This window comes from Heterodontus francisci, chromosome 7 (genome assembly GCF_036365525.1).
Source record: "Heterodontus francisci isolate sHetFra1 chromosome 7, sHetFra1.hap1, whole genome shotgun sequence".
Lineage (NCBI taxonomy): Eukaryota > Metazoa > Chordata > Chondrichthyes > Heterodontiformes > Heterodontidae > Heterodontus > Heterodontus francisci.
The window spans coordinates 103,630,699-103,702,330 of record NC_090377.1 but is presented as its reverse complement, the minus strand read 5'-3'; the positions used below and the strand labels follow the sequence as shown (position 1 = coordinate 103,702,330).

Below are 71,632 nucleotides of genomic sequence, written 5' to 3'. Positions count from 1 at the left end.
TTGCCTCAAACCTTTCCACTTTATTTTTTCTTCTGCTCTTTTCTGCCCCTATCTGCTTGCGTGTATCACATATGCATACTAGCATAAGCGTGCCGTGTATCCGTAGGCATCAACCGAATTAGAGTTTAAGTTTTAATAAAATTTCACCTTTCTCCTTTAAACCTAAGAAAGCCTGTTTGTGCTAATTTCTTTACCTTATAATTGGAAAGCGATTAACAAGGATCGGCACAGTGGCGCAGTGGTTAGCACCGCAGCCTCACAGCTCCAGCGACCCTGGTTCAATTCTGGGTACTGCCTGTGTGGAGTTTGCAAGTTCTCCCTGTGTCTGCGTGGGTTTCCTCCGGGTGCTCTGGTTTCCTCCCACATGCCAAAGACTTGCAGGTTGATAGGTTAATTGGCCATTATAAATTGCCCCTAGTATAGGTAGGTGGTAGGGAAATATAGGGACAGGTGGGGATGTGGTAGGGATATGGGATTAGTGTTGGATTAGTATAAATGGGTGGTTGATGGTTGGCACAGACATGGTGGGCCGAAGGGCCTGTTTCAGTGCTGTATCTCTAAACTAAACTAAATATACCATTTTCCAGAGCATCATCAGGGAAGTTCTCATCAGATCAATGATTTCTAAAGACTGCCATCTGCAGGGACTTCAACAGTGCACCCTGTGGAGGAGCAAGGAATCACTAACAGCAGTCTCTGGATTTCTGCATTTAACCACGCATATGTGGATAGCAGAAGTTGCTGTCAGGTTCACTGTTGTAATGATAGCGAGCGCTGACAGTTTAGTTGTCATTACAACCACAGAACCCAGGCCAGAGTATTGTAGTGTAGATGGCAAATTCAGAGAACATGCAAAGCCTGTTTTGAATTATAGGGACTGTTCTCATAGAATATTACTGATCTTTTCCTCTGATTGCATTTTTCTCTGTTCACAAATTTAGTAAAATGCAGACATGAGTATTGTAATGAGTTCTTTATATTGCCTTATGCAACATAAAATGAGATGCGTGGAGTCCAGTTTGCTGAAGATCTCTAAACAGGTTTATTAACTGCTGAATTATTCTATATAGTACAGAACGAACTATTTACAGAACCTTCGTCTGGGTGTTACAGTTGCAGAGTGACTCTGGCTTGTAGTCACATGACTACATGCTGGTACTTAGCTCATTAGCATATCATGATCTGAAAGGGACATCACTCTTAAGGTGATCATACAACAAGTACAAAAGCATGCCTATTTTTCCACTATAATTAGTGAACACAAGATATCTTTTAGGGCAGAATATTATTCATTTAGCTTAATACAAACCTTTCTTAAAGGCTAAATTTGTCTTAATAAACAAATTAGTTGGTCATTTATCTTGTTGCTGTTTGTGAGACTCACTGTGTGCACCTACATAACAATAGTGATTGCACTGCACAAGTCATTCATCATATATGAAGTGTTTTGGGATGATTTTAAGAGACATGATAAGGCGTTACATAAATTCTTCCTCCTTATCACAAATCTGTGCCTCCAAAGTGTACATAAAAAGGACATTAAACATATACAACCATTTTAGGTCACTATCCAGGAAAACAGGACATGTTTAACACTTTGCTGACAACAGATCCCTTTTTTGTAAACAATACAACAAATTTCAGTTGTTTGGATCAAAGCTGGTGTAAAATCTATACATTTAGGGGAAAATGCCTGAACAGAATTTTGTAACATTGCAACTCAGAAACACAACTTCTTAACTAGAAAACTAAAAAAGTGTCAAAAATACTTCATTCAAATGATTAAAAGTTCGATGGAGTCAGGAAGACAGCTTATTATGAATACTATTAAGTATGTATTCTTCCAGATTATACTTTGCATTGCAATGCCTGATCATTTATCATTGAGCTTTTCAGATAAGTTAATTCAGAGGCACATATTGCTTGAAAATAAAATGATAATTTTTCGAGGAATGCTTGGACATAGAAAAGCAAAAAAGTGAATTAAGATGATCTGTATGACAATAAAAGTGAGTAATAACGTTTGGAGACAATAAAACTGCTTCTGACAAAATAAAAAAGAAACATTTAACTTTGAATTTTATGTGTGTTGCATAATATATTAGAACTGACTTTATCTATATATATATATACAAATTCTGAGTGTGATAAAAACATAAACGGCACACCACCTATGCATCTAGTACTTGAGATTTGTAATAATCTCTCTTCTGTCTAGCTTTAAAATTTGGGGAGAAATTTGATTTGTGCCTAAAACTGGTGCAAGGTTAGAACAGCAAAGTATTCACACATGGGCCTGTATTGGCCTGAGCCCAAGCCAAATTTGTCTTCATACGAACATATGAACATACAAATTAGGAGCAGGAGTAGGCCACTTGGCCCCTCTAGCCTTCTCCGCCATTCAATAAGATCATGGCTGATCTGATTGCAACCTCAACTCTGCATTCCTGCCTACCCCCAAAAACCTTTCACCCCCATGCTTATCATACTTCTGCCTTAAAAATATTCAAAGACTTACGAGGATGTTGCCAGGACTTGAAAAATACAGCTATGAGGAAAGATTGGATAGGATGGCGTTGTTCTCCTTGGAACAGGGAAAGCTGAGGGGAGATCTGATTGAAATGTACAAAATTTTGAGGGCCCTGGATAGAGTGGAGGTGAAGGGTCTATTCACCTTAGCAGACAGGTCAGTGATGAGGGGGCATAGATTTAAAGTGATTGGTGGAAAAATTAGAGGGGAGATGAGGAAAAATTATTTCACCCAGAGGGTGGTGACGGTCTGGAACTTACTGCCTGAAAGGGTGGTTGAGGCAGAGATCCTCAACTCATTCAAAAGGAGTCTGGATATGGACCTCAAGTGCCGTAAGCTGCACGGCTATGGACCAAATGCTGGAAGGTGGGATTAGAATAGGTGGATCGATTTTCGGCTGGCACAGACACGATGGGCCAAATGGCCTCTTTCTGTGCCTTAAACATTCTATGATTCTATGACTCTGCTTCCACTGCCTTTTGAGGAAGACAGTTCCAAAGACTCACGACGCTCTAAGAGAAAACATTTCTCCACATCTTTGTCTTAAATGGGTGACCCCTTATTTTTAAACAGTGACCCCTAGTTCTAGATTCTTCCACAAGAGGAAACATCCTTTCCACATCCACCCTGTCAAGACCGCTTAGAATCTGATATGCTTCAATCAAGTTGTCTCTTCCTCTTCTAAATTCCAGCAGATACAAGCCTAGCCTGTCCAATCTTTCCTCATAAGACAACCCACCCATTCCAGGTATTAGTCTAGTAAACCTTCTCTGAACTGCTTCCAACACATTTACATCCTTCCTTAAATAAGGAGACCAATACTGTACACAGTACTCCAGATGTGGTCTCACCAATGCCCTGGATAGCTGAAGCATAACCTCCCACTTTTTTATTCAATTCCCCTCGCATTGAATTATAACATTCTATTAGCTTTCCTAATAACTTGCTGTACCTTCATACTAACCTTTTGTGATTCATGCATTAGGACACCCAGATCCATTTGCATCTCAGAGCTCTGCAATCTCTTACCATTTAGACAATATGTTTCTTTTTTATTCTTGCTGCCAAAGTGGACAATTTCACATTTTCCCACATTATACCTTTGTCCACTCACTTAACCTAAATATATCCCTTTGTAGCCTCCTTATGTCCACTTCACAACATACTTTCCTACCTAGCTTTGTGTCATCAGCAAATTTAGCAACCATACCTTCAGTCCCTTCATCTAAGTCATTTATATAAACTGTAAAAATTTGAGGACCCAGCACTGATCCCTGTGGCACACCACTTGTTACATCTTGCCAACCAGAAAATGACCCATTTATGTCTACTCTCTGTTTCTTGTTAGATAGCCAATCTTCTATTCATGCCAAAATGTTACCTCTACACCATTAGATTTTATTTTCCACAGTAACCTTTGATGTGGCACCTTATCAAATGCCTTCTGGAAATCTAAGTACAGTACATCCACTGTTTCCCCTTTATCCACAGCACATGTTACTTCTTCAAAAAACTCCAATAAATTGGTTAAACATGATTTCCCTTTCACAAAACCATGTTGACTCTGCCTGAGTACCTTGAATTTTCCTAAGTACCCTGCTATAACGTCTTTAATAATAGCTTCTAACATTTTCCCTATGACATATGTCAAACTAGCTGGTCTGTAGTTTCCTGCTTTATGTCTTCATCCCTTTTTGAATAAAGGAATTATATTGGCTATTTTCCATTTGAATGGAAGCTTCCCCGTATCTAAGGAATTTTGGAAAATTAAAACAAGCGCATCAACTATCTCACAGCTAGCATAAGAGTCATTAGATTCCTTACATCCTCGACCAGTGAGCTGTAGTGAAGCTCCAGTCTATTGCCCAAAGCTAGATGGCAGCAGTTAATTGAAAATTGAACAAATTGTTGGAGCTGTGGGCTGACAAGTCTCCGGGTCCCAATGGACTTCATCCTAGAGTCTTAAAAGAAGTAGCTTTTTTTTAATTCATTCATGGGATGTGGGCATCGCTGGCTAGGGCAATAAATGCTGGCTTAGCCAGTGGCACCCACATCCCATGACTGAATAAAAAAAAATTTTAAAAAAGCTACTCCAACAATTTGTTCAAGTCTCAATTAATTGCTACCAGCTAGCTACGGGCAACAGACTGAAGCTTCACTACAGCTCATTGGTCGAGGATGTAAGGAATCTAATGACTATTATGCTAGCATGTTGGGTCTGGTGGGAAGAGGAGATCCCAGGAAAGGCTTCTGACAGGCTGGCAGTGAGCTGGAGCACTCCTAATTTTCCTGGGGCCACTAAAAAAGAAACTGACAATTTGCTGAGACTTTTTTGAATAGCCTCCAGTGCTCGGTCCCTTTCATAACTGCTGGTCAAACTACTCAACATCTGGAACAACTAGGCAAAGCCTGTGAGGTGCAAGCTCCACACATTTGTACCTGATCCTACAATTGGTGTAGAATGACAATTTCCATATTTAAGGAGCCTAATGCTGCTTTAGATGGGTGCTTGGTGACTAAAGGTCACTTGAGGCAATATGGTAACTAGTACACTTCCAGGACATTTTGGGCATGGCAGATCAGGATGCAAAATCCACCGGGCTAACATAAATTTTAGGCCAGAAAAATAGATGGTCATGAATTGATTTTCTCCTCCGTCCACCATGTGTTCATTTAGCTACTCCCAAATCGCAACATAGACATGGATGAGAGATGCCAATTGGTGCATCCTAGCTCATCCACCCAGAAAAATTTTACAGTCCCCAACACAACATCCTTACTGTGCCATTTTATGTAACCACCCACCTGAGGTTTATAACCATGTTGTCTTCCACTACACCATAACTGCCAACCAGTTTTATCAGTACTCTTCCAGTTCTGGTAGGATTTCTTCAACGTCAGTAACCACAGCAGCAGCTTCTCCTCTGCCTGAAGCTAGGTTTAACTGTTACTGGTAATTTTCCCAAGGCTGCTTAAAATCTCTTACAATAAATTCCTGCCACATTTTGGTGCATATGTGGATGACAAGAACAGAGAAAGTTCCTGATGATTAAAAGGACCAGGTCACATGTATGAACTGCATGCAAGCTTTTTTTTTTACAAAAATCGTGAATAATGCAGGAAATTGTCATTCAGAACTGGAATCAACAAAAATACCTAACTCAGCAGAGCTGTAATTGAGCATTTTGTGTACAATTGTCACCACAACAGTTTGTAGAAACATCACAGGATCTCATTCTTAGACTTCTTTGTTACAGAACAATGAAAATGACACAAAGGCAAAATGAAATAATTAGTGACGAGGTTGTGAATATGAATACAGGTATTTTTCTACAATGGATATGCTATGGAGATTTTTTTCCTGCTGATTTTCAGTCCTGAATCATTAGAATAACAAAAGTACAGTCAGAGAGGCCTTTTTGCCGAGCATTTAAATACCAAGCTGGTGAGGCAGTGCTATATGCAACCAGTTGCTTAGCTAACTGTGAGATCAAAATGGGAAAGGCAAGACTAACTGTTTCAATTTATACATTATAATGTAACTATTTATTAAACAACCCTGAATTTTCTAAATTATAGATTGAAATTGTCTCTTTATTTTACTTGTGCCTCTTTTTTAGATCATCTTTTACGAGGACAGTAACTTCCAGGGTCAGCATTATGAGTGCAGTAGTGACTGTGCTGACCTGTCCCCTTACTTCAGCCGTTGTAACTCCATCCGTGTTGACAGTGACTGGTGGGTGCTGTATGAGAAACCCAATTACATGGGATACCAGTATGTTCTGAGCAGGGGAGAATATCCTGACTACCAGCACTGGATGGGATTCAATGACTGCGTCAGGTCATGTCGCAGCTACCCATATGTAAGTTATGAATCCATGTCTGTTAGTAGCTGTAAATTGTAAATTATTTTCTCATATGTTTTATATTATTTATTATACATCACTTATTAATAGTCAGTACATTAATATAATGTCCATTCGTCTGTTTAATACTTTGTTACCATTCTCCGTTTAAATATTGGATGAATTTAATTCCTTTTTTCTTGGTTTAATGGCAGATCCAAATTTTATCAATACGCTATTTTCTAACCTGTACCTTGCATATGATGAGGCATTGTATTATTTATATGTAACCTCAGTTTTCTCCCCAAGAAATGTACTTGTGCTGTGGTACAATTCTGTAGGGGCAGCAGCCTTATGGTATCATGTCAAGTAGCTGATCTACATTTATGACTCTTGAGTATGAAGGAGAAGCTTAACTTTAGGCATTGTATCACAGCTCAAAACTGTGCTCAGCGATAGCTACACATGTTCAGTTTCCAGCAAGAACCCTGGATAATAATCAGGTGTGGGAATCCTGGTCATCTCTGTCTCAGTCCCCTGCGTGAGTGGGCTGATCAGGAATTTTTAAAAAATAACTTTTGGGTTCTTTGAGCATTCAGGACACTTCTCTGGCTTGGACCTCACCGGTGCAGCCCAAATTCATCCATGTAGAGGTTGGCACCCCTCTTCCCACTGGCAATACCAATCTTGATAGATTATGCCAGGTTTCAATTGAACCACTGGAGCTGCAGCTCCTGGTACAGGAAGTCTGCCTTTCATTGCCAGCATTGCTCCATTGCTATTGTTTGTCCTCTAAGGACTGGGTAAAGGCTCTGCCCCCTACAAGGTAAATTGAAAACTCAATAGCTCAGGCTTACCTTTCATTCCTGCCATTGAATTCCCACTACAGGAATGGAGAATGAATTGACACAGCAGTTGTCCCACTAACCTGCTCCTTACTAAACTATCAAGCTCCTTTTTAAAAATTCATTCATGGGAAGTGGGCGTCACTGGCTATGCCAGCATTTATTGCCCATCCCTAATTGCCCTTGAGAAGGTGCTGGTGAGCTGGCTTCTTGAACTGCTGCAGTCCATGTGAGGTAGGTACACCCACAGCGCTGTTAGGAAGGGAGTTCCAGGATTTTGATCCAGCGACAGTGAAAGAACGGCGATATAGTTCCAAGTCAGGATGGTGTGTGACTTGGAGAGGAACTTGCAGGTGGTGATGTTCCCATGCATCTGCCGCTCTTGTCCTTCGAGGTGTTAAAGGTCGCGGGTTTGGAAGGTGTTGTCGAAGGAGCCTTGGTGCGTTGCTGCAGTGCATCTTGTGGATAGTACACACTGCTGCCACTGTGCGTCGGTGGTGGAGGGAGTGAATCTTTGTGCATGGTGTGCCAATCAAGCGGGCTGCTTTGTTCTGGATGGTGTCGAGCTTCTTGAGTGTTGTTTGAGCTGCACCCATCCAGGCAAGTGGAGAGTATTCCATCACACTCCTGACTTGTGCCTTGTAGATGGTGGACAGACTTTGGGGAGTCAGGAGGTGAGTTACTCACCTCAGGATTCCTAGCCTTTGCTCCGTGACCTTTTGGTCAGCTATGTGGCCTGGTCCAATCTAGACCTCCTTTGTTATCTCTTGCCCCACCCCCACCTCACTTGCTTATAACCTGTGACTTTTCTGTCAGTTCCGATGAAGGGTCACTGACCCGAAACGTTAACTCTGCTTCTCTTTCCACAGATGCTGCCAGACCTGCTGAGTGGTTCCAGCATTTCTTGTTTTTATTTCAGATTTCCAGCATCCGCAGTATTTTGCTTTTATATTATTGCTAAGCAAGTGCTGCTTGATGGCACTGTTGATGACACCTTCCATCACTTTACTAATGATTGAGAGTAGACAGGTGGGGCGGTAATTGGCCGGGATGAACTTGTCTGCCTTTTGTGTACAGTACCTGAACCAGAGGGGTACCAATATCCTGGGGGGGAGATTTGTTAGTGCTCTTCGGGGGGGTTTAAACTAAATCAGCAGGGGAATGGGAACCTAAATTGTAGTTCCAGTGTACAGGCTGTTGAGAGTAGTGAGGTAGGGGATAAGGTTACAGGGACGCAAGAGGGCACTGGCAAGCAAGAACTTGGTTTAAAGTGTGTCTACTTCAACGCCAGGAGCATCCGGAATAAGGTGGGTGAGCTTGCAGCATGGGTTGGTACCTGGGATCCTGATGTTGTGGCCATTTCAGAGACATGGGTAGAGCAGGGGCAGGAATGGATGTTGCAGGTTCCGGGATTTAGATGTTTCAGTAAGAACAGAGAAGAGGGTAAAAGAGGGGGGGGGGGGGTGTGGCATTGTTAATCAAGGAAAGTATTACAGCGGCAGAAAGGACGCTTGAGGACTCGTCTACTGAGGTAGTATGGGCCGAGGTTAGAAACAGGAGAGGAGAGGTCACCCTGTTGGGAGTTTTCTATAGACCTCCGAATAGTTCCAGAGATGTAGAGGAAAGGATAGCGAAGATGATTCTCGACAGGAGCGAGAGTAACAGGGTAGTGGTTATGGGGGACTTTAACTTTCCAAATATTGACTGGAAATACTATAGTTCGAGTACTTTAGATGGGTCTATTTTTGTCCAGTGTGTGCAGGAGGGTTTTCTGACACAGTATGTGGACAGGCCAACCAGGGGCGATGTTACATTGGATTTGGTACTGGGTAATGAACCCGGCCAGGTGTTCGATTTAGATGTAGGTGAACACTTTGGCGATAGTGATCACAATTCGGTTAGGTTTACCTTAGCGATGGGCAGGGACAGGTATATACCGCAGGGCAAGAATTATAGCTGGGGGAAAGGAAATTATGACGCAATTAGGCAAGATTTAGGATGTGTAGGATGGGGAAGGAAACTGCAGGGGATGGGCACAAACGAAATGTGGAGCTTATTCAAGGAGCAGCTAATGCGTGTCCTTGATAAGTATGTACCTGTCAGGCAGGGAGGAAGTTGTCGAGCGAGGGAGCCGTGGTTTACTCAAGAAGTTGAAGCGCTTGTCAAGAGGAAGAGGGCGGCTTATGTTAGGATGAGACGTGAAGGCTCAGTTAGGGCGCTTGAGAGTTACAAGCTAGCCAGGAAGGATCTAAAGGGAGGGCTAAGAAGAGCAAGGAGAGGACACGAGAAGTCATTGGCGGATAGGATCAAAGAAAACCCTAAGGCTTTCTATAGGTATATCAGGAATAAAAGAATGATAAGAGTTAGAACAGGGCCAATCAAGGATAGTAGTGGGAAGTTGTGTGCGGAATCAGAGGAGATAGGGGAAGCGTTAAATGAATATTTTTCGTCAGTATTTACAGTAAAGAAAATGTTGCCGAGGAGATTACTGAGATACAGCCTACTAGGCTAGATGGGATTGAGATTCACAAGGAGGAGGTGTTAGCAATTTTGGAAAGAGTGAAAATAGATAAGTCCCCTGGGCCAGATGGGATTTATCCTAGGATTCTCTGGGAAGCCAGGGAGGAGATTGCAGAGCCGTTGTTGTTGATCTTTATGTCGTCATTGTCGACAGGAGTAGTGCCGGAGGACTGGAGGATAGCAAATGTTGTCCCCTTGTTCAAGAAGGGGAGTAGAGACAGCCCTGGTAATTATAGACCTGTGAGCCTTACTTCGGTTGTGGGTAAAATGTTGGAAAGGGTTATAAGAGATAGGATTTATAATCATCTTGAAAAGAATAAGTTCATTTGCGATAGTCAGCACGGTTTTGTGAAAGGTAGGTCGTGCCTCACAAACCTTATTGAGTTTTTCGAGAAGGTGACCAAACAGGTGGATGAGGGTAAAGCCGTGGATGTGGTGTATATGGATTTCAGTAAGGCGTTTGATAAGGTTCCCCACGGTAGGCTATTGCAGAAAATACGGAAGTATGGGGTTGAAGGTGATTTAGAGCTTTGGATCAGAAATTGGCTAGCTGAAAGAAGACAGAGGGTGGTGGTTGATGGCAAATGTTTATCCTGGAGTTTAGTTACTAGTGGTGTACCGCAAGGTTCTGTTTTGGGGCCACTGCTGTTTGTCATTTTTATAAATGACCTGGATGAGGGTGTAGAAGGGTGGGTTAGTAAATTTGCGGATGACACGAAGGTCGGTGGAGTTGTGGATAGTGTCGAAGGGTGTTGTAGGGTACAGAGGGACATAGATAGGCTGCAGAGCTGGGCTGAGAGATGGCAAATGGAGTTTAATGCGGAGAAGTGTGAGGTGATTCACTTTGGAAGGAGTAACAGCAATGCAGAGTACTGGGCTAATGGGAAGATTCTTGGTAGTGTAGATGAGCAGAGAGATCTTGGTGTCCAGGTACATAAATCCCTGAAAGTTGCTACCCAGGTTAATAGGGCTGTTAAGAAGGCATATGGTGTGTTAGCTTTTATTAGTAGGGGGATCGAGTTTCGGAGCCACGAGGTCATGATGCAGCTGTACAAAACTCTGGTGAGGCCGCACCTTGAGTATTGCGTGCAGTTCTGGTCACCGCATTATAGGAAGGATGTGGAAGCTTTGGAAAGGGTGCAGAGGAGATTTACTAGGATGTTGCCTGGTATGGAAGGAAGGTCTTACGAGGAAAGGCTGAGGGACTTGGGGTTGTTTTCGTTAGAGAGAAGGAGGAGGAGAGGTGACTTAATAGAGACATACAAGATAATCAGAGGGTTAGATAGGGTGGATAGTGAGAGACTTTTTCCTCGGATGATGATGGCAAACACGAGGGGACATAGCTTTAAGTTGAGGGGTGAAAGATATAGGACAGATGTCAGAGGTAGTTTCTTTACGCAGAGAGTAGTAGGGGCGTGGAACGTCCTGCCTGCAACAGTAGTAGACTCGCCAACTTTAAGGGCATTTAAGTGGTCATTGGATAGACATATGGATGAAAATGGAATAGTGTAGGTCAGGTGATCGGCGCAACATCGAGGGCCGAAGGGCCTGTACTGCACTGTAATGTTCTAATTCTAAAAAATTCTAAGTACATACCTGGGCAATTTTCCAAATTGCCGGGTAGATGCCAGTGTTTTAGCTATACTGGAACAGCTTGGCTAGGGATGCGGCAAGTTCTGGAGCACAGGTCTTCAGTACTATTGCCGGAATATTGTCAGGACCCATTGCCTTTGCAGTATCCAGTGCCTTTCCCTGTGTATCAATGATTTTGCCATAACACCAGAGCGAGCAACAACTTTATTTTCACTGCTTCATTTTCATAATGATTGGAGTAAGACGATGCTGAGTTACAGCCAGCGTGGGCATCCTGCCCAGTGAACATTCAGCTCAACCACTACCTATTGAAAGATTGAAGTCATTTGCAAATGTTGTTGATATAGATATATTAGGCATATATCATTAAACACAAGTTGAGATACAAATTCAATATTTGTGCTTTAATTGGCCTTTATAGCCACTCCAGGCGCTGCTTCACAAACCACTGACCACCTCCAGGTGTGTATCCATTGTCTCTCGAGATAAGGAGGCCCAAAAGAAAGAAAGATTTCCTGATCAATAAATTGATCTAATCAAAATGCCTTTGCTGCAGCCTTGTATCTCCTTTTAAGTGATCTATATTACTGTACGAACATTTTCATGCTTATAAATTGAAGAATAATTAAAATGCTTTATTACAGTACCGAGGAGGCAACTACAGAATGAGGATTTATGAGAGGCCTGACTTTGGAGGACAGATGATGGAATTCATGGATGACTGTCCATCTGTCTATGATCGTTTCCGTTACCGTGACATTCACTCCTGTCATGTGATGGACGGTTACTGGATCTTCTATGAACATCCCAACTACAGAGGCCGACAGTACTTCATGAGACCCGGTGAATACAAGAGATACAGTGACTGGGGCGGCAGCAACTCAACTGTTGGATCTTTCAGAAGAATGAGAGATTTTTAAAATGGTGTTGAAAATCTGACTTTATCTTGCTGAAATACCTCTCAGTATAACTGAAATATTTTGAAGTATAAATAAAATACAATTTACTTCACTAATACTTTACATAATTCATTAAAAAAGACTAAGATAATCAATAGCACTTGGATGAAGAAGTCTATGAAATTATCCTGCCAATTATATATATATATATCATATACACACACATACAGATCCATATATAAATCCTTGCACATGCTGCTTATCTGTAGGATGTTGCAAGTCAAACATGGTCATCACCCTTGATGCTGTCAAGCCATTGGTCAAAATTCATAATTGATTCAAATCAACACAATGTGTTAGCACTCAAATTTCTGCTAAATTAAATATGAACAAATCAAAAACAGCTGCCAAATGTCACCAATATGGGACAATGAACCATCATAACTTGAGGAATCAAATTTCCCAATGCCTAATTTGAAGCTACCATTCCCAAAGCAGCAACTTCCACTGAAATGACTGATCAACTAGTTCCAATAAAATTTTCCAAGTAGTTTCAGTGACGATGTTTTTTCTGACCCACTGCAGAGTATAAAGTTAACAGCCAAACCTATAAAACACAATAAATACATAAAATAATTACTTAATAATGTCTTCAAAAAACAAACATCAATTTGGTTACAACAACATTCTAGTCTTCTTTCGCCAACACCACACTGAACTGTGTCTGGTCTCTCAGTTTCTTGAGTCCCACTACAAAGATCCTCCCAGTTCCAATCTAACTGTCTATATGAAGGAGTCCTTCTTCTATGTAACAGACTGCTATTTCCAGGAACCACCACACGCCCAAAATTTTCCACTTACTGCAACTTGATGAGAATTTTACCTACAGCAGCAACTACTTACTGATTCCTGCTCTAGTTTTGCATGCAGTTCCTATTCTTTTTCTTGTTGTTACTCATGTTCTTCCTCTAGCTCATAGTCTGGGTTGCACTACACTTAAAGTGTATGATTTAACAATCATGCCCTCGGAGGTCAGCACTGGATCCCGCCACCTCCAGAATGCAAAGCCGTTTTTAAAGGGATGTGGGAGGGAGGGAAAGGCTTCAATTAATTGACTAAAGCACTCATTGCGGAGCTCATTAACATGTTCGTCAGCAGCAATTTTCAATTCTTAAAGGAAGGGAACATGGAAAATGCCTGTCTGGAACATGGCAGGGCGTACAAGTCGTGAACACTGTGGGGGACCATGAGGGCTATGGCAAGAGCTGACTAAAATAACACAGATGCACAAAATGTAGCTCAGCTGCTTCAAAAGTGCCACAGAGTAGCCACTGCTGGAGCTGTAAGACTTTTCTCAGTGGAGAGTGGCAGGAATCTGGAGAGGGACGTGAGGCCACTGGCATACCTTAGGCAGCTGGGGTTGGCAGGGGAAGACCTGGTGAATGCACAAAACCCAGCAGAGGGAGTTCAGATGGGAACAGACTACTCTGACATTGGACAGAACAGCCAGGATGAACTGCAGCAGTTGCAACCTCGTGCACAGCAGAAGGACAGAGGAGCACAGCAAGGGGCTGCAAGGGGAAGACGGCACTACCATAGATATCAGATCTACTACCCAAGAGTCAGCTACCTGCAAATGACAGAGTGCCAGTGCTGTAGGAGGTTTTACCTATCTAGGCAGATTGTCTCAGACCAGTGTGCTCTGATGCACAATGACCTGAGGTCTTACCAGCCCCCATGGCAGTCCCTTACCTGCAGCCGTCAAGGTCACCATTGTCCTGAATCTCTATGTAACCAGGTCATTCCAGCAATCAGCTATAGATCTAGGTGGCATTTCGCAATTGGCAGCTCATCACGGCATCAGGCAGGTCACAGATGCCATTTTCAGGAGGGCAGGGGACTGCACCCACTTTGACACAGATGGGTCAGTGCAGGCACAGAGGGCATTGGGCTTTGCCGCCATTGATGGATTCCTTCAGGTCCAGGGTGTCATCGATTGCACCCACGTAGCCATGAAGGCACCCAGTGACTGGCCATTGAGATTCATCCACTCCCTCAACATCTAACTGGTCTGCAACCACAACAAGAGCTTCCTCCATGTGTGAGCTGGCTTTCCTGGCAGCTGCCATGACTCCTTCATCCTCCACCAGTCCAGGCTGCTTTGGATTTTTACTCCAACCCCAAGATGGATCCAAGAGTTCAAGGGAAATAACTTGAAGGGATGTCTACTGTCTCCTCTATGGAAGCCCCAGACAGAGGCACAGAGGCGATACACCCAATGCCATCTGCTCAGCAGGCCATCGGGCTTCTGAAGATATGATTCTGGTGCCTGGACCAGTTGGGTGGGGCCCTTCAATTCAATGCAATGGTCTCTATCATTGTGGTGGTTTTCTGCACTCTCCCTGATATGGTACTCCAGAGAGGTGTGGACCTTGAAGACAGTGAGGCCCTGGAAGGAGACAGCTCATCAGGGGAGGAGCAGGAGGTAAGAGAGTCGTTCCTGCTTCACAACTAGGTGACCTCCTCCTGCCACCCTCTGGGAAGAGGAACTCCCTCCTCTCCCTCATGGCCACGAGCATTAAATCCACTTTGTCATCGATGAAGCGAATGTCTGCCCTGCCCCTAGTGCCAGGCCTCCAGCACTCCTGTGACATCTTGCTTCCCTCTAGTGCAGTGGAGGGCAAATCTGTCTCTCAGGATAACCAGCGGCCTCAGTGATGGCTGCCATAGGATTCTACCTCAGCTCCACACTTGATCTGACTGAACTCCATTCCCGGCCCCACTGGCTCTGAGTGGATAGGAAACCTGGCTCCATACTAATAAAGGGTTTACCCATTGAAAATCTGAACCTGAATCAGTTTCCCATGGGAGGCGGGTTTCAGACCCAAAACATGACCTGCTTCCTATTTCCCACTTCTGTCATGAAAATCCAGCTCATGTTATCATTATTACATTAGCCGGAATTTTACCGCCCCCCGCTCCCCCCCCCACCCCCCACAATGAGCAGGCTGGTGGCGGGGGCCGAAAAATTGAGTGGGAGGCTGAGGGTGGGTGGGGGGCCATTCCCAATGCCTTCCCGCTTCCGCTGCAATTTTATGTGGGGTGGTGGTGGTGAGAAATGGCCCTGCCCTCCCCAGGCCAATCAAGGCCCTGAAGTGGCCAATTAACTGCCGCTTAAGGACCTCCTCCTGCCGCCACTTGGTAAAATGAGGCGTCCTTCTTGCAGGCTGGGAGGGGGGGGGGCCTCCTCATTGAGCACCCTGTACCCAACTACCCTGACGCACAACATTCCCCCCCACCCCCACACCTAACCGACCCCCTTGCCTCGCCGGGGCCCTGCCACTTGTCCCTGGCGAGGCCCCAAAGTTTACCGTCTTTCTGGGACTGTCTTTCCTCTTCCTGCTTAAGCAGCTCCCGATGGCACTGTTGGGACTAAGAGCTGCCGCCCCGCTGATTGGCCGGCAGCTCCATTAGGTGGGACTTCCTGCCTCAACGCGGTGGAAGTCCCGCCCAAGACCAATTAAGAGCCTAGGGAGTGAAAAATCCTGGCCTAGCTTCCCAGTCCTGGTGGAGGCCGGCTCACCACCAGTTTTTAGCCTCCACATTTGGAAATCACTGGGTACTCTACAATTTCTAGCTTTCAAAGGTAAATCTCTAGAGCAGGCCTTGTCCTCAGTAGAACTGTGATGCTTAAGAGTTCCAACCCTTTGAGGGCATGTGACTGGTTTTGGGATTAGCTGAATTGTACTGCATTGAGCACTGGACTTTGTCCCCAAATCTAAGATCATCAAATAATAGAACAGGTTAGAATCAGTACTACATCTATGTACAAATTAAACAGCAATTGATCAACAAATTTAAGTCATTACAATTGATACAATAGTTTGTAGCAGTGCTTGAAATAATGTGATGGGGCATTTCCCCTTTCAAGTTCATTGTGATGAGTAGTTTGGTGAACTGATTTTTTTTGTGATATTAAATGTTTCTTCTAAGCATCCTCTTGACCTGATTTTCTGGTCATGGGCAGAAGTCTTCTTTTCACTACCCAATGATGGTCCAATGATCTCAAAGCAGCATAAACTCATTCATAGAGCCATTTTTTAAATGTCAGAACTGTTGGTCTAAGGATAACACTAGTTAACAAACTCTCCTCATACTGCTCTAAACACAAAACCAATGTTACACATTTCCTGACAGATGTGAGTAATATGGCAAAAGTTATCCGGAGAGAATTAAATTCTGGAAGTTCAGCAAGGACTTCAGACTGCTTGTTCACCTGTGACAGCCTGCAGTCACACCTGCTTACTGACTGCTTCTCATGCTATGTATAAATAGACAAATTATCACATCTTAATTAAGGTGAAAGTGAATCTTCAATTTTTAGTGATCAGTTAGGATTATGCATTGAGGAGCTGGCTGCCCATCTTATATGTTATAATTGTGCAACTAATTATCATACTTTGGGATTTTATAACAATGTTTCCACCAAAAGGATTTGTGATAAGAGTTACATGAAATGGTGCATTTTTAACATTTTAATATATTCAGATAAGGTTAAAATCTGGGATGATAATTAATTAAGATGCTAATGAGCCAACATTGATGTTGGTCCTCTATGAATGTAAATAATAATAATGGTCCATCTCAAAGTCTCATCACACCTGTTGTACTAGAACGTCTTTGATCCATTTTCATGTGTAAACAGAAGAATATAAAACAAAATCTAGGACCTAGGCTGACAGAGAAGCTTCTCAAAAGAAGAAGGCCATAACTGCAGTCAGATTTGTTGAGGAGAAAGCAATGATAGCTTTGCCAAGGTGAATGCGTTATAAAAGTTGGGGCCTTTGACACAATTGTCCACACCATTCTCCTCCAACGCTTTTCCACCGTGTGAGTCTGCTGTCACCTGATTCCATTCTTAACTATCTAATCGTACCCACCGTATCATTTGCAATGGCTTCTCTTCCTGCTCCAGCATGTTTACTTCTTGTGTTCCCCAAGAATCTATTCTTGGCCCCCTCCAATTTCTTATCTACATGCTGCCTCTCGGTGATATCATCCTGAAGCACAGCAATATCACATGACAGCCAGCTCTACCTCACCACCACCTCTCTTGACACATTCACTGTGCTAAATTATCAGACTGCTTTTCTGACATCCAGTACTGGATGAGCAGAAATATCCTTCAATTAAATATTGGAAGACTGAAGCCATTGACTTCTGTCCCAACTCCAAACTCTGTTCCCTAGCTACCAACTCCATCCATCTCCTTGGCAACAGTCTGAGGCTAAACCAGTATGCTTGCAAACTTGGTTTCATATTTGTCTCTAAGATGAGCTTCCGATCTCATATTCATGTCATCACTAGCGCCGCCTATTTCCACCGTTGTAACATCACATGACTTTGCCCCAGTCTCAACTCATCTGCTGCTGAAACGTTCCTTCGTGCCTTTGTTACCTCTAGATTTGACTTTTCCAATACACTCCTAACTGGTCTCCCACATTCTACCCTTCAAAGCCCTGAGCCATGGTGGTACATATGGGCTGAATGGACTCCTCCATTCTCAGCCCATGACCGCACACTGCCTCAGGGAACTCTGATATATGGCAGCACATCTGTTGCCGCTGATCTAGTGAGAGCCTCCTTTCCTGTGCCCAGCTGAGCATGGCTGTGTCTGTCCCTTCTCTTCCGAGGGGAACTGCCCACAGGTGTCTCTGCCTCTCTCACCTCCTCCTGCACACTCATGACATGCTCATCACCCAATGTCATCCTATCTTTGCATGTGCCAGGACCCACCAAGGTGATTGTATCTGTGCTGGTGGAGGGTGAGCTTGTAAGGTGTGATGGTGCATGTTCTGAGGTCTGCTCTGGCAGTGCTTGGTCCAGTGATGGTACCAGGAATCTGCCTTTGCGCCTCAACATCAAAATCTGCAGGAAACACAAGAAGAGATCATGGGAACCAGCATTTGAGAGCAGACGCCTCTGCAGTGCTGAGGCTTCCCAATGTAGCTGAGTGTTCAGCATACTGTCAGACTGACTGGAGTGCAATGCACTCCCTTAATGTACACATTCCAGGTTCTATTCACTTTCTCCACCAGGGATGCCCATCTCGACTTCCCCAACTTGCTAGTGGCCAGCGACCCTGGTGATCTCCGTGGCTCCCTCTTCCATGGTGGTGATGATGTGTAGGTTGGGCACTCTTCATCTGGTCAGCACCCTTTCACGGGCATTATGTGTCCATTTCTCCTTTAAGGACAAAAGAGAGAGATAAGGTACTGCTGGACTCGATGGCCAATGCCATCGGTTCATTGCCATTAGAAGCTGCATGTATCAGTGTTGGCAGGTCCTCAGCAGCACTATGGCTCTGATGCTTGCTGAGGGTTCAGTAAGTGCCATGGGCTCACACTCCTCCCATGTTCAGGAGCAGTGTGCGCCTTCAGGTTCTGTAGTTGATCTGTTTACGGGAGTTTGAATACCCAGAGGCCTGTCCTCATCGTCTGGTGTTGCACACATCTTGCCAGAGTGAAGAAGGTCATTGAACCTCTTCTTGTACTGGACTCAGTTCCTGCAGATCACACTGAATCTGCTCACAGTCTCTGCCCTCTCGATCCAGGCCTTTTTGATCTGGGAGGGTGGTCTTCTCTTTCCACCCTCCAGAAAGAGGACCTCCCTCAGTGCCTCCAGGGCAGTCCTTCTTTGTGTTGCAGCCCTCTGCCTTTCTTGTTCCATGTTTATTCCAACAAGTAAATCTCAAACATGGCAGCCTCAGTAATGGCTGATGTGGTGGTTTAAATCAGGCCTGCTCTTTCTGCCTTGCCATTGTACCTGCCCCTGCAGCTGCCAATTGACCACTCAACTTGTCCTCCAGCCAATTTGCAGTCCACCCCATGAAAATAGGGGACTGTGACTGCTTCCCCACGGGTGGGATTGGGTTTCAGGAACAGCCCTGATGTCCTCTTTTTTATCCTTCCATGGGATATAAGCATTGCTGGCAAGGCCAGCATTTGTTGCCCATTCCTAATTGATTGCCTTCTTGAATCACTGCAGTCCATGTGGGGTAGGTACATCCACAGTGCTGTTCGAGAAGGAGTTCCAGGACTTTGACCCAGTGACAGTGATGAACGGAGATATAGTTCTAAGTCAGCATGCTCTGTGACTTGGAGGGGAACTTGCAGGTGGTGGTGTTCCCAGGCATCTGTTGCCCTTGTTCTTCTAGGTGGTAGAGATCACGAGTTTGGAAGGTGCTGTCGAAGGAGCCTTGCTGAGTTTCTGCAATGCATCTTGTATGTGGTACACATACTGCTGCCACTGTGCGTTGGTGGTGGAGGGAGTGAATGTTCAGCGTTGGGCTCCAAAATGGGAGCACTGGCATCATGTCAATGTTACATGCTGATTGATGTTATGACCTGCCTGTCTGCTCTGCATACCTAGAGCCATCACCAAGATGCCATCCGACGCCATCATGGCAGAAGTATGTGCAGACGCAGCGGATGCCATTTTGGTGCCCGAAAGGCACCCATAGCACCCAGCCAACAGACATTACCGAGCCCAATTTCATGCTTTCTGTTTCTCTCTCTCTCTCATACACAGACAGCAGCCATTACAATTAAAAAAAACCAAGGTATACATTTTACCGTCATATAACTTCTGAATTTGTCTACCAGCTTCTCTTCAAATAATTTTGAAAGCCAACCATTTGGTCGGCTTAAATGGTACTGATGCATTCCGGGAAATTATACACTCTCCTTATATTCAAAATGTAGCATCTGTCTTTTGCAAACAGAGTTGCTGCTTTCAGCACAAACAGCTGGATCAAACCCAGACGTTTAGGAGGGTTGAGGCCTTTAAGCAAAGGTATTAAAAGTCACTTACAAATTCAATTGATAAATATCATAATAGTTTCATGTTTTAACATTTTTTTAAAACTTAGTTTAAAATCTTATTTATGATATGGCAGGAGGTGGGGGTGGTGATGAAATTGATTTTGGCTTGCAGAGCAAAACGAGCTCATAGTGAATCAGCAGCCAATTTTTCCTTCTTTCCCTCTGCCGATCTTTCCGCTGAAATTTACAGAATGAGAGTTCAAATTCTTTTTGTACACTCATTTCCCATTGTTGCTTTTACTTGTTTTGGAATTAAAAACTTGAGGTCACACATTTATTGCCCATCCCTAATTGCCTTTGAGAAGGTGGTGGTGAGCTGCCTTCTTGAACTGCTACAGTCCATCTGGTGTACGTACACCCACAGTGCGGTTAGGAAGGGAGTCCCAGCATTTTGATCCAGTGACAGTGAAGAAATGGTGATGTAGTTCCAAGTCAGGATGGTGTGTGGCTGGGAGGGGATCTTGCAGGTGGTGGTGTTCCCATATGTCTGCTACTCTTGTCCTCTGAGGTGATCGAGGTTGCCGATTTGGAAGGTGCGATTGAAGAAGCTTTGGTGAGTTGCTGCAGTGCATCTTGTAGATGGTACACACTGCGGCCACTGTGCATCAATGGCAGAAGGACTGAATGTTGAAGGTGGTGGATGAGGTGCCAATCAAGCAGGCTGTTTTGTCCTGGACGGTTGTCGAGCTTCTTGAGTGTTGTTGGAGCCACACTCATCCAGGCAAGTGGAGAGTATTCCATCACACTGCTGACTTGTGCCTTGTAGATGGTGAAGAGGCTTTGGGGAGTCAGGAGATAAGTTACTCGATGTAGAATTCCCAGTCTCTGACCTGCTCTTGTAGCCACAGTAATTATGTGATTGGCCCAGTTATGTTTCTGGTCAATGGTGACCCCAGGATGTTGATGGTGGGGGATTCAATGATGGAAATGTCATTGAGTATCAAGGGAAGATGGTTTGATTCATTGCTGTTGAGTGGCACAGTGGTTAGCACTGCAGCCTCTCAGCTCCAGTGATCCAGGTTCAGTTCTGGGCACTGCCTGTGTGGAGTTTGCAAGTTCTCCCTGTGACTGCGTGGGTTTCTGCTGGGTGCTTTGGTTTCCTCCCACAGCCAAAGACTTGCAGGTTGATAGGTAAATTGCCCCTAGTGTAGGTAGGCGGTAGGAGAATTGTGGGGATGTGGTAGGGAATATGGGATTAATGTAGGATTAGTATAAATGGGTTGCTGTTGGTCAGCACAGACTTGGTGGGCCGAAGGGCCTGTTTCAGTGCTGTATCTCTAAATTAAAAAAAATAATAAATAAAGATGGTCATTGCCTGCACTTGTGTGGCATGAATTTTACTTTCCACTTGCCATTTGTGAGCCCCAGCCTGAATGTTGTCTAGGGCTTGATTTATGAGGTGTTGTGAATGGTACTGAACACAGTGCAATCATCAGCAAAAATGCCCATTTCTGGAGGAAAGGACATCGATGAAGCGGCTGAAGATAGCTGGGCCGAGGACACCACTCTGAGGGAATTCTGTAGTAATGTCCTGGGGCTGAGATGATTGACCTCCAACAACCACACCCATCATCCTTTGTGCCAGGTATGACTCCAGCCAGTGGAGTTTTTTCCCGCCAATGCCCATTGACTTCAATTTTACTGTGGGTCTGGCCTATATGTGACTCCAGACCCACAGCAATGTGGTTGACACGTAACTGATCTCTGAAATTGCCTAGCAAGCAACTCAGTTATATCAATCCACTACAAAAAGGCTAATAAGAATAAAACAGGAACTATTTGATATGGACCAAGGTATTGGATACGACAAAGGTACACCCTGCCCTGTCAACCCTGTATAGAAATCATCTACTTTATGAATATATAATGGCTGCGTAGTGGAAAGGTTGTGCATCGATTTCTTGCCTTGCTCACTCGAATTCGAGACTGTCTTGCGGATAAAGGAAAGTTGGCAACTTACATTGTGATTGAGATGAAGTGTGGCAGTGTGACTTGCATTTTCTGACTGACATCACCGCCCACTTGAATAAACTGAATCTGAAATTTCAGGGAAAGGGAAAGCAGATTTGCGATTTGACACAGTACGCATCAGAGTTTCGGTCAAAACTGAAACTTTTTGTGGCGCACATGAAGGGCTGAACTTTGAGCTCTTGTTTAAGGCAGGTTTGGTGGCATGAAGGGGACGGAGAATGCTGTTTAACATGAATTTAAATGTAATTACCTCTGACTTAATGACTGGACCACGATTTTGTGAATGGCATGTGGCACTCACATGCCTTCAGCTTTGCGACTGTTAAATTTTGGTGGCACTGAGGCGGGAAGCCTCAGTGCTGTGACGGGGAGGTATCCTGACCTTGCAGCATAGGGGAAGTGGTAGCTTCTGAGGCCATTGTCACTCTGCTGATATAGGCTCTACAAGGGGGTTGTGTGTATCAGGGACTCTGCAAAGGGGTTGTGTGCATCGGTGGTTCTGCAAGGGTTTAGGTTTGGTGTATCGGGGGGGGTGGCATTAGAGGGTCTCATAACTGCTGTATTACTGTGTGTGGTGGCTCACACTACTGGAAAAGATGGTAGCCCATCAGTAAGTTTGAATCTTGAGGCACATCAGGCATTCCGCTGAGCAAAGGTTGATAAGCATAGTTCCCAAGGCAGGGTCATCTCTGCATCTGAAGTGATCCGAAGGCCCCAGGACACCTGCCATGGGTCTCATGCACCCTTTTTTTGGATTCCCTTGGTGTGTTGAGGCACCTCTGATGGAGGCAGACCCAAGAGGCAGCTATGCCTGACCCTGAAGCTCCATGACGAGAGCAGCAGCAGCTGACCAGGCCAAGAAGAGTCCACGTACAGCAGAGAGTCTACAGGACTCGCATTACCTACCTCCAAATGTCCGAGCAACACTCTCAGGGAAGACTATGGCTTCCTGGGAGGCTGTTACTGACTTATAAGGCCATCTGCAGGACGATTTGGGACCTTTGGGATTTGGGGTTAACCCTATGCTAGTGGCCCTAAAGATTACCGTAGCACGAAACGTCTATTCATCTGGATCTTTCCAGGGATCCACCAGGGACATATTTGGGGTCTCCCAGGCAGCAGTTCATCGCTGCATCAAGGAGGTGACCAATGTCCTGTTCAAGAGGGCCGGCAACTGTGTGCACTGAATTGACCGACCCTGACAGTCAGGCTGAGAGGGCCGTCAGTTTCAGGGCCATAGCTGGATTCCCCGGGCGCAAGGTCTGATAGATTGCACACATGTGGCCATCAAGGCTCCCATGGACTAGCCAGCTGCCTTCATCAACAGGAAGGGCTTCCATTCAATCAACGTTCAACTGGTCTGTGACTACCGAAGGCTTTTCCCGGGAAGCAACTACAACACATCCATACTCTAATAGTTCCAGGTGTCTCAGTTTTTCAGTCCCCTCGCACGCCTTCAGGGGTGGATTCTTGGGGACAAGGGCTACCTATTAAAGACATGGCTTCTGAGCCTGTGAGGAGACAGAGAGGAGCGGAGCTCGAGGAGCAGCAGGACCAGAGGTTTCAAAAAGTGCATCAAAACCTGTGTGGGAGAGAGACAGAGAGGAGCGGAGCCCGAGGAGCCGGGGGAAAATTGAAAAGTGACGTCAGAGTGACGTCACATTGAACAGCGAGAGCAGGAAAACGGAAAGCAGCTGGGGTCAGGATTCAAGTAAGTTTTTAATTTAATTTAATTGAATCAACATAGAGTAAGACGTGATTGATTTATAAGTATATAAACTGAAGACTAAAGCTGATTTAAAAAAAACTAAAGACCAGTCGGAAATTTAAATAACAAATTAATATCTAATTATATAAAATAGAGATGCAGGACTAGGCGATGTGTTGTACCTGCATGATGTGGGAGTTGGTGGACCCCATTGTGGTTACTGGTGACCACACCTGTAGCAAGTGTTGGCTGCTCGAGGAACTTGGGCTCAGAGCTGATGAGCTGGAGTCTGAGCTTCGGACACTGCGACACATCAGGGAGGGGGAGAGTTACCTGGACGCTGTGTTTCAGGAGTCAGTCACACCTCTTAGATTAACTACCTTTAATTCGGCCAGTGGTCAGGGACAGGAGGGTGTGACTGTGAGGCAGGTAGATGGATCCAGGAGGTAGTGTTGCAGGAGCCTCAGCCATTGTCCTTGTCCAACAGGTTTGAGATTCTTGCTCCCTGTGTGGACGAGAGCAGGGACTGTAGGGAGGATGAGCAAACTGACCATAGCACTGTGGTACAGGGAGACAATCAAGTTGGGGGAGAAAAGAAAAATGTAGTCATAATCGGGGATAGTATAGTTAGGGGCATAGACAACGTTCTCTGTGGCCAGGATCGAGAGTCCTGAAGGCTGTGTTGCCTACCTGGTGCCAGGATTCTGGTATCTCATCTGGGCTGCAGAGGAACTTGGAGTGGGAGGGGAAAGATCCAGTTGTTGTGGTCCATGTAGGTACCAACGATATAGGTAGAATGAGGATAGAGGTTCTGCTGAGCAGCTAGGGGCTAAATTAAAAAGCAGTACCAAAAAAGTAATAATCTCTGGATTACTACATGAGCCACGAGCTAATTGGCAAAGGGTCAATAAGATTAAAGAGGTAAATGCGTTGCTCAAAGATTGGTGTGGGAGAAATGGGTTTGAATGCATGAGACATTGGCACCAGTACTGGGGAAGGAGGGAGCTGTTCCGATGGGATGGGCTCCACCTGAATCATACTGGGACCAGAGTCCTGGCGAATTGAATAACTAGGGCTGTAGCTAGGGCTTTAAACTAAATAGTGTGGGGGTGGTGGGGGGGGTGGTGGGGGAGGGTTCAGTTGCACGGAAAAATAGGAAGTTAAAGGAGAAGGCAGGAGTGCAGGTTAGTAGTGAGGTAGAAAATAAAAGGGACAGAACGTGTGAACATCATATTGCACCAAGGAATTGTACAAGAGTAGGGAAACGCGACATGAAATCGTGTGACATTGATCACAAGTCGTGGGAGTCAGTTGCCAGCATTCGCCAGAGCTGGCGGGCAGCCATAAAGACAGGGCTAAATTGTGGCGAGTCGAAGAGACTTAGTAGTTGGCAGGAAAAAAGACAGAGGCGCAAGGGGAGAGCCAACTGTGCAACAGCCCCAACAAACAAATTTCTCTGCAGCACCTGTGGAAGAGCCTGTCACTCCAGAATTGGCCTTTATAGCCACTCCAGGCGCTGCTTCACAAACCACTGACCACCTCCAGGCGCGTATCCATTGTCTCTCGAGATAAGGAGGCCCAAATGAGGGAAATTTAATAATGGAACAAACTTAAAGGCTTTGTATCTGAATGCACGAAGAATTCAGAATAAAATAAATGAGTTAACAGTGCAAATAGAGATGATTTAGTGGCGATTACTGAGACATGGTTGCAGGGAAACCAGGTTTGGGAATTGAATATCCAAGGGTATTCAGTATTTCGGAAGGATAGGCAGGAAGGAAAAGGAGGTGGTGTAGCTTTGTTAGTAAAGGAAGAGATCAGTGCTGCAGTGAGAAATGATATAGGCACTGGAGATCAAGGCGTAGAATCAGTCTGGGTAGAAATAAAAATTAGCAAGGGAAAGAAGTCACTGGTGGGAGTAATCTATAGGTCCCCAAACAGTAGTTCCGCAGTGGGGCACAGTATAAACTAGGAAATACTGGGGGCTTGTAAGAAAGGTACGGCAATAATCATTAGTGATTTTAATATGCATATAGACTGGATTAGTCAAATTGGCAAGTGTAGCCTCAAGGGAGAGTTCATTGAATATATTAGAGATTGTTTTTTGGAGCAATATGTTGTGGAACCAACCAGGGAGTAGGCTATTCTAGATCTGATGTTGTGTAATGAGGTGGGATTAATAAATGATCTCTTTGTTAAGGATCCTCTAGGGAAAAGTGATCATAGCATGCTAGAATTTCAAATTCAGTTTGAGGGCGAGAAGCTGGAGTCCCACACGAGTGTTCTGGAGTTAAACAAAGGTAATTATATAGACATGAGGTCAGATTTAGCCCTCGTGGACTAGGCAGGAAGACTACAAGGTAGGACAATTGATGAGCAGTGGCAGATGTTTAAGGAGATATTCAATTTATCCCAACTAAAATATATTCCAGTGAGAAAGATTCTCGAGGGGGAATAAACATCCATGGCTAAGCAAGGAAGTTAAAGATCACATAAAGACAAAACCTAAGGCATACCATATTGCAAAGGCCAGTGGCAGGCTGGAAGATTGGGAAACTTTTAAAGATCAACAACGGGTTACTAAAAAAGTAATAAAAAGAGCAAAGGTGAAAGAAAACTAGCGCAAAATATAAAAACGGATAGCAAAAGCTTCTATAAGTATATAAAAGGGAAGAGAGCAGCTAAAGAGAATGTTGGTCCTTTGGAGGATGAGACTGGGGAGTTAATAGAAGGGAACACAGTAATGACAGAGACACTAAATTAGTATTTTGCTTCAGTTTTCATGGTGGAGGACACTAGTACCATCCCAATAGTATCAGGTAAAGCAGAGGTTAGAGATAGAGAGGAACTTAGAACAATCATCATCACTAGAGAAAAAGTTCTGAGCAAACTATTGGGGTTGAAGGCAGACTAGTCCCCAGGGCCTGATGGCCTACATCCTAGGGTCTTAAAGGAAGTGGCAGTGGAGATGGTGGATCCATTGGTTATAATATTCCAAAATTCTCTGGATACGGGAAAGGTTCCAGTGGATTGGAAAAAAGCTAATGTAATGCCCTTATTCAAAAAGGGAGGCAGAAAGCAGGAAACTATAGATCAGTTAGTTTAACATCTGTCGTTGGGAAATTATTAGAATCCATTATTAAGGAAGTAATAACAGGACATTTAGAAAGTCAAACGCAATCCATCAGCATCAGCATGGTGTTATGAATGGTAAATCGTGTTTGACTAATTTGCTAGAGTTCTTAGAAGATGAACAAGTAAAGTGGATAATGGGGATCCTGTAGATGTAATATATCTGGACTTCCAGAAGACATTTGATAAGGTGTTGCACAAAAAGTTAATACACAAGGTAAAATCGCATGGGGTTAGGGGCAATTTATTAGCTTGGATAGAAGATTGGCTAACCAACAGAAAACAGAGAGTTGGGATAAATGGGTCTTTTTCTGGTTGGCAAGATGTAACTAGTGGTCCTCGGGCCCCAACGATTTACAATCTATATAAATGACTTGGATGCAGGGATAGAAAGTACTATAGCCAAATTTGCAGATGACACTAAAATAGGTGGGACAGTAAGTTACAATAAGGAAACAAGAAATCTAAAAATGGATATGGATAGATTAGATAAATGGGCCAAAATTTGACAGATGGATTTTAACATGTGTGAGGTTATCCATTTTGGTTGGAAGAATAGAAAGGCAAATTGTTATCTAAATGGAGAGAAACTTCAAAATGCTTCAGTGCAGAAGGATCTGGGTGTCCTCGTGTATGAATCGCAGAAAACTAGTTTGCAGGTAGAGCAGGTGATAAGGAAGGCAAATGGAATTTTGGCATTTATTGCTAAAGGAATATAGTATAAAAGTAGGGAAGTGTTGCTGCAACTGTACAAGGCATTAGTGAGACTGCACCTGGAGTATTGCATACAGTTTTGGTTTCCTTACTTGAGAAAGGTTGTAGTTGCATTGGAGGCAGTTCGGAGGAGGTTCACTAGATTGATTCCAGAGATGGAGGGCTTGTCTTATGAAGAGAGATTGAGCACTTTAGGCCTCTACTGTCTAGAGTATAGAAGAATGAGAGGAGATCTAATTGAGGTATATAAGATGATTAAGGGGATTGACAAAGTAGACATAGAGAGGATGTTTCCTCTTGTGGGGCAATCTAGAATGAGAGGTCATAGTTTTAGGATAAGGGGTAGCAGATTTAAAACATAGATGAGGAGAAATTACTTCTCTCAAAGGGTCATGAATCGATGGAATTCACTACTCCAGAGTGCGGTGGATGCCGGACATTGGGTAAATTTAAGGAGGAGATAGACAGATTTTTAATTAGAAATGGGTTGAAGGGTTATGGAGAAGGAGCAGGAAAGTGGAGTTGAGGCCGAGATAAGATCAGCCATGATCGTATTGAATGGCGGAGCAGGCTCGAGGGGCTGAATTGCCTACTCCTGCTCCTAGTTCTTATTATGTTCTTTGCAGTGCTGCGGAGGAGAGGTACAACATGTTTCCATTCGAGCGACCATCGAGCAGGCCGTTGGGTTGCTGAAGATGAGGTTCTGCTGCTATGGTCGATCTGGTGGAGCCCTACAGTAAGCCCTGTTGAGGGTTCCACATATCATGGTAGTCTGCTGTGCTCTGCACAATCTAGTACTATAGAGCGGGGAGGCCTTACATGAGGAAGAGATGCCTGAGCAACAATCATCCTCCAATGCAGAAGATACAGAGGAGAGACAGGTGCAAGCAACAATGGATGATGAGAAAACAGTGATGGAGGCCAGACATGTTGAGCGACATACAAAGGAGACAAGAGACAACCTGACAATGACCTGCTTTCATCCACCCTGATGTCCGCTCACTGAGAATCTAAGGCAGACTCACCTTCATGTGCTCACATGCCTGAGACATGGCAGCACTCATGGCATGGATGGACTCCTCCACCTCATGGTTGCGCATGGCCTCTGGCAGCTCTGACAGATGTTGCCTTACTTCTCCCCGCAACTCCAGCATGCCCTGTGCTGTCAACACCAGATGCTTGTCATCAGCCTGGAGCTCAGCATGGGCCTGGCCACCCACAGTCCTCCGACTGTCAGTGGCCTCAGCTGTCTCAGCTTCAGCTAGCTGCTCTGGCCCATGTGCAGTGCTCTCACCAGCTTGTGCCCCTGATTCTAATGCCGATTGATTACCCATGAGGTGAAAGTATCTGCACTGGTGGAAGATGCAGGAAAGTCATGGGATGGTGCATGCTCTGAGTGGTCCTCCTCCTCTGAGGTTGACAGATGTCCCTCTGTAGCTGCAGTCACCTACAAACACCGAACTGCATGAGAGAACAGAAACCTGTGTGGGTTAGGCTGTACATACCCCATAATGCCAAACATGTCTGGTGTGGTTCTCCATAATTCATGAATTTTTCGATGAACGGCAATAATCACTCTCTTGCGCAGGGATTCCAGTTTTCTCATCAGATATAGCATGTCTGCCTTGGCTCCCACCAGCACTAAAGCCTCTTCCTTGGCCTGGTTGAGAGGAAATATGTCAGGGACCCCTCCAGCAGTCTTGGATGCCTCCCTTCTGTTATGGGCCATCTTCTCCTGCAAGAGGGAGGTTAGAGAAATTATAAATTTTCATAAGTATCACCATGACAGTTCTGCTACTATGGGCTCCTCGTCACCAAATGGGGGATCTGATATATCTCCTGCTGACATACGCTGTCCTGGGATTTGCTTGAGTTGAGCTATGAATGAAGGTGGTGTGTAGCTCAGATGCAGTCATGCATTTGTCATGATCAGATGAAACCTGAGCCTCTCTCCCATCACCATGGTGTGCCACCCTCCCCTTGTCGTGCACCCTTCCGCAGAGTCACATGCAATCCCCAAGAAGGAGAATGGTAAGGAGCACTCATCTTGGCAGAATGCAGGAGGTCGTTGATCCTCTTCCTGCACTGGACCCAGTTGCATTGGGTGACCCCATGGTTGCTGACCTCCTCAGTGATCTCCACCAGGCTTCCTTGGTCAGGCAGGGGGACCTCTTTGCGACTTTGCTGGGGAAGAGAACCTCCCGTCTTTCCATTCCAGCCTGGAGGAGAATCTGCAGGGAGGCATCACTGAACCGTGGGGCCACCCTTGGGGTCTAACCTCTGCCATCCTGTTCACTCTTCCTCGGCGGGTTAGGTGATGTAGGAAACAGTTTTGTGAACTTTTATGCCTCACAGTAAACAGACCTTCTGTAGACTACAAGGCAGGAGTGAGTACAGGGATGGTAAACTTTTAAAGATGGCACCAGCACCTGATCAGCTGTCAACTGATGCAGTAATCGGTGTCTCACTTCCCGCCCCCACCATGTGATCAGCGCTTCCATTATGTAAAATGTGGCGACAGGTCGCGTAATTGCCGCCCGAAGGATCAGGATTTCACGCACTTTCCAAATCTGCAGCGGTCTGTGGAAGATGCTGATTTTGACTGGCAGTGCTATGTGAATTGATAGGTGAATCTGCTCAGCAAATTTGACAAGTGCTTCTCTAATTTTGAAAGTTTCGGGCTCACTTTGACATCTACAATTCTCAAGTATCTCAAGGGCTCGTCAGTGCACTCTCCCTGGACAGGCATGGTTTCGAACTGGACTTGCTTTCACTTCAAAGCTAGATCAATCATCAACTGAAAGATGAATCTACCTTGCTGCTGTCGAGTTGGCTTTTGAAGGAAGATTAGTTTGGCTCAAAGTGATTCTGTGAATCCACTTTTTCTGCAGTAACGTTCATGAAGTCGAAGTACCGCTCGCAGATAGATAACTGGATGTGAATCTGGAGGTAGAGTTGAGATGCTCTGTCTGCAAAATGTTTCTGCCCGATTTCAGGATGTTGATGCAAGAAAAAAAATTGCAATGTGTTGCTCTGAACGTTTACATTTTCAATAATAAATGCAGTGTCTGACTATTATGCTATGTTTATTTTGTCTGTACATGCATACTCCTGCCGATGCTTTTTTCTAGATAAGTAATAGGTCCGTATTTTGCTGTGCATCATGCTAAACTCCTAAAGTTATTTGGTTTTACATTGTATCGGTCTTGATTGATGACAGTTTAAACCGTCAAATCTATTTTCAAAAGATTGTGCATTTGTTTTATGAACATTGCATATATTTTGTATCATGTGGCAAATATGATGATCTGACCACCACAAGTTTGGAGAGCATCGAAATCCGATTGGACAACACTGATGTAGAATTTTGACAGCTTTGTGAAACAAAACTACTTTCTTTAAAATCCATGCTGATTACTCCTAATAGCATCTATGTTCTTTAGATGGCCAAATATCAAACTATTTTTCATAACTTCCCAATTATAGGTGATGTGTGAACTGACCTACAATTCCCAGCTTCATCTTTTGCTTCATTGTTCAACATCATTTACGAGCTTTTTCCCCCTTTTTTTGCAGCTAAGTGTTCAACTGAATGATTGGAACAGTAAAAGCAATCTAACTTACTGTTGATTTACTTTGTCCCAAATTTAATCAACTTGGGAGCTACATTGCACTGTTGCAAATAGAATTGTCTGACTTTACAGGGATAATTTTTTCAAAAATTCAATGGAACTCTGATACAGAAGAACACAGTATTCTTTGTTTCTTGTTCACAAACAATTCAAATGGCAGGAAAGCAAAAAGGAAAGCATCGTTGGCACATTGTACATTTCAGGTGTTTTCTGCACCCAGTGTTTTGTTCATTTTTGCTGATTTTCAGTCCTGAAACATTAAAATGACAAAAGTACAGCCAGCGAGGCCTCTCTGCTCAGCTTATAAATACCAAGCTGTGTGAAGCAGTGAAACATTCAGTCAGTTAATAAGCTGTGAATTAAAAATGGGAAAGGTAAGCGAAACTTGCATTTTGTTACATTGTAATGATTTGCTAAATGTCTCTTAGTTTAAGAAATTGACTTCCAAACTTTTGCTTTTTCAGATCATCTTTTACGAGGACAGGAACTTCCAGGGTCGGCACTATGAGTGCAGTAGTGACTGTGCTGACCTGTCCCCTTACTTCAGCCGCTGTAACTCCATCCGTGTTGACAGTGACTGGTGGGTGGTGTATGAGAGACCCAATTACATGGGATACCAGTATGTTCTGAGCAGGGGAGAATATCCTGACTACCAGCGCTGGATGGGATTCAATGACAGCATCAGGTCATGTCGCAGCTACCCATATGTGAGTTACAGTTTGATGATTTGTGTTTGTAGGATCATTGGAAAGTAAGAACTGGGAAAGGCTGTTCTGCCCTTCAAACCTGTTCTACCATTCAAATAAATTTGGGTTGATCTATTTCAACTCCATCTACTGCCTTGGTTCCAGAACCTTTAATACCATTGCCGAACAGAAATCTATCAATGTCGGTTTTGAAATTTTCAATTGACCTAGACTCAACAGCTTATTGGGGGTAAGAGTTCCAGATTTCCACTATTGTTTCTGTGAAGAAGTACTTTCTAACATCGTCCCTCAGTGGCCGAGCTCAAATTTTATTTTTGTTTTCCCTTGTTTTGAAATTTTACACCGTAGGAAATAGTTTCTCTCTATATAGACTATCATTTGCTTTAATTATCTTAAACGCAACTTAATCTTCTATCTTCAATGGAATAACAGCCTAGTCTAAGCAATCTCTCCTCATAACATAACTCTTTTAACCCCGACATCATTCTGGTCAATAGGCGCTGCACTTTCTCCAAGTCTAATTTATCCTTGCATAGAGACTGTGCCCAGTAATGAATACAATACTCCAGATGGAGTCTCACCAGAGCTCTGCACAGCTGTAGCATAAATTCCACCCCTTTGTATTTCAACCCTCTTGAGGCAAAGGTTAACAATGAACTCACCTTTTTAACTACCGACTGAGCACTAGAAATTGATCACTGCACACATTAATAGGGTTTTTAGGTGTCATAAATCATAGAATCTTACAGCATAGATGGAGGCCATTTGGCCCATTGTGCCTGTGCCAGCTCTCTGAAAGTGCTGTCCAATTTAATCCCACACCACAGATCTTTTTCTCATAACCCTGCAGATCAGTTCTCTTCAAATACATAGACAATTAGCTTTTCAAAGCTCCTGTGGAATCTTATTCTTCCTGTGGATTCTGATTTCAGATCCTGCATTCCAGATTAGAACATCCAACAACAGCAACAACTAATATTTATATTGTGCCTTTAATGTAATAAAATGTCCCAAGGCACTTTACAGGTGCATTACAAAGCATAATTAGACATGGAGTCACATAAGGAGGTATTAGGGCAGGTGACCACACCTTAGTCAAACAGGTAGGCTTTAAGGAGCATCTAGAAAGAGTGTTAGAGAGACAGAGAGGTGTAGGGAGGGAACTCCAGAGCTTAGGGCCTAGGCATCTGAAGGCACGGCCACCAATGGTGGAAGGATTAAAATCAGGTTTGCACAGGAGGCCAGAATTAGATGAGCACAGATCTCTCGGAGGTTTGTTGGGTTGCAGAAGATTACAGTGATAGGGAAGGCTGAGACCATGGAAGGATCTGAAAACAATGATGAGAATTTTGATTTGCTGGAAGACAATGTAGATCAGCGAGCACAGGGGTGATAGGTGAACAGGACTTGGTGCAAGTAAGGACATTGGCAGCAGAGTTTTGGATGACCTCAAGTTTATGGAGGGTAAAATGTGGGAGACCAGCCAGGAATAGTCAAGTCTAGAGGTGACAAAGGCATGAATGAGGGTTTCAGTAGCAGGTGAGCTGAAACAGGGGTGAAGTTGGGCGATGTTATGGAGGTGGAAATATGCGGTCTTAGCGTTGGCGTGGATATGTGTTCGGCGATCATCTTGGGGACAAATGTGATAACAAATTTGTGAATGGTGTGGTTCAGTCTCAGACAGTTGCCAGGGAGAGGGGTGGAGTCGGTAGCTAGGGAATGGGGTTTGGATCAGGGACCGAACACTATATTGTCAGTTTTCTCAATATTTAATTGGAGGAAATTTCTGCTGGATATCAGATAAATAGTCTGATAATTAGCAACAGTGAGAGAGATGGTGTTGAGGTAGAGCTGGGTGTTGTCAACATACATGTGAAAACTAATGTTGTGCTCTGTGTGTGTAACAATTTCTCCCCTAGTCTTTTGCCAACCATTTTAAATCTGTGACCTTTGGTTACCGATGCACTTGCAAATGGAAACAGTTTCTCCTGACATGCTCTATTAAAATGCTTCAATAACCTTCTCCGCTCTAAGGAGAACAATCCTAGATTCTCCTGGCACTCCACTTAACTGAAATCCCTCATCCCGGTCTCATGCTGTAAACCTCCTCTGCGTCCTCTTCAGGGCCTTGACATCCTTCCTACAATGTGGTGCTTAGAATTGTACACAACGCTGCAGCTGAGGCCTATCCAGAGAGTTGCAAAGTTTTCGCATGACTTCCTTGTTTTTGTATTCCATGCCCCTCTTTACAAATCCCATATACTTTCTTCACCGTCTTATCAACTTGCACCGCCACATTCAATGATTTGTGAAAATGCACTCCCAGATCCTGCTGTTCTTGTGCACTCCCCTCCAAAATATTACCATTTAGATTATATTGCCTCACATGTTGCTTCTCCCCAAATGCTTCATTTCACCTTTATTCACATAAAATTGCATTTGACATATTTCTTCCCAATTCACCAGTCTGTCTACATCCTCTTGAAGTTTGCTACTATCCAGTGTACTATTTACTACATTATCAAGTTTTGTACCATCCACACACTTTTAAATTGTACTCCTTATACCCAGGTCCAGGACATTTATACATAGCTTGAAAAATAATGGTTGTAATACCAATATCCGGGGGACCCCACTGCATACGTCATTTCAATTAGAAAAACATCCATTCACCACTACTCCTGGCTTCCAATCCCTTAACCAATGACGTACCCAAGTTTTCAGTCTTCCTTTAACATTATATCCTTCAATTTTCCAAATAAGTCATCTAAGTGGTACTTAATCAAATGACTTTTGCAAGTTTTCTGTGGAAACAATGGTTTTATTTATCCAATCTCTAATGTTCTTGTATGCTACATACATCCAATCGATTTTATAAACAGCAGAGGTTTCTAAGCCCATATTGTGTAAAATTTATAAAAGGGAATTAAAAGCATGTCTTTTGTGAGCATTTATTTGGATAATTTAGTTCTTCATACAGATCAACTGTTGAGAATTAAAAACGAAATGATAAATTGGAACTGTAGTAAATACAAGGTCCACCTGCTACTTGGCTGAGGTGGTTTGTGCTGGGATTTGCTGTTGGTCATATTTTAGCACTCCTACCCTTACAGTATTAATATTTATGAAAAAAAATCTAAAAGTCAACCTTTACAGAGACATCATCTGATCTTCATCCTTTTAAGAAATAGATCAGAGAAACCAATACCCTGTATGGAACAACTGGAATCTCCAAAGTTATTACCATTTGATGAATAAAATTTAGTCAAGAGATGCATGATGGTCATAAGGATCTACTGTATTCAACTGGTTGAGAAGATTTTATGATATTGCCTCAGCTTTGCTTCCATTGTTAAAAATATCCTCTGAACCTACTGATAAACTTCACTCTCTCACATAGCCTCCTATCTACATGTACTGAATGCATATTTACAAATGTCAGTGATCAATGGTATCGTTATATTACAGTACCAAGGTGGAAACTACAGAATGAGGATTTACGAGAGGCCTGACTTTGGAGGACAGATGATGGAATTCCAGGATGACTGTCCATCTGTCTATGATCGTTTCCGTTACCGTGACATTCACTCCTGCCATGTGATGGACGGTTACTGGATCTTCTATGAACATCCCAACTACAGAGGCCGACAGTACTTCATGAGACCCGGTGAATACAGGAGATTCAGTGACTGGGGTGGCTCCTGTTCAACTATTGGATCCTTCAGACACATGAGAGACTTCTAGATTGAAGCTGTAAAATATGATTTTTTGGTTGCTGAAATATTTCTGAACATGAATAAAACTTCCCTTTGACTGCCAGTTATTGTAATTCATTTCTTTTTCGATTCTCTTAGGATCATCTATAAAAATATAGTATCCTTGTCACATGTTAATTACAACATTTATTGCAGCTAATGAATATCTTCAAACTGAATAACAGATGATGCAGAAATAAATTAAATCTGGATGTTCTTTGTGATTCTTAAATCCCACTCTTCTTGAACACAATCCATTTACTCTGCTTCATCTGAAGCAGTGGTTTTGTGAAAGAAAATAAATTTAGAACAGCAAAGTAGGAAATATCAAAATGCAAATATTTCTTTCTATTATTTGTTCATGGAAATTGGGCATTGTTGGCAAGGCCAGTATTTATTGCGACTACAGTAGCAAAGCCGGTCTCCCTCATAAAAACTAAAATCTTACAGTTACAGAATATCAGCAGTAAGCATCACTTTGAACAACAATAACTATAATAACAACAATAACAACTTAGAGCATGGTACCATCACCTTCGTGGTGGTTTTGCCTCATTTTGTTATTGATGTGACAACAAAGGGAGAGAGAAAGGGTAAAAGGGGAAGAAAACTGGTACATTTACACAGAGTGGTTTCAATCAAATATCAACCATTCTGTCTATAAAGTGCTTAATTTGTGGGAGACTTTTATATGCCAGGCCCCTTTCTCACTAAATTTCACAAACTTCTGCTTTTAGCTTCTTTTCATATTCGTTGCATTGCCATACTGTCATCAAGAAAATACATCTTCGCTGAGTTCTATCAGTTCAGTTTCTAAAACTATCATATCCTTATAACTACAAAGTTAACAACTAATTATATATTATACATGTAGCATGATATCAGAATTTCTTGCAGCATGACAGAAATGGATGTAACTTTTGTTCATTCATTTGGATAAAGATCGATTCATTGAACTTCCAACAGCTGTTGAACTGCATTGGATTATAATCTGAGCCACTTTTGGGGCCTACCCTGGATCTGACGTACTTCTCAGATAATCACTCTCACTCAAGGTTAAGAAAGACAAATCCTAAAGATACTTGACTGGGTCTGAAGGACTGATCTATGACAGTATTGGTAGGAGTGACCACTGCACAGACCTTCTGGAGACAATGTCCCATCTTCACATTGAGGATACCCTCCATCGTGTTGTGTGTCACTATTACTGTGCTATATGGGATAGATTTTGAACAGATCTAGCAACTAAAAACTGGGCATCCAGAGGCACTGTGGGCCATCAGCAGCAGCAGAATTGTATTCAACCACAATCTGTAACCTCATGGCCCAGCATATCTCCCACTCTACCATTACCATCAAGCCAGGGGACCAACTGTGGTTCAATGAAGAGTAGAGGAGGGCATGCCAGGAGGAGCACCAGGCATATACCTAAAAATGAGGTGGCAGCCTGGTAAAGCTACAACATAGGTCTACATGCATGCCAAACAGCGGAAGCAGCATGCAATAGACAGGGGCTAAGCAATCCCACAACCAATGGATCAGATCTAAGCTCTGCGGTCCTGTCACATCCACTTGGAAATGGTGATGGACAATTAAAAAACTGACAGGAGGAAGAGGAGGCTCCAGAAATATCCCCATCCTCAACAATGGGGGGAGCCCAGCACATCAGTGCAAAAGACAAGGCTGAAGCATTTGCATCTGTCTTCAACCAAAAGTACCGAATGAATGATCCATCTTGGCCTCCTTCTGAGGACACCAGCATCACAGATGCCAATGTTCAACCAATCCGATTCACGTGATGTGATATCAAGGAATAGCTGAAGGCACTGGATACTGCAAAGGCTATGGGCCCAGACAACATTCTGGCAATAGTACTGAAGACTTCTGCTCCAGAACTAGCCGCGTCCCTAGTCAAGCTGTTGCAGTACAGGTACAACACTGGCATCGACCCAGAACTGTGGAAAATTGCCCAGATATGTCCTGTGCATAAAAAGCAGGGCAAATCTAACCCAGCCAATTACCGCCCGATCAGTCTACTGCCGATCATCAGCAAAGTAATGAAAGGGGTCGTTGACAGTGCTATCAAGCGGCACATGCTCAGCAATAACCTGCTCACTGACATTCTGTTTGGGTTCCACCAGGGCCACTCAACTCCTGACCGCATTAGAGCCTTGTCCAAACATAGACAAAAGAGCTGAACTCCAGAGGTGAGAGTGACTGCTCTTGACATCAAGGCAGCATTTGACTGAGTATGGCATCAAGGATCCGAGCAAAGCTGGAATCAATGGGAATCGGGGAAAACTCTCCGCTAGTTGGAGTCATACCTCGCACAAAGGAAGATGGTTGTGGTTGTTGGAGGCCAATCATCTTAGTCCCAGGACATCACTGCAGGAGCTCCTGAGGGTAGTGTCCTCGGCCCAACCATCTTCAGTTGCTTCATCAATGACCTTCCCTCCATCATAAGGTCAGAAGTGGGGATGTTTGCTGACAATTAACAACTCCTCAGATACTGAAGCAGCCCATGTCCATGTGCAGCAAGACCTGGACAACATTCACACTTGGGCAGATAAGTGGCAAGTAGCATTTGCGCCACACAAGTGACAGGCAATGACCTTTTCAAACAAGAAAGAATGTAACAACCTCCCCTTGACTTTCAATGGCATTACCATTGCTGAATCCCCCAGTATCAACATTCTGTGGTCATCATTGACCAGAAACTGAACTGGACCAACCACATAAATGTTATGGCTGCAAGAGAAGGCTGGGAATTCTGTGGCGAGTAACTCACCTCTTGTCTCCCCAATGCCTACCCACCATCTACAAGATACAAGTCAGGAGTGTGATGGAATACTGTCCACTAGCCTGGATGAGTGCAGCTCCAACAACACTCAAGTAGCTTGACACCATCCAGGACAAAGCAGCCGCTTGATTGGCACCCCATCCACAATCTTCAACAGTCACTCCCTCAACCATTGACACACAGTGGCATCAGTGTGTACCATATACAAGATGTACTGCAACAACTCACCAAGGCTCCTTCGACAGCACCTTCCAAACCCACGACCTATATCACCTGGAAGGACAAGGGCAGCAGGTGCATGGGAGCACCACCATCTGCAAGTTCCCCACCAAGCCACACACCATCCTCACTTGGAACTATATCACCGTTCCTTCACTGTTGTTGGGTCAAAATCCTGCAACTCCCTTCCTAACAGCACTGTGGGTGAACCTATACCCCAAAGACTGCAGCGGTTCAAGAAGGCAGCTCACCGCCACCTTTGCAAGGGCAATGAGGAATGGACAATAAATGCTGGTCTTGCCAGCGATGCCCACTTTCCCTGAACGAATAAAAAAAAGGGACCAGATGACTTATCCACTCTAAGCATAGGCAGTCTTTCCAATACGTCCCGCCCATCAGTTTTTATTCCATCCATTACCTCTACTGTCTCTGCTTCCACTGACATTTTCTCAGAATCCTCTTCCTTAGTAAACACAACAATGACTTACATTTATATAGCACATTTAATGTAATAAAATGTCCCAAGACATTTCACAGGAGCATTATAAAATAAAGTATGATAGCAAACTACAAAAGGAGATTTTAGGTCAGGTGCCCAAAAGCTTGTTCAAAGAAGTCATTTTTAAGGAGAGTCCGAAATGAAGAAAGTGAGGTGGAGAGGCGGAGAGGTAAGGGAGGTTATTTCAGAACTTCAAGCCTAGGCAACTGAAGGCGCAGCATCCAATACAAAGTACTCATTAATGTTTTCTAGCCTTGCCCACGTCTGGAGTCAGAGAGTGACTACAGCACAGAAGGAGGCCATTTGATCCATCGAGTCCATGTCCAATTTAAGTGTAACAATTCAGTCAATCTGATTCCCCTGCTCGATCACCATAGCCTCCAAGCATATATCGTGTTCTTTGTCCCTCTGCCTCTTACTACCCGCTTACGATTTACATCCAGATAAAAGATTATTGGGTTATTTTTTATGTTAACTGTCATTCTATTCTCATATTCTCTCTTAGCCTGTCTTATTTTCCCCTTCACTTCCTCTCTCAATTGATTGTATTTGCCCTGGTTTTCACTTGAAGAATTCCCCCGACAGGCATCATACTCCCTCTCTTTTTGTTTCATGGAGTGAATCAGATAAGCAATCTGCCCAATGATGTGACCGACGAGGAGTTAAAGAAGATGTTGATAAATATAGAGAGCAGACTGGCATCTGTGATGTTGGGGTCCTCAGGAGGCGGTCAAAATGGATCATCCAGCTGAAAATAATTGCAAGTGGTACAGCCTTGTCTTTTACACTCAGGTACCTTCATTGAGGATGGTGATATTCATGGAGCTTCCTCCTTCTCTTTGTTGTTTAATTTTTCACCACTATTCATGATTGGATGTGGCAGGACGGCAGAGCTTTGACCTGATCTGTTGGTGCAGGGATGGCTTAGCTCTTGTCTATAACATGCTGCTTTCACTGTTTAGCAAACATGTGTTGTGGCTTCACCATAAGATGCTTTGCAGAAACTCACCAAGGCTCTTTTGACAGCACCTTCCAAACCATGATAGTCAAGGTGCTTCATTCAGTCCATGGCAGAAGTGGCTGGAATTCTTCTGGCCGACATTTTTGAAGTTTTGGACTTCCACAGATGTAAAGGCCAGCAGAGAGATTCTGTTCGCTGCGGACAGGAGGAGGGAGCCTGCCTCTGAAAACGGGCAGGTGTGGTTTGAAGAGGCTGAGGACGTCAGCAACAGGAGTGGTCCCACTCTCCTGGATGCAGTACCATAAGAGGTTCATGAACTAATCAGGGCAGGAATGGTGAGTGACTTGATATATTCAATTATATCCTGATGTGTGTCTAACCTCAAACAGACTCACCCTGCCTAACTAAACCTTCTCCTGCACCTCAACTCCACAACCAATAAACCTTGCAGATGCACTCATCCCTCTCTGTCTAGGCACCTCCTGACATCCTCATCTGACCAGTCACCACTGGCATTCAGGCTCATTTCAATGTAATGTCACACCTATCTCTCACACTGTCCCTCCACAAGTGTTGTCCTTTTATACTGTAAAAACATTCCATTTCTCACACTCATTGGTCTCTTCTTTCTCTCCTTGCAGGAGGAGAGAGCTGAGAACATCAGGGAGAGGCAGAGAACCGAAGGTGGTCATCCAGTCCATTTCCACTTTGACCACTGCAGAGGAGGAAGCAATGGAGATAAGCCAGGTCTCGGCATGCCTGGACAATGGAGACGGGGAGATGGGAATCGTCCCAGCTACCTGGTGACAGAATTAAGTATCACACAGCCACATGGCATATAACACTCACTCATGTTGGCTTGACTTAAGTAGCCACTGAAAAATGATAATGTGCACAATGTGGAATGAGAACCTTCTCACCTTGACAGTTCTATTTCATGTCTTTCATTTCCCACAGGCACTTCAAGCGTCCCTCAGGAGGTGGTGCAGGAGAAGGATGAAGACTCTTCAGACGAGGTCACTCACTCTGAGGATGCACCGTCACAGGGCTCACATGCACTGTCCACCAGCTCAGATACACACCTCAACGGGACTGCCAAGACAGGGAGTTGGGTTGTCATATGGTGTCTCACACTTCACAGTGGCGGCACAGTGGCGGAGTGGTTAGCACCGCAGCCTCACAGCTCCAGCGACCCGGGTTCAATTCCGGGTACTGCCTGTGTGGAGTTTGCAAGTTCTCCCTGTGTCTGCGTGAGTTTCCTCCGGGTGCTCCGGTTTCCTCCCACATGCCAAAAGACTTGCAGGTTGATAGGTAAATTGGCCATTATAAATTACCCCTAGGATAGGTAGGTGGTAGGGAAATATAGGGACTGGTGGGGATGTGGTAGGAATATGGAATTAGTATAGGATTAGTATAAATGGGTGGTTGATGGTCGGCACAGACTCGGTGGGCCGAAGGGCCTGTTTCAGTGCTGTATCTCTTAAAAAAAAAGTGAGGAAGAGCAAATGTTGGAGACAGGAACAGTAGTAGAGAGTCTACATGGGAGGGTGCAGGACCATCCAAGCTCTGCTCAGCTCAATGCTGAGCTTCAGGGGCCATTGACGAAGAACGCAATTCTAGAGCAGCAGCCAACTCAAGCACCCCCCACATCAGTTCCCCAAATGATGCCCTGTGCCCCAATGGCTGAGTCTGCCCCTGCATAGGTGCAGGTAGAACAGTGTTTAGAAAGACCCTCACAGGCTCCAATACCTTGAGGATGTCGGTCAAGAGCATTGCAGCAGTTTGAGCATGGATCTGGCCAACCTGTGTCTATCTCTGCTGAAACCACAGGGATTACACCAGGAAGGAGTAGCAGAAAAAGGAAGAGTAAAGATTTGTAGTTGCATAACTGTTTGCACATTGATGAGTTATACAATGTTAGGTAGTTAAGATTTTGCACAATTTATGAGCCACATCAATATTATCTGTTTGTATGACATTCCTGTTTTCCCCATTGTTCATGTTGCCTGGCAAGTGGCCTTCTCACTTGTGATGAATGGTAAGACAAGACTTAAAGCTGAGCAATGTTGTCTGTGTGAGGGATCCTTTACTGATTGCAGGACAGCTTTGTGTTGGGGTAAGTGAGTTTACCATGTGACTGTCAGATGTGTGCACAGATGTAACCTAATTAAATCTCACCATTCTGAGGGCAGGTTGTGTGACATTGTGTTTAGCTGCTGGTGCAATGGCTGCCATCATGTTACTCCTCCTTGTCCTGTTCTTCTTCGTCTTCCTCCTCTTCTAAAGTGATACTGTGCTCTGTGCCTTGCTACTCATTGTTTATACAATGTTGTTCAGGGTGCAGCACACCATCATCATTCTGAAGACCCTGTCTTGTGTGTATCGAAGGACATCTTTGGATCTGGCGAGGCACCTAGAGCATGTCTTCAACATGCCGATTGTTAGCTCAATGACACATCTTGTCCTGTAGCTTTGATTGTAGTGTTCTTGGCCATCATTGCTTGGGCTCCTCACTGATGTCAACAGTCACACTTTAAGTGGTTAGACCTTGTCGCCAAGCAGCCAGCAGGTACGTGTGTTCCAAGGTATGAAAAGCTCAGGGAGGCTGGACTGCGAGTGACAAATGCATCATGGCAGCTCCCTGTGAATCTAATTCACAAACACTCCTGGATGATCTGGGGCTGCCTTGCTTGCCTCATGAGTGCAGTCAATGATTTCCTGCACCTATGGGAGGCCAGCCAGAGACGCAGACCTGAGCACCCACTCAGTCTGACTGGCAACAACTGTTGTGGGACGATCTTAAGAGCAGACCAACTTAAGAAGCTATAATTGAAGATCACAAGTGGAAGTGATGTCATGTAACACGTGCCCAGGAAGTTGTGGGTGTAGCCCAACAGAGTGAGCTGTGTTTAGACGTGACTCGTGCAGTAACTGTATATATATATATGTTCTAGTTAAACTATAATAAAAACCAACAAATATGCCGTGTAGTCCTGTGACTCTTAGAATCATTCACATATTAAAGGAACAAGTAATATTACATGGCGGCAATATTTGGGATATATATTTGCTCTGAAGACCACCAACTATTACATTGTGGCAATATTTGATTTTTTTCGGAAGGATACACTCAGAGAGAACAAGGAACAACTAATTGCTTAACAGAGTGGCTGAAGATCCTGGAGAGCATCTGGCAGGAGACGTCACAACAGTGCAGTGAGATAGGTCTACACACAGGATGCTGGGGGAGGTGTTGAAGCTCTCTGAGGACAGTAGGCAATTTGTCAGGACACTGGAGCTTTCAACTATTCTGGCAGTGGGTCAAGCATTTTAAAAGCAGTAGCTGAAGCCATGACTATTTTACTTTTCTTTTTTTTTGCTTTGTGGGAAGGGCCTAAGCTAAAAAGAGAGGGACGAACTCAACAGTGCCACTAGAGGACTACATCACAGTGAAAAAGGCTGGTTGTGGCATCTGCTGGTACTGCAAGCTGTAATACCTTCCACAGAGAAAAAAATTCAGTTCAAAAAAAACCGGCAGTTAATAAAACAGGAAAAAAGCATAATCATTAAGACAATGGCTTTCAGATATCCAGTTATATATTGGATGACGTCAGACATAGCGTCTGAACGTAAACTGTTTCGACAGCAGGTGGAACTGTGTTCCCTGGATCAAGACATGAGCGAAACAGAAAAACAAGCTATCAGGTTAAACTCACACTGGGAAATGGTGGCCTGCAACAGATAAATACATCAGGATTGTAAACTGAGGATCAGAAGGACCCCAGCAAATTCTGGACATTCCTCGAGCAGCAACTCAAGGTGAAGGAAATTTCTGCATACATAGTCTTGAGCTTATGACCTCACAACAAAGGCAAGATGAGCCCATTGACTAGTTTGTTGCAAGGTGCTGAAACAAAGCTCAAGAATGCGACTTTGCAGATATCGACTTGTCGGAATAGGTTATAGAGCTAGTAATTGCGTCTATCCCCATAGAGACCTTTCACAAAGATCGGCTAGAAAAGTAGAAAGGGCACACCATAGATGCACTACTCAATAATGGAAGGAACTTTGAAACCATAATTTCTGTGTGCCAACAGTTACAAACGTTGGGGGTGGCTATGACAATGGGTATAGTAACCAAGGATCAGAAGTTTGCTAAGCCTTGTGGCAAATGTGGCCTGACTCACCCAATTTGCAGTTGTCCAGTGTATCAGGACCTGTGCAAAGCTTGTGGCGTGCGAGGACATTGGGCAAGGCGTTGCAGAAGGCCAGGCTTAGATACTGCACACAGGAATGTTGGCAGGTCACAAGCAGAGAGAACGTCTGCAAGACAGGATGGCAAATGCAACAAAAGGTCTGGCAACACACAACAAATGCCCAAGTAGGTATATTAGGTCAGCAATGAGACAGATTTCGAGGAGTACATGGATGAAGAGTGCACTCGTGCAAACAGCGAACAAATATTTCACATAGGTAATTTGGATCAGCATGTCAATGCTATCATGCAAACTGAGGCATTCAATATGAATTAGGATTATATGTCTACAGAAGAGATGCAAGCATAAGGTGAGAGTCACAATCGATACTGGAGCAACTGCCCATTCGTATTTGAAGGACATGTACTTAAAGAAATGGGAATCTATGGTGCATACGATCATATGGACATATGAATTAGGAGCAGGAGTAGGCCACTTGGTGCCTTTAGCCTGCTCTGCCATTCAATAAGTTCATGGCTGCACTGATTACTCCACATTTCCACCTACCACCGATAACCTTTCAAACCCTTGCTTATCAACAATCGATCTACCTCTGCCTTAAAAATATTCAAAGACTCTGCTTCAACTGCCTTTTGAGGAAGAAAGTTCCAAAGACTCACAACCCTCAGCTAGAAAACATTTCTCCTCATCTCTGTCTTAAATGGGTGACCCCTTATTTTTAATCAGTGACCCCTAGTTCTAGATTCTCACACAAGTGGAAATATCCTTTCCACATCCACCCTGTCAAGACACCTCAGGATCTTATATGTTTCAATCAAGTCACTTCTTACTCTTCTAAACTCCAGCAGATACAAGCCTAGCCTGTCCAACCTTTCCTCGAAAGACAGCCCGCCCATTCCAGGTATTAGTCGAGTAAACCTTTTCTGAACTGCCTCCAACGCATTTACATCCTTCCTTCAATAAGAAGACCAGTACTGTACATAGTAATCCAGATGTGGTCTCACCAATGCCCTGTATAGCTGAAGCATAACTTCCCTACTTTTGTCTTCAATTTTTCTCGTGAAAAACAATTACATTCTATTAGCTTTCCTAATTATGTGCTGTACCCGCATACTAACCTTTTGCGATTCATGCACTAGGGCACCCAGATCCTTCTGCATCTCAGAGCTCTGCAATCTCTCACCATTTAGATAATATGCTTCTTTTTTATTCTTCCTGCCAAAATGGACAATTTCCAACTTTCCCACATTATATTCCATTTGCAAGGTCTTTGCCCACCTGCTTAACCTATCTATATCCCTTTGTAGCCTCCTCATGTCCTTTTCACAAGTTACTTTCCTACCTATCTTTGTGTCATCAGCAAATTTAGCAACCATACTTTTGGTCCCTTCGTCTAAGTCATTTATATAAATTGTAAAAAGTGAGGCGCCAGCACATATCCCTGTGGCACACCACTCGTTACATCTTGCCAACCAGAAAATGACCTATTTATGGCTTCTGGAAATCTAATTGCAGTTGATCTACTGGTTCCCCTTTATCCACAGCACATGCTACTTCTTCAAAGAACTCCGATAAATTGGTTAAACATGATTTCCCTTTCACAAATCCATGTCGACTCTGCCTGATTACATTGAATTTTTCGAAGTGCCCTGCCATAACACCTTTAATAATAGCTTCTAACATTTTCCTTATGACAGATGCTAAGCTAACTGGCCTGTGGTTTCCTGCTTTCTGTCTCCCTTCCTTTTTGAATAAAGCAGTTACATTGGCAATTTTCCAAATCAAAAATTCCACCCTCTGTGTTATATGTAAAAATTTACCGGTTTGTGCTCAGTGTATTTACTTAAACTGATTTCCATCTGATTTTCAGAATATTTTGGCAAATATCTTTGTTCCTGTGAATTATTTAAGTGTAAATAAATTGTAGAATACTTAGTGTCTAAAAGTTCTGATCAAATGATATTTCATTGACCAAAATGTTGAGAAGCTAGCAGAAAGCAACATAATGTTAATCTGTAACATTCTGGGAACTGGTTAATTATTAGACCTGACAGCCTCTTGACTCCAATATCAGGCCACTAAATATTTAGGTCTGAACACAGATTATAGTAGAACATTCATGTGGGGTAAAATTCCAAAGCCAGGATCATCCACCTTTTTCAGGAACACCACAATTAGAGGTTAGGTTCTGCCACAAAGAATTAAAAAGGAAAGTGGCAACTGATGGAAAACCAGATAGTCAACCATAGGTCACTTTTGCTTGTCCCTTATTTAAGTGAGAAATAAACAGTTAGCCAATAGTGTATCACCTGAATTCCCATTCACTTCATTACAGTTGGATATATGACCTGGACAGTCCAGTGAATTGGGGAACAACATGAGGAATGTTCCCTTCATATGTAAAAACAATCAAAAAACCCCAATAAAATTAGAAATGGAATCTTAAAATACAAAAATTGAAGTTGGTGTTCCTGCACATTACCGAGAAACTTTTCCATCCTCTTTCACATACATCATCACATTGACATATACCTTAGTTGAAATGGACATATTCAGTGCAAAACATCCATTTACAGTTGTACTGCAATTGGAAATACTTAAGACAGTGAAGAAACCAACTCGTGCAGGATTTCTTTGTCCTCGCTTGGCTGATTTGGGATCAAGAGCCTGATGGGTATACTTGGGAAGCAACTTCTTGAAAATGGATTTTGTAACCATTGCTGTTTCAAAACAGTTTAGGCTATAGAAATCACAATGGACTCTCCCTCTTTGTTTTCATAGGACAAATAAAATGAAGTGAAAGCAAAGTGTAAAGGATCAAAAACATGTCAAGCATCATGTCAAGTGATGAGTTTTGTTCTTTTTTCGCTGACATACAGCACTAAGTCATTTAAATAACAAGAGTGCAGAGCAGAGTGGCCATTTTGTACAGCATATAAATACCACACTGCAGGAAGTGGTACAACGTGAAATCAGTTACTCCGCACTGTGAGATCAAAATGGGAAAGGCAAGAAGAAGTCTGATTTTTTACACGATGCTATTGTTCTTGATTTTCAATCTTATTATTTCAATTTCAATAATTTATCTTGTGTCTTTCCACAGATTATCTTTTACGAGGACAGGAACTTCCAGGGTCAGCACTATGAGTCCAGTACTGACTGTGCTGACCTGTCCCCATACTTCAGCCGCTGTAACTCCATCCGTGTTGAGAGTGACTGGTGGGTGCTGTATGAGAGACCCAATTACATGGGATACCAGTATGTTCTGAGCAGAGGAGAATATCCTGACTACCAGCGCTGGATGGGATTCAATGACAGCATCAGGTCATGTCGCAGCTACCCATATGTAAGTTGTTTGTTGACATATTCTATGTATAGGAACTGATCAGTGAGGTGAGAGCTTATGTTTGGGGATGCTATCCTATATTTCACACCTCGTATTTGTAATAACTGTAAAGATATACAACTGAGTTCTTAAGAGTATAAATGAAGAAATTGGAAATCATTGCACCTTGAAATCGGGTCAATTTTCCAGGCATTCCTGGTGGTCATCGAAAACAGGGGTTATGTCATTTAAAATGTAAATGAGGGGATAACACCTGTTTTAGGTCCCCTCAAGGAAAGTAGATTTACATGGATTCCTACTTGTCTACAGTGGCCGAAGCAGTGATCACCAAGGAACGGTAATGCTTTGAGAAATTGGTGCCCTCTCCAAACCCCACTACTGTGCCCCACAAATCTGAAAACTGCCTGCAGAGATTGTTTGTGCAGAAAATGTTAATGAGAGCCGAGGTCCACTTTCAGGCTGGCTGAGATCCTCTCAGTTGGCACCTGGCTGCCTGTGAGTCTGAGAGACTGTGAGACCACAAATGGGACCAGATGAATTTCTACCTCATAAATACTATTAGTTATTGACTATGAACATCTGCTATGATTGGATATGTTATTTACATAGAATTTATGGTACAGAAACAGACTGTTCGGCCCAACAGGTTTTCAGTCTGTGCAGTTAGTAATGCTACCACCTTTCTTCATCTAACCCTATGTAGCATCCTGAGCCTCCCTCACACACTCTGATACACCTGACCATTTCTCACACTGTCTGAAGCATCCTGAGCCTCATCAATAGAATATTTTCTGTTTTTGGTCACAATTCTAATGACCATTGCCACTGTAAGTGGATCAATTCAAATGTTCTGCATGTCACAAACTAGAGTTGCTCATGTTAAACCAATATATAGAACTGAAAAGCAGATTATTGGATTGGAGATTTGCAACGTAGGTTTAGGCTGATAAGCTGTTGGATAGAACTCACTGATGGAAGTTGTTATTGTTACCTGTGGACTGCTTTCTCATTGTAATTTGTTTTGTTACTTTAAACATTTGAATACACACAGAATATTTATAACAATGCACGGCCAAGCCTTTACTGAAAGATCTTTACTTTGTGATTCTAGTATGAGTGCTCAGGTACATCATACTTCATGATTCCAGTATGAGTGCAGCTTCCAGAGTCTCACTCACACTTCATAAACTCATTCTATCTTTCATCTCTACATTCTATGCATACCACCACTATATCATACGACATCAAAGTTACATTCAAGTGACATCAGAATAACAAAATAAGCCCAACAAAAATACACTTAACCATATTCTATTCCTTCTAACAATGTTATTCGCTTGGTTACATTGCCCTTGCACACTCTTCTCATTCCGCATAAATACAGGCTAATATATTCCAGACGATCACAGACATGTCTGAGTGAGTTGCTCCCATTCCATCACCCCATTATCTGAGAAGATATCCTTGCCTTAGGCCCGCTTACACAATGCATCCATCCTCAGCAGAAAGCTGGTTTAACTCATCATGTGCTCATTCCACAAACAGTCCAGGACATCGAGGTAGTCTGGTAGTGTCAACTCTCGTTTCCTCAACAACCTATATTGAGTTTTGTGCTAGATGAATCTGAAAGAAAAATTAAGCCAGACGTTTACTGATATTACAAAACCTCTTATCTGTACGAGCCAATAACATCAGTCTTACATTTGCAGTGACCAACATTTCCTTTTTTATTGTATACAATTAGACAAAAGTTGCACATTGGCACCCAGGTGAGAATTTAATCCACAGGCTCTGTTCATGTTTTTCAATTGTCGCAGTTTTACTCTCATTGTTAATGAGATGATCTTTCAGAAGTTCTTTTCTAACCATCCAACCCCTTTATTACATATTTGAAATGTATAATTAATTCTTTCATTACAAATATGATCTTATTGATATTACAGTACCGAGGTGGAAACTACAGAATGAGGATTTATGAGAGGCCTGACTTTGGAGGACAGATGATGGAATTCATGGATGACTGTTCATCTGTCTATGATCGTTTCCGTTACCGTGACATTCACTCCTGCCATGTGATGGACGGTTACTGGATCTTCTATGAACATCCCAACTACAGAGGTCGACAGTACTTCATGAGACCCGGTGAATACAGGAGATTCAGTGATTGGGGCGGCTACAGCTCAACTATCGGGTCTTTCAGACGTATAAGAGATTTCTAGATTCATGATGTCAAATATAATTTTGTTTTTCTGACGTATGTGTCAGCAGAATAAATATACACAACTTTACTGCAGTTTGACTTAATTGACTTCATTTTAGATTGTCAGGGAAATTGCCAATTATTAAGATATTGAATGGATGGTGGAAGAATACCTGAGACAATACCTTCAGACACATGTTCAGGCTGATAAAAGACAAACTTAGGGCTGATGTCAGAAAGTATTTCTGTCCACATTGTGTGATGAACAGAAGGAATGAGTTTCCAGGAATGCTGGTTGAGGCCAGGACATGGAACAGTTAAAAGGGACAATGGGAATGGGACATGGCAGGAAACCTGATGGAAGCCATGTTTGCCTCATTTTCAGCTAACTTGCTTGCACCCACCTACATATAGAGGGCATGTTTTGGGCCATCAGGACTGCTCTCCAGTGCCTTAAAGGAGGAGAGTGAGGTAGAAAGGCAGAGAGGTTTAAGGAAGGATCCTAATACAAAAGCAAAACATTGTGGATGCTGGAAATCTGAAAAAGAAACAGAAAGTTTAGGAAATACTCAGCAGGTCTGGCAGCATGTATGGAGAGAGAAACAGAGTTAATGGGCTGGATTTTATAAGCTTGCTGTCGATCTCGGCTGTGAGCTTCAAAAATGACGGCCTGCCTGTGTGGGCCACGTGCCAAATCACAACAGCTCATTTAAATAGCTGGGGCCCCCTCCTCCACCCCGATCACTGTGTGCAGGCGCTGACGCCGTTTTTAAAGGGCAGTCAGCCTATTGGCTTTATTTTAATATTTCAAGAAATATTCAATAAAATTACATGAATACATTTCTTTTCCCCCTCTCCCACCTGCCCCCGCCAACAACAATTAAATTAACTATTTGCCCTTTCCTCCCAAAACACTTACATTTACCAACGGACCGATCCCCCTTCAAACTGCACGAAGTTTAAAGGACAACCCTTCCCACCATGCCCGATACACATTACGTCAATTTGACCCCGTCCCACACTGATAAACTTACCACCTCACCTCTCCTCACCAGTTTCCCCGGGCGGGGTCCAAAGGCGTGGGAGTGCCGGCCATCGGGCCAAAGATCGCGATGGGTCATCAAGATTAAAGGAAAGTACATGTAAATGTAATAATTTTATTCATTTGCATATACTGATTGTGATTCTGTTGCCGAGCGGCGGGGGTGGAGGGGGTCGGTGTCGTGGATGTCGCCACGGTGCCTCGCCACCACTAGAAGGATTAGGCTGGGCCCTGCCGGAGTGGAGGTCCATGGCCGGCCTCACCCAGTGCCATCTTCAGGACCCCCCCACCCCTCACCGTGGATCCCGATGCTGAGGGCTCCTTAAAATCCAACCCAATGTTTCAAGTCTGTGACCTTTCATCAGGGTAGAAAACCTTCTTCATTTTGTTTCAACAATTAATTTGGCCACGTGACGTATTATGTTCCTCACTGCATTCAGAAGGGAGCAGAGTAACATTTGACCGGACTTCCACTTAGGAAGTTAACTTCACTGCCATCCAGAAAAGGAAACCTAGAACAGAAATAATTGGCTCAAAAGGAAAAGAATGTTTAATTTTCTGAAACAGTTTTGAGATCAGAAGTACCTTTCTTCAGAATGAGGATCTTGTGCTCGTCCGTAAGGCGGGTTTCGTGGTGGTAGTGGGGGGGGGGGCCGGAGAATTTGAGCGGAACCGCCTGCTACGCTACCCGACGTCGGGATTCCTGGTTCGATCCTCCTTGGGAGCAGGATAGGCTGATGCTGACCCTCTCGCCCAGAGGCCAATGAGACCCTTGGTTGGCCACTTAAGGGCCTCCTTCCACCGCTGATGGGATTTTACCAGGGGGTCTCTGCCGCATGGGGAGGACACATTGTAAAATGAGGTGCCCTGCCCACAGGCATGGAGTGGGGTGGGGGTGGTTGGGTCACACCTTTGTGGACAATTTGTGGCTCAGGGAGGACTGTCTCCCAGGAATAACTGTACCTCCTGGGTAGCCCTCCCAACCCCCTGGACTGAACGCCCACCCCCCCACCACCCCCTCGCCGGGGCATTCTGGACTGGCCCCGGCAACCTCGCCTCACTTTCTTGTGTTTCGGGGTTCCACCTAGGTCCAAGGAATTTGCAGTACCGGCAGTGGCCATCGCTCCTTATGATTGGCCGGCAGTACTTGGAGGTGGAATCCCTGAGCTATAAAGTCTTTAAAGGGACGGGGATACTGCCTCCTAAAACTTTGACCCAATAAGACTGGAAGATTGCTCCAGGGAGTGGGGGCCTAAAATATGCAGAGGCGGGAATCCCCCTTCCCTTTTTGGCCCTGCGCCGGGAGCCCCGCCTCCTGCACAAAACAGTCCAGAGTGTGGGATTTGATGGTAGTAAACTAAAATACATAATGTAGATCTTTCCTACAGAGTCTGGAATAAACCGTCCTTCACAGGGGCTTTTCTTGATCTAGAATCTTGTCTTCATTTAGAAGCTGGAGAATTTCAGTCAGATAGACATCCTTATTCTGACTATCCATATTTTTGAGCTGCACACTTGGAACTGTGTTGAGGTTGTCTTTCTTGAAGTAGATTTCCTGGAAATAAACATTCATAATTGAGTCCAACAATGCTCAGGTATGCTCACACAAATGTCCCAGTCCTGGAGCTTTCCTGGTGTTGGCCTCTTTGGTTCCACCTCATCTTGATAAAGGCTCTTCTTTAAAATACAGCCAAGCCCCGGTATACTCTCCACTCAATAGACAGAGGAGCGATGCATTTCACATTACTTGAACAAAAGAGTTAGTGTTCTGTAGCTATAGGCCCAATGGGCTGATGGGCCTTCTTTCATCAGAGCTTCTACACACTGATCAAAGCAAATCTCTTTTATTAAAGTGAATAACTGGACAGGGAGAAATAAAGGGTGGAACTTTGAACTCTGGTGGGCTGTAGAACGGGTGATATCTGCCCATTATACACCCTATCACATTTTCCATTCCATAGAATTGAAGTTGAAAGTTCCACACAAATTGTGTCCCTGATATTGACAATTAGATAAAGCAATTTTTTGAAAATGCAAATATAAGTCACTATGAACTCAGACTGCCTCTTCTCCACATGGAATCAGAAGTTCACTTCCTTATATTTCTGAGTCTAAAACATGGAAGCCAAAAATCTATAAATAATGGCAGTTGACTGCAGTCTCCTGGGTTGGCAGTTAAGCGCACTGTTATGGCAGAGAGCAGTGACAGCTTTATCCTTTGCATTAGCACATACATAAATGATAGGAGAAAGCTGCAATGAATATCCCACACATTTAACACAAAGATATCAGAGGCATTGAATCAAACTTTGCTACCATAATTCCAAGAGAAAGTGAATCCATTTTAATTAAGCACTTTGAGAAACACAAAACACACACAAAAAAAAAATAAACAGAAACATGGAAGCTGGGTATAGTTGGGGAGCAGAAATTGCTCTAGATTTTTTGGGGTAGAAAATTATTTTGGGTAGTATTGAAATGCGCGGGAGTAAATTGGCATCCTGTTTTACATTTCACTCCCTTTGACTTCAATAGGAACACAAATTGGGCAGAATATGAAAAGGGCCTTTTTGCAATATCGCACAAGACAAATTATTCCCCCTTTGGCTGGACGGACATTTCTGACATGAAGAACTACTGCCCATCCCCGATAAATTGCACCAACCTCAGCTGTACGTGCAGATCTAAGCTCATTTGAAGACTGGGGCAGCTCCCCGGCCTCTGTCAGGCTATAACCAGATTGTGCCACAGAGGGAGTCAGAGGGAGCCTCTGAGCTGACTAAAAAAAATTGTCCATTGTTTTTGAAAAAGGAATAGGGACTGCTCTTTGGGCCTGTGCATGATGCAGTTGTGAGAGTAATTGCACAAATGCCTCTTTGATATAACCATTTGGGGGCTGTCAGCCAGCCTTTGTATGCTGGATGCCTGCAACTAACAGGTGACCCCTACATCCAGCGTTCAAACTGAGAACATGGCAGGAAACCTGATGGAGGCAATGTTTACCTCATTTTCAGCTAACTTGCTTGCACCCACCTACATATAGAGGGCACGTTTTGGACCATTGGGACTGCTCTCCAGAAAACAGGAAAGAGTGTGCGTAGGAAAGTGATGGGAACACAGCGGAGAGGATCTACTACATATTTCTGGATGTATCAGCTGTAAATGTGGCTGTAAAGGTGAGGCTACTAAGTCAGCATAAACATACTGTTCCTGCTCTTTGAATCAGCATCAATCAATGAGCATGCAACAAAATGAGAAGTCATTCTTATTTGATTATTTCATGTAGAGCTCACAGTCATATTCTCATTAAAAGAATTTAACTGACACACTGTATTGATGTCTTCTCCCTCAGATCAGTGACCAGGGTTTGGCAACATGTCCGCACACCAGTGTCCATGATAAAATATTTTGAGGTCCATGACTGGTAATTTCAGGGGTGAGAAATTTCCCATTGGCTTCGTCTTCCAGACCAGTCTGACTTAATAAAAACGCAAGTGTCAGTTTCACAGCTGACAGGTGCTTAGAGCAGAGACAGGGCTTCCGAACCTCAGACAAGTTTGTGGTTTCCTGGCGGGTTCCGATTTTTTTTAAAAGCCAGCCGGAAAACCACAAACTTTTCTGAAGTTCAGAAGCACTGCCTCTGTTCTAAGCACCTGACAGCTGTGAAACTGATGGCTGCGATTTTTTAAAAAAACAGACCAACCTTAAAGCTGCTATGTAACTGTCTGAGAAAGAGAGAGGGAGAGGGGAGCAGAGAGAGGGAGAGAGGGAGGCAGAGAGAGGAGGTGCAGAGAGAGAGAGGGCAAGAGAGAGAGGGGACAGAGAGAGAGTGGTGGGCAGAGAGAAAGAGAGGTGGGCAGACAGAGAGAGAGGAGGACACAGAGAAAGAGAGGTAGAGAGAGAGAGAGGGGGTACTGAGAGAGAGAGGAAGAGGGAGGGGCAGTGAGAGGAGGGACAGAGACAGAAAGGGGGCAGAAAGAGAAAGAGGTGGACAGAGAAAGAGAGAGAGTGGGGGTCACAGAGAGGGGGACAGAGAGAAATAGAGGGGACAGAGAGAGGGGAGACAGAGAGATAGGGAATACAACACAGAGAGGGAGAGAAAACATAGAGTGCGGGATGACACAGAGAGGGGGACAAAACAGAGAGGGTGAAAACACAGAGAGTGGGGACCATGGACAGGGGGTAACATAGAGAGGGGGACACAGAGAAGGAGGGGGAGAGAGAGAAAGAGACAGAAACAGAGAGAGAAGGAGGGTGAGAGAATGATCAAGATTACTCCTGACAGATGGACATCTATCCGGAATACTTTGTATCGCCACAACAAGTGTGCAGGCAAACACTGATTACTTGTGTAAGCAAAATAATGCCAGGTAACTCACTCAATGTCCAACATAGTGATGAGAAAGTAAGTCAATAAATTAGTATTCTCATTTAAAGCTTCTTCACAAAAATGTACATTTGTTGTTGTTTTGATGAATAGTAAGATACATTTTTAATGCCTTAATCTTTCTGAAATTGTCTCACTGGCCTGCTATGCATGACAAAAATTGTAATGTGGCCCGCCCCCCACACAAAAAGGTTGGACAGCCCTGCTTCAAGCCTTTAATATTGTGTTTTCAAATAACCTAACAGCTAGGTTATTTTAAAACACAGTTTAAAAGCTTGCATTATGTAAACTGATTTTAAAATGACTCAACTTACTTGGGGAATGTCTCAATTTCTGTGCTCTGGCACATATTGCTTTCACCTGGGACTCATGCTGAGTAACATTGAAAGTTGCTGGGTTTTACTTTCCTATAAATATCGCAATTCCGCTGCTATCCATTTGGAATTACATTGTTCCAGAACTTGCATTGAGGGGCAAACAGGCAAGAAAATCCAAGGAATTTCCAGAAGTCAGCACTGTAAGTTCCTCATGAGTACAACAGTACAGTGTAATGGGGCTGACTAGTATTGGCAAAATAGGGAGGTGGATTTTAAGAGCCTGTCGCCGATCTCAGCAGCGAGCTCAGAAAATGACGGAACGCACGCGCAGGCCACACGCCAAAGAGTCATAGTCATAGAGTCATAGAGTTATACAGCACAGAAACAGACCCTTTGGCCCATCGTGTCCGTGCCGGCCATCAAGCACCTAACTATTCTAATCCCATTTTCCAGCATTTGGCCTGTAGCCTTGTATGCTATGACGTTTCAAGTGCTCATCTAAATACTTCTTAAATGTTGTGAGGGTACCTACCTCTACCACCCCTTCAGGCACTGCGTTCCAGATTCCAACCACCCTCTGGGTGAAATTTTTTTCCTCAAATCCGCTCTAAACCTCCTTCCCCTTACCTTAAATCTATGCCTCCTGGTTATTGACCCCTCCGCTAAGGAAATAAGTCTCTTCCTATATAACATATCAATGCCCCTCATAATTTTGTATACCTCAGTCATGTCCTCCCTCAGCCTTCTCTGCTCTAAGGAAAACAACCCTAGCCTTTTCAGTCTCTCTTCATAACTGAAATGCTCCAGCCCAGGCAACATCCTGGTGAATCTCCTCTGCACCCTCTCCAATGCAATCACATCCTTCCTATAGTGTGGTGACCAGAACTGTACACAATACTCCAGCTGTGGCCTAACTAGTGTTTAAAATAGCTCCATCATAACTTCCCTGCTCTTATATTCTATGCCTCAGCTAACAAAGTCAAGTATCCCATATGCCTTTCTAACCACCTTATCTACCTGTGCTGCTGCCTTCATGATCCCTCTGACCTTCTGTACTTCCTAGGGTCCTACCATCTATTGTATATTCCTTTTCCTTGTTACTCCTCCCAAAATGCATCACCTCACACTTCTCAGGATTAAATTCCATTTGCCACTGCTCCGCCCATCTTACCAGCCCATCTATATTGTCCTGTAATCTAAGTCTTTCCTCCTCACTACTTAAGACACCACCAATTTTCGTGTCATCTGTGAACTTACTTATCATACCTCCTATATTCACATCTAATCTCACACACAGCGGCTCATTTAAATAGCTGGGCAGCCCGACCCCCAATCTTGTGGAGGGGGCAGGCTGTCCATCCCCGGCAATGGCACCAGCTGCTTGCGTGCAGGCGCTGGTGCCATTTTTAAAGTGCGGCCAGCCCTGCCGGTCAATTTAAATTTTTAAAGATACACTGCCCAAAATCTTTAAAATAACTTTCTAACACCCCTTTCCCACCCCCAATAACAATTACATTAACTGTTTGCCCTTTCCCCTCCAAAAACACTTACCTTTCAAATCTGACCTTTCCCCCAGACTGCACAAAGTTTGAAATTCACTGCTTTCCACCATCACCTACACCCATTACGTTTATTTGACCCCGTCTCCCCCCACCTCCGCACTAAATTCTTAACTCCTTCTCCCTCCCCACCAGCTTCACATTGGATTTCCCTGGATGGGGAATTGAAGGCGCGGGAGCGCCGACCACCATGCTGACGATTGCGGTGGGTCTTGAATATTGAAGGTAAGTCCATTTAAATTTATGCATGTAATTGATTTGAACATTGAAATCCAGGTCCTGTTGCCCAGCAGTGGGGGGGCCACCACAGAGCCTCGCTGCCACTGGGAGGATCGGGCCGGACCCTCCTGGTTGGCCTCTGTGGCAGACCGCTGGGGGCCCCATCTTTTGGCCCCCCCCCACCCCCCCGCCATGGAACTCGACATTGAGGGATCAACAAATTCCAGCCCAGGGTGCAATAGTTACAATAGTCAGTAAATACAATGTAATGGACAGCTATAATAAACCTTAATCTATGATGAACTGTCTACGATTCCTTAACAAAATCTAAGCTGCATTTGCAGTTTTAAAACCTGTTAGGGAAGACATTGTATAATTTATAATGTTCCAATTACCATGTTAGAAACAGTCATGATTTTTTTTTGCTGTGAATTGGATTAAAAGCAAGTTTTACAAGTATGTCAAAGATCAGTAACTGCAATTGCGTAATTTACTATCCAGTTTGAGGGCCAATGTCCTTTGAAAGTTGTTTGTATCAGAAAACTACATTACATTAAAAGTGCGTGATTGCAAACAGGTAATAGATTTGACATAGGCCAGTATTTATTGCCCATCCCTAATTGCCCTTGCGAAGGTGGTGGTGAGCTGCTTTCTCGAACCGCTGCAGTCCTTGGGATATAGGCACACCAACAGTGCTGTTAGGAAGGGAGTTCCAGGATTTTGACCCAGCGACAGTGAAGGAATGACAATATAGTTCCAAGTCAGGATGGTGTGTGGCTTGGAGGGGAACTTGCAGGCGGTGGTGTTCCCGTGCATCTGCTGGCCTTGTCCTTCTAGGTGGTAGAGGTCGCCAGTTTGGAAGGTGCTGTCTAAGGAGCCTTGGTGCATTGCTGCAATGCACCTTGTAGATGGTACATACTGCTGCCACTCTGCATCAGTGGTGGAGAGAGTGAAGGTTCAAAGTGGTAGATGGGGTGCCAATCAAGCGGCTACTTTGTCCTGGATGGTGTTGAGCTCCTTGAGTGTGGTTGGTGCTGCACCTATCCAGGCAAGTGGAGAGTATTCCATCACTTTCCTGATTCATGCCTTGTAGATGGTGGAGAGGCATTGGGAAGTCAGGAGGTGAGTTAGTCACTGCAGAGATCCCAACCTCTGACCTGCTATTGGAAGAACTGAAGGGTGTTCTTTATTTGTAATTGTGTTTATCTAATTTTGTCACTAGCTTTGGTGGGCAAATGGCATTTTGCCCATGAGAGATTCTGTTGTTTATCTATTTTAGAATCCAGGACCTGGTTTAACAGCTTGTCATGATGAATAAACTAGCCTTGGCTACCTACTATTAACCTTTTTGTCCCTTCCTGTCGCACTCTGCTTTTCTGTTTTACATGACTCTTCTGAAGTACTATCTGCTTCACTCTATAAAATTCTCCTGATTTGGAAATCACTGCCCTTTTGTTGGCTGTCCTGTCTTCAGACACCTATTACATGCAAGTGGAGAACGTGCACAAACATTGACCATCATGGGTTAAATTGTCTTGTGACAATATTAGTGTGAGAAATGGTCCATCTTCCTATTGCTTATTTTTCCACTTACCTCAATGACCACAGTTACATGGTTTATTGGAGAGTGTGCACTCCTGACACAGTATGAATCCACAGAGGTCAAGTGATAAGGTCCCTCTACCACCCCATGACATGGTGTAGCTAGCTCTATTCTCTCAACAAAAGTATTTCACATTGGCATTGCATATTATTTTGCTTGCAAGCTAGCTAATACAGTTATGCAGCTCCCCAGTAATGTTTGTATGCTTAGCTACTTTATTTATATGGAGAAATGTGTTTTAAATCAGACTGTGCTTTGATGGCAGTAGGTTGGCTATACACTTTATATACAGCTAATTGTGTGTGGCTGAGTCAATAATTTTGTCAAATATCCGTGGTACAACATGCCTGTGCCTAGTACTGTCAATAACATGAACAGTGCTCAATATAAATGGCTCCTTTAATAGGGGGCAGTAATTTGAGGTGATTTGTATCAATCAAAAAGATAAGACCCTCATTGTTCTGCCCTCCAATTTGCCTGATTCTCACTAACAAAACAGTACAGCTAACTGTTATGCTTTTGGTCTTTCTTTTTTAGCTCTCTTTTATTTTATATATTTTGGCTACTATGTTTCAGACTGCAATAAGAACAAAAAAAATTTCATTTATATAGCATCTATTGTGATGACCAGGTGAGAAATGTGTCTTCTGGTCTTTTGCTGTTTTTACCTGGTCTTATTGTAACAGGGTTTAATTTTTAAACACACTGTGTTTTGAGCTCCCCCTTTTGTGAATCCTTGTTCACAGCTTTCCAATTATAAGGCAAAGAAACCAACACACCAGGTTTTCTTAGGTTTAAAGGAGAGAAGTGAAATTTATTAAAACTTAGACTTAAACTCTAATACGGTTCACAACTATGGATATACGACGCGCCCACACTAGCATGCACACGCAATACACACATGCAAATAGGGACAAAAAAGAGGAGGAAAATATAGTAGAGAGGTGTTTGAGGCAATATCGGAAGAGTTTTTTGTTTACTGTGCTTCAAGCTCACTTGATTGTAGGTAGTCTTGCTGTTCACTGGGGGCCAGTGTTGTTCTTAAACCTTGTTCACGTAGGAAACTTTTCTCTCTTTGAGGTTCACGTGTTTTCACAAGATTCAGTTCCATGAGAGAGAGATGGAGGCAGGCAGGACTGGAGAGGAGGTTCTGTTCCAACTGGAAGCACACGGCTTTCTGAGTTCAAATCTCTTGTTAGATGTTCAAATCTCAACAGCCAGCTAGCCATGTGACTAAAACTGGTCTGACCACTTCTTCTGTGTTTGTGGATTCTTCTATCTTAGCAGTCTATCTGGAATGCTAGCTCCCCCCACCTTCAACATCTGGTAATCAAAAGTCCATCGTTGGTTGAATGGGTCAGGTCATGGTCCTTTGTCCCTTGTTCCAACACTATCTGTTACCATGCAATATCCTTCCGATCAGGGGTTTGCACTTTTAAGGTTTAATGTTCATGTGGCAAAATAATGTGTACCTCAGTCATGACATGTGGGGGGTTTGCCTGACACTATATTGTCCCAAGGGGCATGTTATCACAAAAAGTTTGACATGGAACCATTGAAGGAGATGTTAGGAGAGAGCTAAAATCTTGTTTAAGGAAAACTTGTTTAAGAAGTGCCTTAAAGGAGCAGAATGAGGCAGAAAATCAGAGAGGTTTAAGGAAGGATTCCAATAGTGGGCGCACAGTGCCGCAGTGGTTAGCACCACAGCCTCACAGCTCCAGCAACCTGGGTTCAGTTCTGGCTACTGCCTGTGCAGAGTTTGCAAGTTCTCCCTGTGACCGCGTGGGTTTTCGTCGGGTGCTCTGGTTTCCTCCCACAGGCAAATACTTGCAGGTTGATAGGTAAATTGGCCATTGCAAATTGCCACTAGTGTAGGTAGGAGAATGGTGGGGATGTGGTAGGGAATATGGGATTAATGTAGGATTAGTATAAATGGGTGGTTGTTGGTCAGCACAGACTCAGTGGGCCGAAGGGCCTGTTTCAGTGCTGTATCTCTCTATGACTCTAATACAAAAGCAAAAACACTGTGGATGCTGGAAGTCTGAACTAAAAACTGAAAATTCTGCAAATACTCAGCAGGTCAGGCAGCATGTGCGGAGCAAGATACAGAGTTAATGTTTCAGGTTTGTGACCTTCCATCAAGGTAGAAAAACCTCTTCAGCCTGGTTCAACAATTGATTTGGCCACGTGACCTATTATGTTCCTCTCTGCATTCAGAAGGGAGCAGAGTAACATTAGACTGGACTTCCACTTAGGTGTTAACTGCCATCCAGAAAAGGTAAATAATTCTAAAACAGAAATAATTTGTTAAAGGTGGAAAAGAATCCTTAATTTTCTGAAACAGTTTTGATATCAGAAGTATCTTTCTCCAGAATCAGAGTGTGGGATTTAATGGTAGCAAACTTAAATACATAATAAAGATCTTTCCTTCAGTGTCTGGAATAAATCTATCTTTACAGGTGCTTTTGCTGTGATGTAGAACCTTGACTTCATTTAGTAGTTTGTGAATTACAGTCAGATAGACATCCTTTCTCAGACTATCTATATCTTTGAGCTGCACACTTGGAACTATGTTGAGCTTGTCTTTCTTGAAGTAGGCTTCATGAAAATAACCATTCATAATTGAGTCCAACAATGCCAAAACTGTAAGATCTCAATAGAGCTTGGATCATGAACTCTCGATCTTTACTTTGCTCAGGTATGCTCACACAGACGTCCCAGTCCTGGAGCTTTCCTTGTGTTGGCCTCTTTGGTTCCAGCTCACCTTTATAAAGGCTGTTCTTTAAAATCCAGCCAAGCCCCGGTATACTCTCCACTCAATGGACAAAGAGTAGAGATTTATTTCACATCACTTGAATGAAGGGGTTGGAGCAATAGAAGAGTACTTTACAGTTGATATTAAGCTCATATTGTTTCCTGAGTCGTGTAAAATAGTGTATAACTGCTGTCCTAAACTATGATCTAAGCCATTTTTTATGGGATGCTTCTTTTCTTTTTCTTAATATCCACAGAAGCAGTCTGACCTGAATGTCTCTCTTTAAAGGTTTCAGACAAACCTGATTTAAACAAAGCAGATTGTGAAATACCTTCTATAAAGTGACTGTGACCAAACAGACTTGATTAATTACTGAAAAAAGAGACATGGTGCTAATGTTTTTCAGAACACAATGGGCTGGATTTTAAGAGCCCCCGCTCCCCATCGATCTCGGCGGCGAGCTCAGAAAATGGCGGCCCACCCGCACGGGCCGCATGCCAGAGCTGCCACAATCTTCCGCGCGGTGGCTCATTTAATTAGCCGGGGCGGCCCACAGCCTCTCTATCACGTGGAGGGGGTGGGCTGTCCATCCTCGACAATGGCGTCAGCTGCCTGTGCAGGCGCTGGTGCCATTTTTCAAAGGCAACCAGCCCTGCCAGCATATTTACATTTTTAAAGAGAGATCCCCCGAAATTAAATAAATAAATTTCTTATACCCCTTTCCCACCCCACAATAACAATGAAAATAACTATTTGCCCTTTCCCCCCTAAAACACTTAACTTTTACATCTGAGCTTCCCCCCCCCTCCCACCAAACTGCACAAAATTTAAGGTTCAACCTTTTCCACCATCCCCTACACCCATTATATGTATTGACCCCATTATCCCCACTAACCCCCCGCACTGACAAATTTACCTGCTTCCTCTCCTCACCTGTGTGGCACCGTGTTTCCCAGACGGGGATCTGAAGACGCAGATGTGCTGGCCACTGGGCCGAAGATCATGGAGGGCCCTCAAGATTGAAAGTAAGTGTATTTAAATTTATTATTTTTATTGATTTGCATATTTAAATTGTCCAGCGGTGGGGGGGCCACCACGGAGCCGTGTGGGCACCGGAAGGATCAGGCTGGGTACTGCTGGCGTCGAGATCCGCGGTGATCCTCATCTGCAGCCATCTTCAGGCCCCCCCACCCCCATCACAGATTCTGATGTCAGGGGTTTGTTAAAATACGTTTGATGTGATTCCACGATTGGACAGCATCTACTGAGCAATCCTGACTGTGCTAGGAATTGCACTAATCACCAATTTAAGATTATCATTCCGGCTTGCAATGTAGCTCACTTACGCTTGCGAGAAGCTACATATATTCATACACAGGCACCTGTCCTCGACAGGCAAAAGGAACATGTCCAGGCATTGCGCCTATTTTTTTGAATTAAACAAAGGTATGTGGGGAAAATAGTTCCCTGATGCATTCCCCACGGCAACATTTCAACCAATCAGAGTTGACTAGCCAACCAATCAGCACACTTTTCTCATGCTCCCTTTGAAATTTGATATTCTTGCATCTGTCCTGATGAGTGCAAGACAAAAGGTTTTGACAGCATGTCTCTTTTTTCAGCAATACTCAAGTTCTGTACTACCAAGCAACTACTTGAATAATTGTTAATTGTTTTAAAAACTGCCAATCAAACACATACAGGACAAATTCCACAGGATGTTTGTATTTCATAGAATCATAGAATGATACAGGACAGCAGGAGGCCATTCAGCCCATCATACCTCTGCCATGTCTTTGAAAGACACAACCAATTATTTCCACAGACCTGTCCTTTCCCCATAACCCTGCAAATATTTCCTCTACCAGTAGTATTCTCATTCCCTTTAGAAACTTACTATTGAATCTGCTTCTACTACCCTTTCAGAGAGTATATTCCAGATCATAACAATTGTTTGTGTAAAAATAGTTCTCCTCATCCCCCTCCGGTTCCTTTGCCAATTATCTTAAGTCTGTGTCCTCTGGTGACCCAACCCTCTGTTACTAGAAGCAGTTTATTCTAATTTACTCTATCAAAACCCTTCATGATTTTGAACACTTGTATGAAATCTCTTAACGTTCTCTGCTCTAAGGAGAGCCAACCCCAGTTTCTTTAATCTTTCCATGTAACTGAACTCCCCATCTCAGAAACCATTCTAGTAAATATCCTCTGCATCCTCTCCAAGACCTTAATATCCTTTCCAAAGTGAATTCAATGGTGTGGTCTTGTCTTGGACCTTGTTTTATTGTGCATCGGTCTTGATTGGTGACAATTTAACACCTCAAACCTATTTTCAAAACATTGCCCATTTGTTTTATGAACATTGCATATATTTTGCATCATGTGGTGAATATGATGATCTGATCACCACAAGCATCGAAATCCTATTGGACAACACTGATCTAGATTTTGGCAGATTTGTGAAATAAAACTACCTTCTTTAAAATTCATGCTGATCATTCCTGATAATATCTGTGTTCTTTAAGTGGCCAACTGTCTATTTTCATAATTTTCCCAATTATAGATGACATGTGACAGGCTTACAATTCCCCAGTTTCATGTTTTTCTTCATTGTTTAATATAATTGATGAGTTTTTCCCCCTTTTTCTGCAGCTAAGTGTTCAACTGAATGATTGGAACAGTAAAAGCAATCTAACTTATAGTTGATTTTCTTTGTCCCAAATTTAATCAACTTGGGAGCTACATTGCACTGTTGCAAATAGAATTGTGAGACTTTACAGAGATAATTTTATCAATGATTCAATGGAACTCTGACACAGAAGAACACAGTATTCATTGTTTCTTGTTCACGAACAATTCAAATGGCAGGAAAGCAAAAAGAAAAGCATTGTTGGCACATTGTACATTTCAGGTGTTTTCTGCACCCAGCGTTTTGTTCATTTTTGCTGATTTTCAGTCCTGAAACATTATAATGACAAAAGTACAGTCAGAGAGGCCTCTCTGCTCAGCTTATAAATACCAAGCTGTGTGAAGCAGTGAAACATTCAGTCAGTTAATAAGCTGTGAATTAAAAATGGGAAAGGTAAGCGAAACCTGTACTTTGTTATATTGTAATCATTCGCTAAATGTCTCTTAGTTTAGGAAATTAACTTCCAAACTTTTGCTTTTTCAGATCATCTTTTACGAGGACAGAAATTTCCAGGGTCGGCACTATGAGTGCAGTAGTAACTGTGCTGACCTGTCCCCTTACTTCAGCCACTGTAACTCCATCCGTGTTGACAGTGACTGGTGGGTGATGTATGAGAGGCCCAATTACATGGGATACCAGTATGTTCTGAGCAGGGGAGAATATCCTGACTACCAGCGCTGGATGGGATTCAATGACAGCATCAGGTCATGTCGCAGCTACCCATATGTGAGTTACCTTTGATGATTTGAGTATTTTACACAGATAGAAGACTAGAAAATAACAATATCCTGAGCAATTGAGTTTGCCAGTATAAACCTTATTTGTACGAATGCTTTGTGTGTGGTACATCCAACTGACCTTATGGGCTACACCGGGAAGACTCGGCCCGATATTGCCGGCGGTGGCGAGGCCTCATGGCGGCCGCCCCCCCCCCCCCCCCCCCACCCCTCGGCGATGGGTCCAAAATTTAAATATGTGAATTGAGTAAAATTAATGAATTAAATACTCACCCGCTTTCGCCACCGTCTCAGTGCCATACTGGAGCCTGTGACCGGCACTCCGGGTGGGGGGGGGGGGGTGGGGAGGAGCAGGTAAGTTTTCAGGGCGGGAGGGGGGTGGTGGGAAGGGGTAAAGTTGAAGATTTGTGAACTTAGGGTTCAAGGTCGGAAGCACAAGGTAAGTTTTTTGGGGGGACATCGGGCAAGTAATGAATGTATTGGTCATTGGGGGAGGGGGAGGATTGGTGAGGGAGGGTCGGGATAACTTTATTTAATTTTTCAAGTAACTTGTCTTTAAACATTTAAATAAATGGAAGGGCTGGAAGCCTTTTAAAAATGGCATCGGCACCTGCATAGTGCTGCCTGATGTCATTGCTGCGGACGGACCACCCAGCCCTTCCACATCATGGGGGGGGGGGGGGGCGCAGTCCACTCCGGCCATTTAAATGAGCCCCCGCATTCAATACCACGGCAGCTCTGCGACGAGTGATCCATGCAGGCACACCGCCATAATGTTGAATTCAGCCCTATATTTGTAACAGTAATGAAGGCACAGCGCTTGGTTTCTAAGAATGTAATTATCCATACATAAAATATTAGCACCACAGCCTCACAGCTCCAGCGACCCGGGTTTGGTTCTGGGTACTGCTTGTGCGGAGTTTTCAAGTTCTCCCTGTGACCGCGTTGGTTTTCGCCGGGTGCTCCGGTTTCCTCCCGCAGCCAAAGACTTGCAGGTTGATAGGTAAATTGGCCATGGTAAATTGCCCCTAGTGTAGGTCTGTAGTAGGAGAATTGTGGGGATGTGGTAGGGAATATGGGATTAATGTAGGATTAGTATAAATGGGTGGTTGTTGGTCGGCACAGACTCGGTGGGCCGAAGGGCCTCTGTTTCAGTGCTGTACCTCTAAATATATAAAATTTAAAAAAAAATAAAAAATTAACAGCCTGTGCACCAGTTTAAATTCTATATCAAATTCAGAAATATAACTGGGCAAATACAGTTCAGACACAGTAGAGGTGCAGAGAATGCTTTACTTATGGGAGAATCCAAAACTGGTGGCCATGGATACAGGATAGTTACTCATTAAACCAACAGGGAAATAAGGACAAATTTGTTGATTTAGAAAGTGGTTAGAATGTGGAACTCCCTACCACAGGAAGTGGTTGAGACAAATATCTTAGATGCTTTCAAACAAAAGCTAGATAAGTACATGAGAAAAAAGGAATAGAAAGATATGCTGAAAGCTGGGGTGAGGTACATGGAATGAGAGGAGTCTTGTGGGGAGTCTAAAGACCAGCATGGATTAGTTCAGCTCAATGCGATGTTCTCACCAAGCTATCCGGTCACGCAGCTGAAAATTTCCGCACAGCCCACACACAAGCTAGTCCCTTTAAGTTACCGTGCATGCATGGCCACGCAAATAATTTAAAGGTCCGGGGCACTTAAACTTATCAGCTGCTGCTGCACAACAACAACAAAAAATAAGGGGTACATTGGCTAAATGTCCTATTCTCTGTTGTATCCTCTATCTAATTCCATGAATTAGTTCGCAATAATTAACTGTTTAGAAGTGAAAGGCTAATTGTTAGATTGGAAGTTTAGAATGTAAAAATATCACCTACTGTGAGACTTAGAAGTCAGACATCTTATCATTGATGACATTGCTCTCACTTATACTAAAAGTTTTAAAAAATTAAATAAGAAAGAAATATCAGATTTTCAATTTGGAAATTAATAAATATTGAAAACCTCGTTTCAGTACGTGGCCAAATAGAATCGATCCTGAATTTGCTATTCGGAACATTTCTCTCTCAATACTGAACATTGTTAGCTTCATCACAAATATGATCTGATTGATATTACAGTACCGAGGTGGAAACTACAGAATGAGGATTTACGAGAGGCCTGAATTTGGAGGACAGATGATGGAATTCCAGGATGACTGTCCATCTGTCTATGATCGTTACCGTTACCGTGACATTCACTCCTGCAATGTGATGGACGGTTACTGGATCTTCTATGAACATCCCAACTACAGAGGCCGACAGTACTTCATGAGACCCGGTGAATACAGGAGATACAGTGACTGGGGTGGCTACAATTCAACTGTCGGATCTTTCCGGCGCATGAGAGATTTCTAGATTGCCCTTTGGAAATGTGATTTTTATCTTTCTGAAATATTCATGAGAATAATAAAATATACTCTACCACCATCTTGCGTTTTTATCTTTGTAATCTAACGTCATTTCAGGTGGAAAGTTGGGGATGTACAAATAAATTCTGCCTTGAAGATTTGATGAACGTAAATGCAGAAAAAAATGACATTGTAAGGCAGTATGAATGAAGGGGTCTTTTCTCCAATGGAATTTAGAGTGGTCAATTCTTCAACTTTTCTGTTTATTGAAAGCCGGCATAAAAATAAAAGTATAATTAAAAGTAAAAATGTAAAGAAGATAACACCAACTTCACCCATGCACCTCGCTCCAAAAGAATGTGATCCATCTGAATTACATATGTGGAAAAGATCCAAAAATCTATCAGCTGCTTGCTTTCTGTTGGACTGATTGAGGCCTTATGTAGAACCTATAATGAAAACACTGTAATTCCAAAACATACCTTAAATAGTTATATCCAAAGCAAGAAATATCACTTTGACATTGAAATGCCAAGTTATATATTATATGTTTGTTGCAGACTATTAGAATATATGTATTTATACATTAGAATATATTTATAGCAACGGCTCAGTTGAAAACATGAACAAACGTTAAGTAGGGAGTGTAGTCAAAGCCACTCTAAGCACAGGAATTTGTACTGGAAATGTAGTTTTAAAATGTAACATTCTAAGTAATAAAACACTGAGTGTACTTCAAACCTCAGTGTAAGCATTTGTAGCAACTGATGCAGCAGAAGAAGAGAACAAAGCCAGGCAGACGGGACCTTACCGAGCAATTAAGAACTGTACACACAAAAATGAAAACATGTTGTGGAAATAAAACATGACCGAGTGCTTTGGAGAAAATAAAAAGAGAAAGCTATGATATTCAGAGTGACAGAAGAATTAAAACACAAAATAAAAGCCCAGAAAGGTGCTACAATTTGCAGATGTACAAGCAAGCTAGAAGATCAAGAGACAAAGCTACAGTGAGGTGTGATGGGGATTGGTAACTGCAGTCCTCTGACTCAAATCCCTTCTTTCTGAAACTGCATTCTACAGGTCGAGTGCTGCATAAATCCAAGGATTGCCTGTTCTTCAGATAGAAGGATGGAAAACTGGGAAGGTAGAGTTATTCCTGGGCCACTTTTGTACATTTGATTGTTTCAGAGCTTCACAGCTCCAGCAGCAAAGATCATGGAATGTTTAGTATCCCTTTAAGTTGTGAGTGTCTCTTTAAGAAACACTTGAAATCGGCTTCAGTGCTGTGTTTACACCCAAACAGTTGGCTGCTGTTAGAGGAGGGTACCAGTGGAAGCATATCCACCAAAATGCCATGCAGCATCTTTAATGAGCACTAGCAGACATTTTTAAGTGGCAACCAGCTCTTTAACAAGTCTCCATATGGCCATCCTAATGCTTGCTTCAACTCCATTAGCAAGATGACGTATTCGTTATTGGGATGTGGGCATCGCTGGCTATACCAGCATTTACTGCCCATCTCTAACTGCCATTGAGAAGGTGGTGATGACCTGCCTTCCTGAACCGTTGCAGTCCATGTGGTGTAGGTATACTCACAATGCTGTTAGGGAGGGTGTTCTAGGATTTTGACCCAGCAAAAGTAAAGCAACGGCAATATAGTTCCAAGTCAGGATAGTGTGTGACTTGGAGGGGAACTTGCAGTTGGTGGTTTTCCCATGCATCTGCTACCCTCATTCTTCTAGGTGGCAGAGATTGGAAGGTGCTGTCAAAGGAGCCTTGGTGCGTTGCTGCACTGCATCTTGTACATGGTACACACTGCTGCCGCTGTGGGTCGGTGGTGGAGGGAGTGAATGTTGAAGGTGGTGAATGGGGTGCCAATCAAGTGGGCTGCTTTGTCCTGAATTTTGTCAAGCTTCTTGAGTGTTGTTGGAGCTGCACTCATCCAGGCAAGTGGAGAATATTCCATCACTCTCTTGACTGTACCTTGTAGATGGCAGATAGGCTTTGGGCAGTCAGGAAATTAGTAACTTGGTGCAGAATTCCTAGCCTTTGACCTGCTGTTGTAGCCACAGTATTTATGTGGCTGGTCCAGTTCAGTTTCTGGTCAATGGTAACCCCCAGGATGTTAATGCTGAGGGATTCAGCGATGGTAATGCCATTAAACACTGGCCTGTGGTAGTAATGTCACCAAATAGATATGGGTAGTGATAAAGGCTTAAGGACTTTGTTGTCCAATCTGGAATCTAAACACACTGGCAGTTGTACATCACTACACCATTACATGTGTTATTTTTTGTACCGCAAGCATGAAGAACCGAGACTCTCGATTTCTGCGTGTGTAGGTTTTATTTAGATGGTTGCCCGGATCTATCTTAGCTTCACTTTTGCAACCATGTTCCCTCAGGGTTGACCGACATGGAGAGCAATTTTATAAACACAGAACAGAGCAATGAATCACTGACAAATCAAACACAGCATATTTTTCCCCTTGTAGGCTAAAGAGCTTATTTTTAATTAAACCTTCACAAGTATAAAACAGGTATATATTGAGTCATTTCTTAGAGTCCATTTGTTCCTCTAAGTACACAAACAATCTTTGAGATGTGGGGGTCTTCTAAAATGGCGCCGAGATTGACAAAGATGTCGTTGTGGTTCAGTAATTGGTGATCGGTGCGGAGTGTGAACTTTCTACCATAGAGATACATGTGCCAATGATCACAAGCGTGGATGTAGGTTAGTGCTTCTTGCTCTCCAGTGGAGTATTTGCGTTCAGTTTCTGACAACAGGCGTGACACATATGCAATTGGTCATTCACTTCCTGCAATGTACTGTGAGAGTACAGCACCTATCTCATTTCCTGACGTGTTAGTTGTGACGTACATTTCCGTATGTGGGTTGAAATGCGTGAGGTCTGGCGCAGATGCTATTTTCACCTTTAACATGTCAAATGTTGTTTGCTGTCCATTCCTATTGCGTGTCTTTGTGCAGTAGCTGTCGAAGAGGCTCTGCATACAGGGGCACATATTTGTCTTAAAATTTGGTAGCGCCGAGGATCAATGCCAACTCCTTTACATTAGACAGGGTCGGAAGTGCACAAATGGCTTTGACATTGTCGTAGGTAGTCTTTACTCCAGCCGCTGTCACTTTGTACTCAAGAAAGTCAATCTCGGATGCTGCAAATGTGCATTTGTCCTTGTTGAGTGTCAAATTGTGTTATGCGAGTGCAATAACCTCTGATCCTGTTCTGTTTTGTCCCTTCTGTGGAGGACAACATTGTCGACAAGGTTGAGCATCCCCTTGATGTCTAACAAGACTGAAGAGACAATGTTCTTGAGCGCTCTAAGCGCAGAACTTAGTCCCATAGGGTATTCTTTGCTACTGAAACATGCTGTCATGCATAACAAAGGCTGTAAGAAGTCAGCTTCACTCCGCTAGTGGAATCTGTAGATAGCTTCATCGCATGTTGAGCTTCATGAAAGCTGTGGAATCATGAAATGATGCAGATAATGCCTGGATCATAGGGAGCGGGTACTTGTCTGGAATAATTGCTTTGTTGACCGATTTAAGGTCAATGCATAGTCTAAGTTCTCTATTTTTATGTTGTGCAATTACTAGGTTCGATATCCATGGGGCTGAGTTGATTGGCTCAGTGATACTGTCTGCTTCCAGTTGTTTCAGCTCCTGTGACACTTCAGCACGGATTGCAAACGGCAACTGTCTCAAATTTTGCCAAACAGGTGGAGTTGCTGTGACGATGTGAGGAGCTTGACAGTACCCTTTAATCTCAATGAGGAATGACACTGAAATGCCTGTGGTCATGACTGTACAATCCTTGAAGTAACCCCCCATACATGGGACCAGGCGCTTTACTGTCCATGATAATATACTGTATTTCACTGTCAGGAATGCGTTCCACAATGTATTGAACTGACATAGTCTTCTTCTTCAA

At 43.5% G+C, this 71,632-nt stretch overlaps 4 protein-coding genes across 9 annotated transcripts; all 4 read left to right on the top strand.

Annotated features, from left to right (window-relative positions):
* Positions 1-6,025: 6,025 nt before the first annotated feature.
* LOC137372210 (gamma-crystallin S-1-like) lies at positions 6,026-12,253 on the top strand. 2 transcript variants are annotated; one of them, XM_068035833.1, is made up of 3 exons: positions 6,026-6,034; positions 6,151-6,397; positions 11,988-12,253. In XM_068035833.1, the coding sequence occupies exons 1-3, from the start codon at positions 6,026-6,028 to the stop codon at positions 12,251-12,253; spliced, it is 522 nt and encodes a 173-aa protein (XP_067891934.1). The 2 variants fall into 2 exon arrangements, with proteins under 2 accessions (XP_067891934.1, XP_067891933.1); XM_068035832.1 differs by having other exon boundaries at positions 11,985-12,253.
* A 19,384-nt stretch (positions 12,254-31,637) lies between these two features.
* LOC137372209 (gamma-crystallin S-1-like) lies at positions 31,638-35,723 on the top strand. Of its 2 annotated transcripts, none has more exons than XM_068035830.1 (3): positions 31,638-31,646; positions 31,737-31,979; positions 35,448-35,723. In XM_068035830.1, exons 1-3 carry the CDS (start codon positions 31,638-31,640, stop codon positions 35,721-35,723), a joined length of 528 nt encoding a protein of 175 aa, XP_067891931.1. The 2 variants fall into 2 exon arrangements, with proteins under 2 accessions (XP_067891931.1, XP_067891932.1); XM_068035831.1 differs by having other exon boundaries at positions 31,737-31,983; positions 35,455-35,723.
* Positions 35,724-41,718: 5,995 nt separating this feature from the next.
* Positions 41,719-49,995, top strand: LOC137372207 (gamma-crystallin S-1-like). Of its 3 annotated transcripts, none has more exons than XM_068035824.1 (3): positions 41,719-41,739; positions 47,534-47,776; positions 49,720-49,995. In XM_068035824.1, exons 1-3 carry the CDS (start codon positions 41,719-41,721, stop codon positions 49,993-49,995), a joined length of 540 nt encoding a protein of 179 aa, XP_067891925.1. The 3 variants fall into 3 exon arrangements, with proteins under 3 accessions (XP_067891925.1, XP_067891926.1, XP_067891927.1); XM_068035825.1 differs by lacking the exon at positions 41,719-41,739 and adding an exon at positions 44,332-44,346; XM_068035826.1 differs by lacking the exon at positions 41,719-41,739 and adding an exon at positions 44,332-44,346 and having other exon boundaries at positions 47,534-47,780; positions 49,727-49,995.
* Positions 49,996-64,931: 14,936 nt separating this feature from the next.
* Positions 64,932-67,687, top strand: LOC137372208 (gamma-crystallin S-1-like). 2 transcript variants are annotated; one of them, XM_068035828.1, is made up of 3 exons: positions 64,932-64,940; positions 65,031-65,273; positions 67,412-67,687. In XM_068035828.1, the coding sequence occupies exons 1-3, from the start codon at positions 64,932-64,934 to the stop codon at positions 67,685-67,687; spliced, it is 528 nt and encodes a 175-aa protein (XP_067891929.1). The 2 variants fall into 2 exon arrangements, with proteins under 2 accessions (XP_067891929.1, XP_067891930.1); XM_068035829.1 differs by having other exon boundaries at positions 65,031-65,277; positions 67,419-67,687.
* Positions 67,688-71,632: the final 3,945 nt, after the last annotated feature.

Bases quoted from the DNA above. Each gene is read 5' to 3' on its own strand.
- LOC137372209 (XM_068035830.1), top strand. The intron at 31,980-35,447 runs GTGAGTTACAGT...GTTATATTACAG, and splicing joins CATGTCGCAGCTACCCATAT to TACCAAGGTGGAAACTACAG.
- LOC137372208 (XM_068035828.1), top strand. The intron at 65,274-67,411 runs GTGAGTTACCTT...TTGATATTACAG, and splicing joins CATGTCGCAGCTACCCATAT to TACCGAGGTGGAAACTACAG.
- LOC137372207 (XM_068035824.1), top strand. From the start codon at position 41,719: ATGTTGGAGACAGGAACAGTA. The intron at 41,740-47,533 runs GTAGAGAGTCTA...GTCTTTCCACAG, and splicing joins TGTTGGAGACAGGAACAGTA to ATTATCTTTTACGAGGACAG. The intron at 47,777-49,719 runs GTAAGTTGTTTG...TTGATATTACAG, and splicing joins CATGTCGCAGCTACCCATAT to TACCGAGGTGGAAACTACAG.
- LOC137372210 (XM_068035832.1), top strand. The intron at 6,398-11,984 runs GTTATGAATCCA...TACAGTACCGAG, and splicing joins TCGCAGCTACCCATATGTAA to GAGGCAACTACAGAATGAGG.